The sequence below is a fragment of the Cetorhinus maximus genome, chromosome 5 (assembly GCF_964194155.1).
Source record: "Cetorhinus maximus chromosome 5, sCetMax3.hap1.1, whole genome shotgun sequence".
In the NCBI taxonomy this organism is placed as follows: domain Eukaryota; kingdom Metazoa; phylum Chordata; class Chondrichthyes; order Lamniformes; family Cetorhinidae; genus Cetorhinus; species Cetorhinus maximus.
Window position 1 is genome coordinate 160,128,130 of NC_135883.1, and position 72,089 is coordinate 160,200,218.

The 72,089-nt window shown below is 43.6% G+C and overlaps 1 long non-coding RNA gene across 2 annotated transcripts; it reads left to right on the forward strand.

The window, feature by feature from the left end:
• The first annotated feature begins 31,995 nt into the window (after positions 1-31,995).
• Positions 31,996-47,440, forward strand: LOC144680399 (uncharacterized). Of its 2 annotated transcripts, none has more exons than XR_013576557.1 (3): positions 31,996-32,084; positions 41,035-41,209; positions 46,857-47,440. It is a non-coding gene; the product is annotated as an uncharacterized LOC144680399 (long non-coding RNA). The 2 variants fall into 2 exon arrangements; XR_013576558.1 differs by having other exon boundaries at positions 41,035-41,197; positions 46,857-47,439.
• The last annotated feature ends 24,649 nt before the right edge of the window (positions 47,441-72,089 follow it).

Consider the following 72,089-nt stretch of genomic DNA (forward strand, 5'->3'; position numbering starts at 1 on the left):
GTTATCAGCCATCTTAAGTAGTTAAAGTCAATTCTGACTTTTTATGTTGCTAACCTGATGCTGCTAATCTGGTGCTGCTAATCCTGGGATTAACAACTTCAAATCTCAGATTTGCCACCTGATCTGTAACTTAATTTACAGCCTCATGCCATGTCCAATCGCACTGCTACCCACCGCCCACCTCCTCATGTCTGCTAGATTCGGGTTTGACTACAAGCTTTGTAACTAATCCAGGGAATAAAGAGTCAGAGAGAATAACAGGTACATTTTGTGTCTGAGGTTGGAAAATCTCCAGTTATTAAAATTCAGGTATTTGGTTTGTCCAGGTGCAGATGAAGTCACTTTATGTCTTGTGATGCTGTTTTTCTTCATCTCTCATTAGTTCTGCATAAAAAGATGCAAAGCACATTGTAAATGTTACTGAGAAGAGAGGCCAAGAAATGACTTGTTGCTCTCTCAATGCAAAGTAATAAAATCAGCAGAGTACCTCACTCAAAAACAGGGTCATTGTAAATGTGGGTAAGATCTGGACCACCCAATGATCACTGAAGTAAAGCTGCCTCCAAAGACAGATCTGAAATCAAATCCCAATTGTCCTTCCGGACATTTACAGGGCCTACATTTCAGAGCAATAACTGGAGCTGATTTTTATATTTTAAATTGTTCAAGTGCTCTTCAATCACAAAGGCCTGAAACTTCTGGTCGGTGTGTGGGGGTGGGCCCCGCTCACCCACGGGTAAAATGACACGCGGTGATGTTGAGCGTGCGTCCTGACGTCACCGCGCGTCATTCTGATCCTGAGTTTGGCAGGTGTCCAGCGGAATCGGCTGCGCGCCCATCGAGCTGTCAAAGACCTATTAAGGCCATTTAAAAATGAATTGAAGTAATTAACAGGGCTGCCCGGCCAACCTTAAGGTTATTGGGCAGACGAAGAGCCCAGGCGGCCTTCGCATTTTACATGGATGCTCATCCACGGGCGGGATGAGATCTCATGAAGGCTTTATTAATTTAATAAATTGTTTCGTATGAATTGATAAACATATCCAACCTCATGTAACAATGTCACATGAGGGGACGTCTCTGAATAATTTTATTTTTTTGTTGATCAATTTTTATGACTTTCCTTAATGTCCCTGAGGCAGCTCCATGTGTGTGAAAGAGTGCAGGCCCCGACTCTCCCTCCTCCCCCCGCCCGCACAGGTAGCCCTGAGCATCTAGGAAAGTGGTGAGGATTACATTACACCCAGATGTCTACCTTGCAGTGAGGATTGGGTGTGCAGGAGCTGATCCAGTATGAAGTCTCTAATCTGGGTGGATAGAAACAGTGTTTGTGTGGTTGGTCACTTCAGTTTCTGCACAATGGTGACACCCAGGAGGTTGATGCTTGGGTCTCAGCAATGGTGATACCATCATTCATGGCCACTGCCTGGCACTTGGGTGGCATGAAATTTCTTTACCCCTCATCAGACAAGCCAGGGTGTTGTCCAGGTCTGCAGCATGCAGCTCTGAACTGCAACGGCTGTCCAGGAGGTGTAAAACACTAGAAGCAAGGTGTCTACAAGGTTCGGGACCTGTTCTCTGGGTATCAACAACACAAAACCAGTCTTGGACGCAATTTCTACTTCAGGTGGAAAACCTTTATTCATTCACTAGTGACAGCTCGTACTCACTGTACCGGGATCTTGGTGACTCCCTGTGCACGGGTTCACCCTACAGGTGGTCGGCCCACTGGACGATATCTCCCCACGTTTCCCAGTGAGTGACCAGGCCCCTATCTTCCGCCTGCAGCGCTGATGTCTTCTTTGGGCTCTGACGTTTATACACTTTTTCTGACTCTGGGCCCTTCCCCTCTGAAACATAAGACAAAATCTTAAAGCAGGTCATCCGATTGGCCTTCTGTACCTTTGTAATAAGAGGGGACAAATTAGAGAAAGAGAGAAAGCTAGCTCGTAATATAAAGATGGGTAGTTAGTGTTTCTGTGGATATTTAAATAAGAAGAGTTAACAAAGTGAGTGTTGGTCCTTTAGAGAGTGCGTCGGGGGAATTGATAATTGAAAGTCGGGAGGTGGCGGAAGAATTAAACAGATATTTTGCTTCGATCTTCACTATAGAGGACACAAGTAACATCCTGGGCTTAGCTGTAAATCAGGAAATGGAAGGGAGGAAGCACTCGGGAAAATTACAATCCCCAGAAAAGTGGTATTGAGCAAATTGTTGGGGCTGCGGGCTGTCAAATCCCCAGGTACAGATGGAATTCACTGTGAGGTCTTGACAGAAGTGGTTAGGGAGATAGCTGATGCATTGTCTTTAATTTTCCAAAATTCCCTAGATTTGGGGAAAGTTACATTCGATTGGAAAATAACAAATATAACTCCTTTATTCCAAAAGGGAGGGAGACAGAAAACAGGAACCTAAAGGCCAGTTAGCCTAGCCTCTGTAATAGGGAAAATGTTAGAAGCTATTATTAAAGATGCTATAGCAGGGCAATTAGAAAAATTCAAGGCAAACAGACAGAGTCAACATGGTTTTGTAAAAGGGAAATCATGTTTAACCAATTTATTAGAGTTCATTGAAGGAGTCACATGAGCTGTGGAAAAGGGGAACCGGTGGATGTTCTGTACTTAGATTTCCAGAAGGCATTTGATGAAGTGTCACATCAAAGGATAATGCAGAAAATAAAAGCTCATGGTGTAGGAGGTAACATATTGGCATGGATAGAAGATTGGCTAGCTAACAGGAAGCAGGGAGTTGGCATAAATGGGTCTTTTTCTGGTTGGCAGGATGTCACGAGTGGTCTTTTGTCTGCACTGGAGTGCTGTGTTTGGTTGCAGTAGAAAGCTTCAGTTGGAGATTGGAGACTAAGAGAGTATAAGCGTTAAATTAAGGGTAAAATTCAATGTAAAGTCTAGTCTTTCTTTAATTTAACAATTAACTAAAAGTTGCTGTTCGGGTTAGAGGAAGGTGAGTTTTAGACCGGAGAGGAGAGGCCAGAGAGCATAAGACCATAAGACCATAAGACATAGGTGCAGAAATTAGGCCATTCGGCCCATCGAGTCTGCTCCGCCATTCAATCATGGCTGATAAGTTTCTCAACCCCAAAAAACAAGGGTGTAAAACAAATGGTGCAACATAAAGATGACTAACAAGGTTAGAAAGACATGTCTAAAGGCATTGTCTCTTAATGCACGGAGTGCTCACAATAAGGTAGATGAATTAACAATGCAAATAGATATAAACAGTTCTGATATAGTTGCAATTACACAGACATGGCTGCAGGGTGACCAATGAAAGGAACTGACCATCCAGGACTATTCAATATTTCGGAAGGACAGACAAATAGGGAAAGGAGCTGGGGGAGCATTGTTAGTAAAGGATGAAATCAATGCAATAGTGAGGAAGGATATTGGCTCAGAAAATCATGATGTGGAATCTGTTTGGGTGGAGATAAGAAATACCAAGGGGCAGAAAACATTAGTGGGGTTTGTCTATAGGCCCTGAAACAGTAACGCAGAAAGGCATTAAACAGGAAATAAGGGTACAACTGTAATCAGGGGTGACTTTAATCTACATATAGATTGGACTAATAAAACTAGTAATAAGGTTGTGAAGGAGGATTTCCTGGAGTGTATACATGATGATTTCTTAGATCAAATATTGAGGAACCATCTAGGCAGCAGGCTAGAATGTGTATTGTGCACTGAGAAATCCCTTGGGGAAGAGTGACCATAAAATGTAGAATTGCCCATTAAGATGGAGAGTGAAGAAGTTGAATCCCAAACTATGGTCCTGAATCTAAATAAATGGAACAATGAGGGTATGAGGTGCAAGTTGGCAATAATGGATTGGGGAACCTTACTAAAAGTCTTGATGGTGGATAGGCAATAGTTAATATTTATGGAAGGTATGCATGTATTACAACAGTCATTCATTCCTGTTTGGTGCAAAAATAAAACAGGAAAGGTGGCTCAAACATGGATTACAAAAAAAATTACAGATAGTATCAGATCCAAGGAGGAGACATATAAAATTGCCAGAAAAAGCAGCAAGCCTGAGGATTGGGAGCAGTTTAGAATTCAGCAAAAGTGGACAATAAGATTGATCAAGAAGGGGAAAATGGACTATGAGAGTAATCTTGTCAGGCACATAAAAACTGATTGTAAAAGCTTCAATAACATGTGAAGAGAAAAAGTTTAGCAAAGACAAATGTAGGTCCCTTATAGTCAGAAACGGGGGAAATTCTAATGGGGAACAAAGAAATAGCAGAAGAATTAGACATACATTTTGGTTCTGTCTTCACTAAAGAGGACACAAATAATTTCCCAGAAATGTTAGGGAACCAGGGGTCTAATGAGAGGGAGGAATTGAAGAAGTTCAGTATAAGTTGAAAAAATGGCGCTAGAGAAATTAATGGGTTTAAAGGCTGAAAAATGTCCAGTGCCTGATAATCTACACCCCAGAGTACTAAAGGAAGTGGCCCTGGAAATATTGGATGCATTGGTGGTGAACTTTCAATATTCTATAGACTCTGGATCAGTTCCTACAATTGGAGGGTGGCAAATGTAACAATTTAAAAAAGGAGGGAGAGAAAAAACAGAGATCTAAAGACCAGTTAGCGTAACATCATTAGTGGGGAAAATGCTAAAGTCTATTATAAAAGACATGGTAACAGAACACTTGAAAAGCATTAACAGGAATAGACAAAGTCAGCATTGGTTTATGAAAGGGAAATCATGCTTAACTAATCGACTGGAGTTTTTTGAGAATGTTACTAGTAGAATAGATAAGGGAGAACCAGTGGATGTGGTGCATTTGGATTTCAAGGAGGCTTTTGATAAGGTCCCACATATGAGGCTAATGGGCAAAATAAATGCACATGTGATTGGTGGTAATATACCGGCATGGATTGAGAATTGGTTGATGGACCGGAAACAGAGAGTGGGAATAAATTGATGTTTTTCCGGATGGCGAGCGGTGACTTGTGGTGTACCGCAGGGATCAGTGCTTGGGCCCCAGATATTCAGGAGAAATATAAATGACTTGGATGAGGGAACCAAATGCAATATTTCCAAGTTTGCTGATGACACAAAACTGGACAGAGTTGTGAGTTGTGAGGCAAATGCAAGGAGGCTTCAGGGCAATTTAGACAAGTTGTGTGTGTGGGCAAACATATGGCAGATGCAGCATTATATGAATAAAAGTGAAGTTACACACTTCGGTGTGAAAAACAGAAAAGCAGAGTATTATTTAAATGGTGATATATTGGGAAATGTGGATGTACAAAGGTGTCTTTGTACACCAGTCAATGAAAGTAAACAGGCAGGTGCAGCAAGCAATTGGGAAGGCAAATGGTATGTTGACCTTCATTGCAAGAGCATTTGAGTTCAGAAATAGGGATGTCTTACTGCAGTTATACAAGGCCTTGGTGAGACCACACCTGGAGTGTTGTGTGCAGTTTTGGACTCCCTACCTAAGAAAGGATATACTTGCCATAGAGGGAGTGCAGCAGAGGTTCACTAGACTGATAGCGGTTATGGCAGGACAGTCGCATCAGAAGAGATTAGTTCGACTGAGCCTGTATTCTCTAGAGTTTAGTAGAATTAGAGGGGATCTGATTGAAACATATAAAATTCTAACAGGGCTAGACAGACTGGATGCAGAGAGGATGTTTCTCCTGGTTGGGGAGTCCAGGGATCACACTCTCAGGATACAGGGCAGGCCATTTTGGGCTGAAAGAAGGGAAAATGCCTTCCCTCAGAGGATGCTCAATCTGTGGAATTCTCTAACACAGAAGAGTGTGGAGGCCAGGCCGCTGAGTATATTCAAGAAAGAAATTGATAATTTTTTGGATATTAGTGGTATCAAGGGGTATGTAGAGAAAGTGTTGAGATAGAGGATCAGCAGTGATTATATTGAATGGTGGAGCAGGTTCGAAGGGCCGAATGATCTACTCCTGCTCCTAGTTACTATGTTTCTTGTGCCACAGGAATCAGTGCTGGAGCCTCAACTTATCACAATTTATATAAATGACTTTGATGAAGGGACCGAAGGAATAGTTGCTAAATGTGCTGACAACACAAAGATAGATAGGAAAGTAAATTGTGAAGAGAATGTAAGGAGGCTACAAAGTGACATAGGTAGGTTAAGTGAGTGGGCAAAGATCTGGCAAATGGAGAGTAATGTGGGCAACTGTGAACTGGTTCATTTTGTCAGTGAGAATAAGAAAGAAGCTTATTATCTAAATGGTGTGAGATTGCAGATCTCTGAGATTCAGAGGGATCAGGGGATCCTAATGCATGAATCATCTGGAGTATTGTGAACAGCACCGCTCTCTATACTTAAAGAAAGATGTAAATACATTAGAAGCAGTTCAGAGAATGTTTACTAGACTAATGACAGGAATGAGCAGGTTGTCTTATGAGGACAGGCTGGACAGGTTAGGCTTGTATCCACTGGGATTTAAAAGAGTAAGAATTGACTTTATTGATACCTTCAAGATCCTGAGGAGCCTTGACAGGGTGGATGTGGAGAGGATGTTCGCCCTTGTGCGAGAATTGGGAACGAGAGGTGACTGTTTAAAAATAAGGACAGCTCATTTAATACAGAGAGGAGGGGGGATTTTTTCTCTCAGGTAGTTGTGAGTCTTTGGAACTCTCTTCCTCCAAAGGCGGTGGAAGCAGAGTCTTTGAATATTTTTAAGGCAGAGCAAGATAGATCCTTGATTTAAAAAAGGGGTGAAAGGTTATCAGGGGTAGACAGGAATGTGGGGTTCAGTTTACATTCATATCAGCCATGATCTTATAGATTGACAGAGCAGGCTCGAGGAGCTGAGTGGCGTACTCCTGCTCCTAATTCGTATGTTCATTTGTATAAGCCAAAATTGAAAGAAACACAGAGAACAGCTAAACCCTGAAGCTAAATTACTTTTGGAAGGGAGCCAACCAGCCATTCACTTCAAAATACCCCATTACACAGGTTGGAAAGAAAACATTTAGCCTTCACTAATTCTTCAATGATAAGATTTATTAATAAAATAGACAATAGGAGCTTGTTTTGTCTCTGCAGGCACTGGGGGAATTTGTCCCAGATTTGCTTTAAGTGCGGTAGCGAGCGGGTAAAACTACATTTTACCCATCAGCCAGAAAACAGCTTATTGTCCCAAACCCACCGTGTTATTTATGCATTCCCAGGAAACACACTGGGCAGAATTTGGCCCTCGGATGGTGGGCGGGCCCCACTGACTCTGTGGCGGGCGGACAGCCGACCCCCGCCACCGAAACGGGGCCCGCTGCCATTTTGAGTGGGCGGGCCAATTAAGGTCCGCCCAGCGGCCTGCCCGATGGGAAACGCTTTGCGCTTCCTGTGCAGGGTGGGGGGAGTGAGGGATTCCCCATCTGTCAAAGTGCGCTGCACCGTGAGGCAAAGTCAGGGAGACTAGTGACAGGTAAGTAAAACGACATTTTACCCATCGGCCAGAAAACAGTTCATTGTCCCAAACCCACCGTGTTAATTATGAATTCCCAGGAAACACACCGTTTCCATGCCAGGCGCCCTCTCATTTGCCCTCCACACCATCATCTCACCGCTTCACACCCGGCACCATATTTAAAGTGTAGCTGCAGCAAAACCTCTCAGTGCTTCCAGCCCACGGCTGCTGCCATAGACATAGTCCTGAATGGAAAAAAGACTGCAGCCCTCCCAGTTCAATGACATGTCTCTCGAGTAACTTTGATTCGACCCTGATCACAGAGCAGAAGCGAGCTGCCCTTAGCCAGACAGGAGTCAGACATTCTCAGAGGCTATGTAAACATATTAGGTGAGTCCTCACTGCATGTCGTCATCATCCTTCTGCAATCAAGTGACTATTAGGGCCTCCACTGCATCTCCATGACAGGAGCATTATCACAGAGGGTATGTGTTCTGCCATAAGCCAGACTGGATTCAAATATTCATAGATGGAATGTGAGGATCTTATGGTGTCATCATCCTCCACAAGTCTAGAGGCTATGAGGGCCTCCCGAGCACGTCTGCCTCGTCTGGCCAGTGTGAGGGCCTCATCCTAGTCATGGTTGCCTTCAAGACCCTCCTCACCCTCATCACAGTTGATGTCCTCAAAGGTGGTGGAGGAGGAGGAGACCTCCAGGTCCTCTATCTCCTCCTCAGCCAGCTCCTCTCCTGTTTGCAGCACCAGGTTGTAAAGGGTGCAGCAGGCGACGATGATGGGAGACACCCTCTGCGGAGTGTATTGTAGGGCTCCTCCAGACTGGTTCAGGTACCGGAACCTCCTTTTCAGCATCCCGATGGTTTGCTCCACTAGGTTGCAGCATGAGCCTCACTATAGCGTTGCTCTGCTACAGTCTGAGGCTGCCGCACGGGTGCCATCAGCCACGTCCTACTCCTCCCTCTGCTCAGCCAGGAGCCTCAGTCACTCTCTTCTCCATTGTCTTTGCTCTCTGTAAGCCATGAGACATACAGCTAATTCACCAGGCTCCATGATCCTGATGTGCTCCTCCTGCAAGATGAAAGAGAGAGAGTCGTGGGTCAGCATGGGTGTACTAAGAACCTCTCTTGGTTAAGTTTGAAGTCACCTTAACACATCCCGGAGGGAGCTGGCCACCACTTGTATGGCCAGAGATTATTGCGCTGCATGGCTGCCCGAAACCCCACCTTCCGCCACCTCACTCCACCCGGCCGATTGGCGGCAGCTTTGCCCATTGGACTGCATGCTGTGCTCTCAGCTCAGGGGCAGGCATTCTCATAACCCGTGCTGTAATAAGCTCTGGAGCACTTGGTGGCACTTTAATGCCTCTGTGTTGCTTGAGTGGGCAGATAAGCTCGAGGCCCAACTCCAATCATATCAATGTGGCTGCTCCTGAACTGTCTCAGCTGCAGAGTAAGGGTCACTTTATACAAGGTGTTCCTAATGCGTGGCCGCTTCCCTCACCCACTCCCCCACCCGCCACCCCACACGGGCTTGTACACTACCTTCAACTGCAGGGCAGCCTTTGCCCCAAACCCCCTGAAAAACACGCCTGAACCTTGAAGTCTAACAGACATCCTTGGTGAGTGCTCCGCAATGTTACTGTGCACTCGCCTCCAAGTTTGCCTCAAAGTGCAGCCCGTCAAGTGCACGCCTTTTATATACTGTTGTGAAACACATCAGCGTGGGTGGACAATCCGGCTGGGGGAGGAATGAGTCTGACAGGTGAGCTTTACAATGATATGCAGGTGTACGGCATTGAGGTTCCCCATGTCCAATGGATGGAAATACAGCCCGCCATCGATGGACTGAGAGGACGATCGCAAACTGGTTTCACAACTCCCTGGAACCCATTTTTGGCCTTCTTGCCATATTGTCCGCTCACAGCATCGAACACGCCCGACGCCAGCGGGCACAGACAATTCCACCCACTGCATTTAAAAGATCACACCATGAGGATTAAGCCATTCAGCCACCTTTGGAACATAAAGGATCAGTGTTCCCTTTTGAGAATTACCCCGGGTTGAGACAGAGATTTATCAAAATTCAATATAACCATATTGAATTCGTGAGTAAATATCTTTATTAATTGTGACTGATTGTTTGAGTTATCCAACAATATTTGCAGGTAAGTTGGATTTATAAATTTCATGTATTTAAGACTATTATTGACATGCTATGTTTATCTTTAATTATCATTTATAACTTGATGTATAAGCTATAAAGAATAGTGGGCTTCAATAAGTTGTGTATGTTTTTGAAGCATATGCTACGTGTAATCTAAATTATTTATTATCTCGGCAATCCACATAAATACACTACTCCAGAAGTCTTATTATGATTTCTAAGAGCTGATATTGTTTGACTTTCAAAGAAGCTGGTCTGCTAAGACAGGCCTCAATGTATGTCTGGTCCTGAGATATTTTAGGGGCTTTGAGACTCCTGGAGCAGAGGGTTTGTATTTGAGGAACGACTCTAAGATTATGTTCTGTTAATGCTTATAACCTCTTCTAGTTGGGACTTTAAGCTGGCAATAAGTTGAAGGGAATTGGCTTACCTTACCGGAAGATAAAAATAACAGAACCATTAAAAAGGCTACGACCAGAGACTGGAGAGAATGATCCCTGGCATTAGTAAAGTGGTCAGGGAAAAGGTCTGGAAATGATTGGAATTGGGGAAGTTGAAGGGATGCCTGAACTGGAGGTCAGGCCAGGTCCTGGAGTGACGGTCAGATAGACTGTTGGGCCTGAATGGATGGTCAGTCTCGAGGGGTTGTACTATCTATCCCTGTCCTCTTTCCCCAGCCTTCAAAAAATAAAGATGCACATGTCTAGGCTTCTCCTTATTTTCACACTGTGCCCCCCATTGCAGGTTCCCTTTTACCCCAGTCAGTCAGTGCCAGGGGGATTGCACCCCAGTGAGAGGTAGTGCCAGTGAAAAACTAACACAGTGAGAGGCAGTGCAAGGGAAAGAGAAACCGAGTGAGTTCAATGCCAAGGGATCAGCACCCGGGTGAGTGTCAGTGCCAGGAAACAAAAACCCAGTGAGAGGCAGTGCCAGGGATAAAGTAACCCGGTGAGAGGCAGTGCCAGGGATAAAGTAACCCGGTGAGAGGCAGTGCCAGGGATAAAGTAACCCGGTGAGAGGCAGCGCCAGGGATAAAGTAACCCGGTGAGAGGCAGTGCCAGGGATAAAGTAACCCGGTGAGAGGCAGTGCCAGTCAAAAAGTAACCCGGTGAGAGACAGTGCCAGTGATAAAGTAACCCGGTGAGAGGCAGCGCCAGGGATAAAGTAACCCGGTGAGATGCAGTGCCAGGGATAAAGTAAACCGGTGAGAGGCCGTGCCAGGGATAAAGTAACCCGGTGAGTGGCAGTGCCAGGGATAAAGTAACCCGGTGAGTGGCAGTGCCAGGGATAAAGTAACCCAGTGAGAGGCAGCGCCAGGTATAAAGTAACCCGGTGAGAGGCAGTGCCAGGGATAAAGTAACCCAGTGAGAGGCAGCGCCAGGTATAAAGTAGCCCGGTGAGAGGCAGTGCCAGGGATAAAGTAACCCGGTGAGAGGCAGTGCCAGGGATAAAGTAACCCAGTGAGAGGCAGTGCCAGGGATAAAGTAGCCCGGTGAGAGGCAGTGCCAGGGATAAAGTAACCCAGTGAGAGGCAGCGCCAGGTATAAAGTAACCCGGTGAGAGGCAGTGCCAGGGATAAAGTAACCCGGTGAGAGGCAGTGCCAGGGATAAAGTAACCCGGTGAGAGGCAGTGCCAGGGATAAAGTAACCCGGTGAGAGGCAGTGCCAGGGATAAAGTAACCTGGTGAGAGGCAGTGCCAGGAAAGCTTTTTTAAATTTTCATTAAGGGAAGTGGGCTTCGCTGGCTAGGCCAGCATTTATTGCCCATCCCTAGTTGCCATTGAGAAGGTGGTGGTGATCTGCCTACTTGAACCACTGCAGTCCATGTGGTGTAGGTACACCTACAGTACTGTTAGGAAAGGAGTTCCAGCATTTTGACCCAGCGACAGTGAAGGAACAGCGATATATTTCCAAGTTATGATGGTGAGTGACTTGGAGGGGAACTTACAGGTGTTGGTGTTCCCATCTCTCTGCTGCCTTTGTCCTTCTATAAGGTAGTGGCTGTTGATTTGGAAGGTGCTGTGAAATGAACCTTGATGAATTCCTGCAATGCATCTTGTAGATGATACACACTGCTGCTACTGTGCGTACATGGTGGAGGGAGTGAATGTTTGTGGATGTGGTGCCAATCAAGCGGGCTGCTTTGTCCTGGACAATGTCAAGCTTCTTGAGTCTTGTGGGAACTGCACTCATCCAGACAATTGGGGACTATTCCATCACACTCCTGACTTGTGACTTGTAGATGGTGGACAGGCTTCGGGGAATGTGGATGTGAGTAACACGTCGCAGGATTCCACGTCTCTGACCTACTGTTGTAGCCACAGTATTTATATGGCTGGTCCAGTTCAGTTTCTGGTCAGGATGTTGCTGGTTGGGGATTCAGTGATGATAATGCCATTGAAAGTCAAGAGGCGATGGTTAGATTCCCTCTTGTTGGAGATGGTCATTGTCTGGCATTTGTGTGGCACAAATATTACTTGCCACTTGTCAGCCCAAGCCTGGACATTATCCAGGTCTTGCTGCATTTGGACATGGACTGGTTCAGTATCTGAGGAGCGGCGAATGTTGCTGAACATCGTGTAATCATCAGCGAACCCAAGGCAGTGTCAGGAACTGGACTTCAGTGGGAGTTGTTACCAAGAGTTATGTACCTCAGCCAGTCTCAGTTACCTCAGGAGAGGAGGGGAAGAAACAAACAGGAATGATGTGAAATGCTCAAGTCATTGCGCAGTGAGACCCATACCAGCTTCACCTACTCAATGAGGAAATGGTGGTCTGTCCCGCGGTTGGAGTGCAGCATGGCCACTGGGTTCCCACTTTCCGCCAGTGCAGGAAACCCAAGAAATGAAACTGTGCAGACATGAAACCCGAATGTGAAATTGTTTTCTCCCGGATCACTAACACCAGCGACCGGCAGATCAATCTTCCATTCCAGGCGACTCCCAAACAGGGAGGGTTGACAATCCTGAATGTGTGAACTGGAATCAATTGTAAAATAGCTTCCCGAGTGTTCAGACTTCCCGGGAACCGGCACTCAGAGAGTTAATGGTTTCTAATGTCAAGTAACATTTCCATAATGAATCAGCTCGTGCGTTTCTTCAACACATGATGTTACCTGCAGCTTAACTTTATTCAAAATCATCTTCATAAAACAGTATAAAAAGACCTGAGCTCTCTGCTCAAACTGCAGATCCACCTGAAGGTGCTGAGAGTCATTCAGTGCGTTCACCAGTGATCTGAGCAGACACCAGGATGCTGAGACTCTTCCTAACTGTGTCTGTCCTCTTCTGGCAGCAACTTGCTGCACAGGATGAGGTGGACAACTTCTGTGATGAAAATGACTGCACTCAGCCCGCAGAAGTCATTGTGGACAAGGTAAGTATAGTTCAGAGTTTACTGCGTTCTGTCATGTTTGTACCAGGGGAAATTATTCAATGCCCGTTTTTGGGGTAATTAACCTGTGGTGCACCCACAGTGCACACCCCAATCCTGAAACATGAGACTGGACTGAAATTGGTCCTTGGGTCTCATTAACATTTGTCGCGGAAAAACGGAGTGAACACTCAGACCCTGGAGGTTTGTCTAGGAAGTCTTTATTAAAGCCGTGATATCACGGAGAGCCGAGTCGCATACAACGGAGCGAACCAGTCTCTGACTAACACCTCTTTACACACATAGATATAGCAAAAGGTTCGTGACAGAAACTTGGGCATTTACAATAGTTTCAAATGGCTTCAAAGGATAGCGATCAGTGTTAATGATTTAACGATTAGACAGGACAATGTCAATGGTTTAGCAAATAGGCAGGACAATGTCAATGGTTTAGCAAGTAGACAGGACAATGTCGATGGTTCAGCAAATAGATAGTGCTAATTGGTTACATATCCTGGGCAATGCACACACAATAGTTTTTTTCCTCTTAGATTTTGCCACCGTATCTGACATCCGGAGCCCCTTAGTCTGGGAAGGTAGCACTGGCCCTTTGATTTGCTAATTTATGTGCTGGCTGCGTAACTGGGGACATTCTACAGGAATTTCATGATACATGTATTTTAAGTTTATTTCTCGCACAAGTATAGGTGTATTTTATTTCATTCAGATTTGTACGTGTATTTTATTTCATTCACAATTATACGTGTATTTTATTTCATTCACAATTATACGTGTATTTCATTTCATTCACAATTATACATGTATTTCATTTCATTCACAATTATACATGTATTTAATTCCTCCACAGTCCCTCCTCATTAATCTTTTCTTTTAGATTAACACCAGTGAGGAATAATATCTTCATCATCATACAGGGGTTCATAACCATGAGGAAAAGGCCGGTCCCTGAAAGGGTAAACTTTCTCTCCCCACCAGTGGGCTTCGCTGGAGCCAGTGCACATCATTTGGGGAATGATTGGGGCAACCCCTAATCCAGTAGAGACACTATTGATAATCTGGGAGTAGCAAATCCGTAAAGTAACACATGCACAGCACCCTATGATACATGCTCCAACTATCCCAATTAAAAAGTATAACAACCAACTTCCCCAACCGGAAAACCAGCCTAGTATTGTAGACCACTGAGAATCTCTTTTATAAAAATTGCTTGAACTTTCCCCAGCCTTCTTTATTTCTTGTACCTTGTCCATGACATGCTGTCCCAAGTCAGTGATATTTTCAAAGACATCGGGTACATAAGTGCAGCACTCTGCGCCTATCATAGCACAAGTGCCACCTTTTTCAGCGAGAAGGAAGTCAAGGGCCATCCTGTGTTGTAATACGGTTAGGCGTAATGCTATCATTTCAGTGGTGCTGGCTGAGATCTGCTTCTGTGTTTTAATCAGAGCATCAGCCGTTGAATTAGCGACTTTTTCAAGCGCAGCTGCCAGGTTGATAATTTCACGTGAATTACGAGCCAATCCATAAGGGGGCAAAGCAATCATCCAGAATCGTTCAGATTCCGAGATGCCACGGCGATGTAGGCGCCGATGTGGGTGCATATCTGATTTACCTATATGGCGAAGATAGGGATTTAAGTATGCTAGGTAGCAACAGCCCCTCCAGGTGGGAGTGGTTTCGTTCTTTTCCGAATTTCCTACAGGCACATTAGAGAAAAGGGATAGTTGAGGCATCCCAGGCAACCAGGGGTAAGCTTTATCTCCACAAACCCAGTATGTACCATTAAGAGGGTCTGGTGGATGTTCAGTACCGGCGGGCTTTCGGACAGATAGGTCAAAGATGTATGATACTGTAGTATGACAGGAGCTTCGTCCCAGATCATAAGTGCTGAGTGTAAGGTTGGAACACCAACAGGTGGTGTTTACCGGCTCTAGTGGGGCTCTAATTCTAATCCCATGTTCTGTATAGTTCCACCCATTGGCAGGTGGAGAGCGACGGAACCAACCCCTAAACATATTGTGCTGCGGTGTTACAATATTAAAAGTTCGAACATCAGCATACTCAGTGTCATTTAGCACGCCAATTACCCGTCTCTCTCCCATGTTGGGGTGTCTGGGCGCATATCCAACAGGCGCCCTGTCCTACCTCTCTACCATAGGTGCGGCATAAAGACAAAAAGGTGTTGGGGTGAGAATCCTTTGGGTACACCCCACAAATTATAGCAAAAAGACAGAATATAGCAAAAAGCAGTATCCAATACATAATGCAAATTAGTTCACTGATAACGATGGTTATAGGACTGCCGGACAATGTTTTTTACAACGAGTGGCGTGGACCCAGTCTTCCTTCCCCTTAATCTTCAGGGCCATTCGAGTTGTTAGCAGCACAAGGTAGAGTCCTTTCCACCCTCTCATGCAATTCAGCTGCTGTTTTGCATAGAGGAAAATGAGTACAAATCCAACATTTAGTCCGATGAACTTGCGAGGCTATGGCCTGCATTCATTGAACCGCAGAATTGGTATTCCAGGCCCCCGCAAGGACCACGCAGGATAGGATCCAAATCAGAGTCAGCATTCTGACGGCTCAGTTAAAATTCTTGTACAAGCACTTCCGTCCGAGGTCAGCGTCCGCTTGACGTGCGATGCGTGGATCCACAAGGGCGTCCTTCAACCTTTACGGCCATTTGGGTGGTGAGCAGGACTTAGAAAGGCCCTACCCATCGAGGTTCCAAACAGTTCTTTCTCCTGAAGGTCTTTACTAGGACTAGGTTCCCGGACTGGTATTGATGGCAATCTTCAATGGTGGGCTTTTTCTGAGCTTCTACTACCTTTATATGCAAGCTCTTGAGACAGTTAGGGTGAGAGAGCACAGTCATGAGCTCCAAGGGTAGAGCTTCAGGCCCTTTCAAACTGGTTTCTTCACATAATTTAGCTAGTTTGTTTTTCAGAATACCATTTTGTCTTTCCATTTCTCCAGTAGACTAGGGGGCAGGGAGGTGATGGTCGCATTGTAAGGCCTTCAACAGTTCCTTTATCACTTTAGCAGTAAAATGAACAACAATTTTACAACAACAACAGCATCATTTCGTCGGGTGGGATACACCTCCACCCATCGTGAGAACAAACATACTAGAACTAAAACATAATTATATTCCATACATTTAGCCATTTGTATAAAGTCCATTTGTAGGTGTACAAATGGGCCCCATGGCTGGGGTCCCGTACCAGCAGTCACTGTGGGCGTCTTGCCTGGGTTATGTCATTGACATAGGTATGACAGGTATTACTAATACAATGCCTATTAGCATATTACTATTCACTATACATTCAACATTCATTCTACACGTGTTAAACCCCTGAGTTGGCAACCGGTCAAGTCATGATTACTGTGTCGTGAGAGATTCAATAAATGCTCATTAGTTACCCATAAAGGGGACTACCCCTTCTTTAGACTGTCTTAAATTTTCTCGGGCTTGTTCCAGTGCCCAAGATCCATAGGTGTTGCATACATCATTTCTGCTCGCTTTGTCTGAAATATTTTTCCTTATTTCAATTAATTTATTGATAGTCCCCGTATGACTTTCGAGCACGGTAGCCAGACTTTGGATTAACCAATGATGTCCCTATATTGAATATTGTAGCGGCATCATTTATCAGGCTGCGCTTAACGCAGTTCCCTCCCAAGCCTGATCGCATCTCGCCATTGAACTGAACTGCTTCAGTCATCAACTGGCGCGTCAGAGCCGTATAGAGTGCTTGGGTATGGGTTGAGTACCATTGGGGCAGGACGACACCGGATACATTCAAGACTACGGGTACCAGCTCATGGTGTACATTATCATACAAAGCTTCTGATTAACCAGTACCAAACCATTCGTCAGTCCTGGATGCTTAGTCGGACAAGATGGATCAGTCGGTGTGGTTTGAGGGGCTTCAATTATCGCTACTCAGACTGTGAAAGTAGAGGTGGGAGGTGGCTGGGTAGTGGCTCTTTTGGGCAGACCTCCCATGCTCGATCTGAAGCAACCCTTACTACAATTTGAAAGCAGTTGTTCTCCTACTGTTACATTTATCATTCCCCGTTGCGTGTTGCATTCGGCACTGTCCATGCTGTACCAAAGTTCCTCCTGCGGTGCGGGATGAGCATTGACGATCCCCGACCTTGTTCCCAGTACTGATAGGCCCACGACCAGGATCGTAGGTCTGTGGAGACATTAACATCGGCTCCCGTTCTCTGGGTTACCGCTTGGTCAATTGTCATGTATCTTTAACTGTGTGTAATGCCTCCGTTTACTTCCCGTTCTCATATCTACAAGTGTGCATGTATCACTTGTCATAATTACCTGGTATGGTCCATTGTTGCTCTTTGGATTCGCCTGTTTCCATATCCTTAATCATCTGTCAGTCTCTAACTTCCTCTCTCAACTTATGTAATTGCCTACTTAATTCCCTTACATTGTCCTGTATTTTTCCCTTCTGTGGCCCTACACCTCCTACTATAATGCCTTCAGGCAACTGCATGGCCCTTACCTGTTATCATTTCAAATGGGGGTGAACCTGTCGGTCCTGCTTGGGGTAGCCCAAAGTGCATTAGAATATTGGGCTGTTCCCTGTCTCTTGATTGATGTTTTTTTTTAAAGTTCAGTTCATCCTTTCCACCATCTCTGGACTCTGGGGGTGGTAAGGAATATGTAATTTCTGTTTAATCTCCATAAGATTGCACGCTTCTTTAATGACTCTCCCTGTGAAATTAGTTCCCTGAACTGAATCCAGGCACCCCCACTCCTTCCAGTTTACTCCCTCCTGCTGCTGTCTCATGTCAGACCTCAATTCCTTAAACAACTCTACAATGCATCTTCTTATCCTATCTTTCAATGTCTCAGTATTTTCACTTCCAGTGATGGTTCTCTCTGGGAACCGCTTAACTCTGCCTACCATCAAGGTGTTAATCCTATGGTTTTACTTTTTGTAGCTCACAGGCACATTAATGTAATCAGTAATACATCTATTTAGCCTTTTTCCAGCTTTCCCTTTACCTGTATCCATCTTGTGGTAAATTGTTGTTAAGTATTATTTCTCCTTACATTTCAATTCCTGAACTACAGATTCCTCATAGTTTTACCTCTAAGTTTTCTTCCCTGACCATGATCATCCTAAGGTTCTCTTGAGTTCAGTTTCTCTATTGTCTTGATTGTTTAAAATGTTTCCTTACTCTTTAGGCCATATTAACTATTCCATTTCAATGGGGATCTCTGTCTCTAGATCTTTGCATATCTCCCCCTGTGCAGTTCCAATGCCTCAGATGATGGCCAGATTATCAAATTCATTTCCCTTAAACAGTTTGTACATTATGTCCTCTTTCCCTGACTCATTCTCCTACTTTCCTCAGACCAGTTTACACTTGCAACAGCTACCATCTTATCTTGTTCAGGTTGTCTGGAGAGACTTTACAATCCAATAAAGTATTCTCATAACAGTTTTAAAACAGAAATCAGGTATTGACATGTTTTGCTTCCTTTTCTTCTTCTCAAAGATTTTATTGTCTTAAAAGTAACTCACTAAATTGTATCTGGCCCTTTTCTTTTAGAATTATCCCAGATTCATTAACTCCGCCAAAAATTGGATTTCTGCCAAACTTTGCCAAGGTCTTGAGTTTAGCTTCATATTTTGGGAACAGACTTACAAACACAAAAGCTTGCAGCATTTGAATTAGTGCCAATTGTTGTCAACTCTTTTAAAATGAAAATTCCCTTTTGAGAACTTTATCAAGAACCAAACCTCAAATTTTTAAACTTTGCAAGAACTGTAATTTACACTATGAATATTAAAACAACCTCTTTTTCATGTGTAATGATTTGTATCCAAGTCATAATTTCCGTATGTTTATCGACACATTCTTTATCTTAGATAGCATCCTAGTGATTCAAAAGTAACCTGTTAAATTACACTGCACTTTACATCTCAAGATTCTCCCCAATTCAAATTCCAGTGCTTTTGGAAAGCAGAATTCCTTTAATATTTAATTCATCTCTTCATAAGAAACCCCTTTTTATCCATTGGAACCATCTAGACCTTGTGTTTACGTCTTTTGGTTTTCCTAGAATCCTTCTGAATTTCAAGTGATATCTTTTTCTCAGAATTTTAGAATATGAACTTGCATGTATTAATCCCAGAGATAAAAACAAAAAGCTACTGCAGATGCTGGAAATCCAAAACAAAAACAGAATTACCTGGAAAAACTCAGCAGGTCTGGCAGCATCGGTGGAGAAGAAAAGAGCTGACGTTTCGGGTCCACATGACCCTTCAACAGAACTGAGGTATAGTTAGGAGAGAGGTGAAATATAAGCTGGTTTAAGGTGGGGGGCGGGGGGAGAGAGAAGTTGAGGGTGGGGTGGTTGTAGGGACAAGCAAGCAGTGATAGGAGCAGATAATCAAAAGATGTCACAGACAAAAGGATCAAAGAGGTGTTGAAGGTGGTGATATTATCTAAGAAAAGTGCTAATTAAGAATGGATGGCAGGATAGTCAAGGTACAGCTCTAGTGGTACAGCTCCTCTGACATGTCCTCCTTCTTCCTTAACCGAGGTTTTCCACCCACGGTCGTTGACAGGGCCCTCAACCGTGTCCGGCCCATATCCCGCGCATCTGCCCTCATGCCTTCTCCTCCCTCCCAGAAACATGATAGGGTCCCCCTTGTCCTCACTTATCACCTCACCAGCCTCCGCATTCAAAGGATCATCCTCCGCCATTTCCGCCAACTCCAGCATGATGCCACCACCAAACACATCTTCCCTTCACCCCCCCTGACGGCATTCCGTAGGGATCGTTCGCTCCGGGACACCCTGGTCCACTCCTCCATCACCCCCTACTCCACAACCCCCACCTATGGCACCTCCCCATGCCCACGCAGAAGATGCAACACCTGGCCCTTCACTTCCTCTCTCCTCACCATCCAAGGGCCCAAACACTCCTTTCAAGTGAAGCAGCATTTCACTTGCATTTCCCCTAACTTAGTCTACTGCATTCGTTGCTCCCAATGCGGTCTCCTCTACATTGGAGAGACCAAACGCAAACTGGGCGACTGCTTTGCAGAACACCTGCGGTCTGTCCGCAAGAAAGACCCAAACCTCCCTGTCGCTTGCCATTTTAACACTCCACCCTGCTCTCTTGCCCACATGTCTGTCCTTGGCTTGCTGCATTGTTCCAGTGAAGCCCAACGCAAACTGGAGGAACAGCACCTCATCTTCCAACTAGGCACTTTACAGCCTTCCGGGCTGAATATTGAATTCAACAACTTTTGATCTTAAACTCCCCCTCCCCCCATCCCCACCCCGTTTCTTCCCCCTCCCTTTTGTTTTTTTTTTCCAATAATTTATATAGATTCTTCTTTTCCCACCTATTTCCATTATTTTTAAATCTACAACTAATACCTTGTTAGTCTTTCCACCCCAACCCCACTACAGCTGTACTTTGACTATCCTGCCATCCATTCTTAATTAGCACTTTTCTTAGATAATATCACCACCTTCAACATCTCTTTGATCCTTTTGTCTGTGACATCTTTTGATTATCTGCTCCTATCACTGCTTGCTTGTCCCTACAACCACCCCACCCTCAACTTCTCTCTCCCCCCGCCCCCCACCTTAAACCAGCTTATATTTCACCTCTCTCCTTACTATACTTCAGTTCTGTTGAAGGGTCATGTGGACCCGAAACGTCAGTTGTATTAATCCTAATCAGTTTGGAAGCTGATGATGAGGGTTATTCCCTACTAGTCTGCAAGGGGGTGGTACAAGGGTTGGTTCATCTCAAACAAATGCAAGCCCTGTTTTATCTTTACACTACCTTCAAATTACAATTTTTGCCAGAAATCTCAACTCAAACCTTATACTCAAAACTTTGATACAGCAAAAGGTTTGTGACAGAAACTTGGGCATTTACAATAGTTTCAAATGGCTTCAAAGGATAGCGATCAGTGTTAATGATTTAACGATTAGACAGGACAATGTCAATGGTTTAGCAAATAGGCAGGACAATGTCAATGGTTTAGCAAATAGACAGGACAATGTTGATGGTTCAGCAAATAGATAGTGCTAATTGGTTACATATCCTGGGCAATGCACACACAATAGTTTTTTTCCTCTTAGATTTTGCCACCGTATCTGACATCCGGAGCCCCTTAGTCTGGGAAGGTAGCACTGGCCCTTTGATTTGCTAATTTATGTGTTGGCTGCGTGACTGTTTGGGGACATTCTACAGTAATTTCATTATACATGTATTTTAAGTTTATTTCTCTCACAAGTATAGGTGTATTTTATTTCATTCACATTTATACGTGTATTTTATTTCATTCACAATTATACGTGTATTTTATTTCATTCACAATTATACGTGTATTTCATTTCATTCACAATCATGCACAATTATACATGTATTTTATTCCTCCACAACATTTTATACATGAGCTGCTGTCAGCTGATTGGTCTCCACTGTCAGCTTGTGTAGTGAGAATATCAGGGTTTCCGTCTCCAGCAGTGGGTCTAAAGTGGAGTTGTGAGCCATTAGCACGAATGGGGGATTGGATAATAGACAGAAAGAGGACAGAAAGACCTTGCATCACTCTGACCGCTCACCACCACCCCCCACCATTATCCTCTGACCGTCCCACTCCCTGATTACACCACAACCCCCTGACTAACCCCCACACCACACCCCTTCGAACACTATACTCCCCCACTCCTCCAATCCATGACTATCCCAAAACACTCTGAATACATCCCACCCCTGACTATCCCCAAACCACCACACCCCTTTCCTACCTCGATGACCCTACGACTAACCCACACTGAACTAACTATCCTACCAGTCCCGTCGACTATCACCTGAACTCCAAACCCCCCCTGAATACCCCCCGCCTCTCACTGCTCCCTACCCTTCCTGACATCCTGACCCTCCCCCACACCTGGGTGAGTGAAAAGGAGCGGAGTGGCATCAGAAGGTGATTATCACTCCCCGGATGTTGTGAGCCATTAACATGAATAGGGGATTGGATAATGGACAGACAGAGCTATGGGGTTTTGATAAACTGTGGTAAACATTTAAAGAAATAAATCCAAATTCTCAGTGAAAACACATTCCATTGAGAAACAATAAATTTTCCGGGAATACTGGTCCATCCACGGCTTACCACATAAAATAATGGGGAGCCAAAGGATGCAAGAGAGTGTGGAATTTGAAGTAATTAATATAGAAGAAAATAAGCACTAGAGAAACTAATGGGACTAAAGGCTGACCAATTCACTGTACTTGATAGTTTACATCCTCGGGGTCAGTTCAGTGGATCGATACGATTCTCTGCAGCTATGACCGGGTGTTCCGAAGGTTGTGCTGTCTTTTCTGCTGCCAAGAGATATATACCGGTTAGGTGACTGGGCAACAAGTTGGCAGATGGAATATTTTGTGAGCAAGTGTGAGGCTATTCGCTTTGATAAGAAGAAAATCAGAGGGTCATCAGAATGGTGGGGTGGTAAATAGTGAGGAGAATATAGGCAGGCTGGTCAGATGGGTTGATCAGTGGCAAATGGAATTTAATCCAGATAAGTTTGAGGTGATGCACTTTGACAGGACAAATGAGGCACGGGAATACACGATGAATGGTAGGGCCCTGGGAAGTACCAAGGACCAGAGGGACCTTACTGTGCATGCCCACCGGTCCCTTAAGGTAGCAGGACAGGTAGATAAGGTGGTTAAGAAGGCATATGGGATACTTGCCATTATTAGCCGAGGCATAGAATAAAAGAGCAGGGAGGTTATGCTGGAACTGTATAAAATGCTGGTTCAGCCATAGTTAAGAGTATTGCGTACAGTTCTGGAATCGCAATATAGGAAGGATGTGATTGCACTAGAGAGAGTGCAGAGGAGATTTACCAGGGTGTTGCCTGGGCTGGAGAGGTTTACGTATGAGGAGAGTTTGGATAGACTGGGGTTATTTTCCTTGGAGCAGAGGAGATTCAGGGGGGCATGATTGAGGTGCGTAAAATTTTGAGGAGCATAGATATGGTAGACAGGAAGGAACTCATCCCCTTTGTGGAGGGATCAATAACCAGGGGGCATAGATTTAAGGTAAGGGGCAGGAGGTTTAGAGGAGATGTGAGGAAGAATTTTTTCACCCAGAGGGTGGTGTGAATCTGCAAACTCAATGTCTGAAAGGGTGGTAGAGGCAGAAACCCTCATAACATTTAAGAAGTATTTGGATGTGCACTTGCAATGCCATGGCATACAAGGCTATGGGCCTAGTGCTGGAAAATGGGATTAGAATAGTTAGGTAATTGTTTGACCGTTGCAGACTCAATGGGCGGAAGGGCCTTTTTCAGTGCTGTAGGCCTCGATGGCTCTAACTTTTGAATTGGTATAAAGAACATTTCCATTTTGGTATTTAGAAGCATTTGGTGCCTTAATCCAAGAAACTCAGAAAGTTTGTATATGGGTATAACAAATGATTAGAAAAGCAAACATTAAGTTGCCCTTTATTGAAAGGGGTTTGGAGTTCTAGAATAATGATGTCTTGCTCCAATTGTACAAGGCTTTAGGGAGACCACACCTGGAGTATTGGGTACAGTTTTGATCTCCTGATCGAAAGAAGGATGTACACACTTTAAAGGCGATTCATGAAGATTCACGGGGGGTGACTTCTGGGATGCGGAGGGTTGTGCTATGATGAGAGGAATGATAAATTGGAGCATGCTCTCTGGCATTTAGAAGAGTGAGAGGTGATTTCATTGAAACGTACAAGATTGTGAAGGGGCTTGGCAGGGCAGACACAGGGAGGTTGTTTCCCCTGATTGGGAAACCTAGAACACGGGGGGACAGACTCAGGATAAGAGGTTACTCATTTAGGACTGAGAGGAGGAGGAGGAGAAATTTCCTCACTCAAAGGCTTGTGAATCTTTGGATTACCGCCCCAGCAGTCAACTCTCCATCATCAGTAAAGCAATGGAAGGAGCCATCAACAGTGCTAACAAGCAACACTTGCTTAGCAATAACCTGCTCACTGATGCCCAGTTTGGGTTCCGCCAGGGACACTCAGCTCCTGATTACAGCCTTGGTTCAAATATAGACAAAAGAGTTGACTGCCCTTGACATTAAGGCTGCATTTAACTGAGGGTGGCATCAAGGAGCCCTAGCAAAACTGAAGTCAATGGGAATCAGGGGGAAAACTCTCCACTGGTTGGAGTCACACCTAGCACAAAGGAAGATGGCTGTGGTTGTTGGAGGTCAATCATCTCAGCTCCAGGACATCACTGCAGGAGTTCCTCAGTCTACCTTGGCCAGATCCTGCCTTATTTTACTAAAATGCACTCTCCCCCAATCCAAAACATTTTTTTGCAACTTGTCTATTTCGTTGTCCATAAGAAGTTTAAATTGTACCATGTTGTGGTCACTATCACTAATCCACTCACCAAATGTTTCTTTCCTTGAAACTTCAGATTTTAAAAAAAATCACTTTATTGTTGTGCCAAATCTTATCTTTCTGAAATTTGCTCATAGGCCTCTTGAGTGTGAAAAATATGCAAATGTGGCCCCCGGAGCCGAAAGGTTGGACAAGCCTGGGTTAAAGGAAGGTTTTACAAATCCCTGCTCCATCCTAGATTCATCCCACCCTGCACCATCCTGTTTAAAATCTAGCAGAATGTGGTCACACTGTGGGACTAAAATGTCCCTGGGGAGGACTATTCCTGATCATTCGTCGTAGCTTTGGCAAAAAAAAGTTAATTGAAATCCCAGAAACCATCTGAGAGAAAGAAAATTCTCTTCATCTCTGCCTTAAAAGGGCGACCCCTAATTTTAAAACAGTGCCCCCTAGCTCTGCTCTCACCCACAAGAGGAAACATCCTTTCCATGTCCACCATGTCAAGGCCGTTCAGGATCTTATATACTTCAATCAAATCATCCCTCACTCTTCTAAAGTCCATTGGAAACAAGCACAGTCTGTCCAACCTTTTCTCGTAATACAATCTGCTCATTTCAGGTATTAATCTAGTAAATCTCCTCTGAACCGCCTCCAATGCATTTACATCCTTCCTTAAATAAGGAGAGCAAAACTGCAGCAGTATTCGAGATGTGGTCTCACCAATGCCCTGTATAGCTGAAGCAAAACATCATTACTTTTATGTTTAACCTCTCTCGGACTAGAGGATAACATTTCATTAGCCTTCTTAATTACTTGCTTTATTTGCGCACTAACTATTTGTGACTCCTGCACTCGAACAGCTCGATCTCTCGGCACCTCGGAATTCTGCAGCCGTCTTCCAGTTAAGTAACACTCTGCTTTTTTATTCTTCCTGCCAAAATTTAAACAATTTCATATTTTCCTACATTACATTCCATCTGCCAGAGTTTGCCACTCACTCAACCTATATATATATATCTCTCTGCAAACTCCTTGTGTCCTCTTCACAACATACTTTTCTACCTATCACCTGCAAATTTAACAACCGTGCCTTCACTCCCCCTCATCGAGGCCATTGATAAATTATAAAAAGCTGAGGCCCCAGCACAGAGATCTGAAGAAGCCCACTCATCACATCCTGCCATCAGAAACAGACCCATTTATGCATACTCTCTGTTTTCTGTCAGCCAGCCAATCCTCTTTCAATATTAATATGTTACCAGCTACACTTTGCGTTTTTATTTTCTGCAAAAGCTTTTGTGTGGAAGCTTATTTTATGTTCATTAATGGGATGCGGGCTTCGCTGGCTGGGCCATCATTTATTGCGCATCCCTTGTTGCCCTTGAGAAGGTGATGAATCACTGCAGTACATTTGGTGTAGATACGCCCACAGTGCTGTTAGGAAGGGAGTTCCAGGATTTTGACCCAGCAACAGTGAAGGAACAGCTATATATTTCCAGGTCAGGATGGTGTGTGACTTGGAGGGGAACTTCCAGGTGTCGGCTTCCCTTGTACTTCTAGATGGTAGTGGTCATGTGCTTGGAAGGTGCTGTCAAAGGAGCCTTGATGAATTACTGCAATGCATCTTGTTGATGGTACACACTGCTGCTATTGTGCATCAATGTTTCAGGGTGTGAATGTTTGTCGATGTGATCCCAATCAAGTGAACTGCTTTGTCCTGAATAATGTCAGGCTTCCTGAGTGTTGCGAGAGCAGCACTCATCCAGGAAAATGGGGAGTATTCCATCACACTCCTCACTTATGCCTTGCAGGTAGTGGACAGGCATTGGGGAATCAGGAGGTGAGCTACTCATTGCAGGATTCCTTGCTTCTGACCTGCTCTTGTAGCCACAGTATTTATATGGCTCGTCCAGTTCAGTTTCTGGTCATTGGTAACCCCCAGGTTGTTGACAGTTGTGGGGGATTCGGTGATGGTAATGCCATTGAACATCAGGGGGCAATGGTTGGATTCTCTCTTGTTGGAGATGGTCATTGTGTAGCGCAAAAGTCATGGACGGCTTCAGTATCTGGGGAGTTGCGAATGGTGCTTAACATTTTGCAATCAGCAGCAAACATCCCCACTTCTGACCTTATGCTGGAAGGAAGGTCATTGATGAAGTAGCTGAAGATGGTTGGGCTTAAAACACAATCCTGATGAACTCCTGCAATGATGTCCTGGAGCTGAGATGACTGACCTCTAACAACCACAATCATCTTCCTTTGTGCTCGGTATGACTCCAACCAGTGGAGAGTTTTCCCCTGATTCCCATTGACTCCAGTTTTGCTAGGGCCACACTCGGTCAATGCTGCATTGATGTCAAGGGCAGTCACTCTCACCTCACCTCGGGAGTTCAGCTCTTTTGTCCATGTTTGAACCAAGGCTGTAATGAGGTCAGGAGCTGAGTGCCACTGGTGCAACATAAACTGGGCAAGAGTGAGCAGATTATTGCAAAGCAAGTGCCACTTGATAGCACTGTTGATAACCCCTTCCTTTGTTTAACTGTAGAAAATCTTGCTATCCATTTTTACATTTCTAGCTAGCTTCCACTCATACTTTAATTTCTTTCAACTGATTAGCCTTCGCTGCCATTCTTTGTATTCTGACCAATCACCTGACTGCCACTCAAATTTGTACCGTTATAGGCTTTTTTTCTTCAGTTTTATGCTTTCTTTAACTTCTTTAGTTAACCATGGTCAATCGGTCCTCCCTTGAGAATTTTTCCTTAGAGTAGGAATATACTTATTCTGAGTATTCTGAAATATCCCCTTAAATGCCTGCCGCAGCTTTTCTATCGATCTATCCCTTAGCCTAATATCCCAGTTCACTTCAGCTAGTTCAGTTTTCATGCCCAAGTAGTTACCCTTATTTAAGTTTACAATACGAGTCTTAGACCCACTCTCCTCCCTTTCAAACTGAAGGTAAAATTCAATCATTGTGGTCACTGCTACCTCAGGGTGTCTTCACTCTGAGGTCGTTAATTGATCCTACCACATTATACGGTGCTAGGTCTAATATAACCTGTTCTCTGTTTAATTCCAGAATGTACTGCTCTGAAATACTATCTCGAATGCATTCCATGAACTCCTCATCCAGGCTAATACTGCCAGTCTGATTTTTCTAGTTTATATGTAGTTTGAAGTCACCCATGATTATTGCCATTCCTTTATCAAAAACACCCAATATTTCTTCTTGTATACTTTGTCCTATATTGTGGCTACTTTTAGGTGACCTGTAGACCAGTCCCATGAGTGACTTCTTTGCCCTACTTTTCCTCATCTCCACACAAACCGATTCAACATTCTGATCTCCTGAACTAAGGTCATCTCTAACCATTGCACCAATGCCATCCTTGATCAACTGTGCCACCCCTCCACCTTTACCGAGCTTCCTATTCTTCTTGAATGTCATTTGCCCTTAATTTATTCAGAACCCAATCCATGTCATCCCAGCAGCCATTTTCCATAATGACTCTCAGGTCATATTTATTTACTTCAATGTGCGCTATCAATTGATTTACTATGTGCTGAATGCTATGTGCATTCAGATACAGAGCCTTTAGTTTTGTCTTTTTGTTATCTTTGTAATATCCAGCCTTGACTGTTGGTGTATTTTAGGTTTTCTTTCTCTCTGTCCCTGCCATTCTCTAACCGTCATTTCCCATGTGGCTAATTGGCTCTCCTGCCTTCACTCTATGCCTTAATTTTCAACATCCACCCAAGCTTGATCCCTCATCCCCTTTATTTAGCTTATCCCTCTCTATTTCCCTAGCTATGCGCCTCGCTAGAACACTTGCCCCAGCACGTATGCCTTTCCAGCGATAAAGCCCCCAATTTCTCCAGTACTGATGCCATTGCCTCACAAACTGGAACTCACCTCTCCCACACCAGTCTTTGAGCCTCACATTTATCTCTCTAATCTTATTTCCTTTATGCCAATTTGCACATTGCTCAGGTAATAATCCAGAGATTATCACCTTTGGAGTTCCGCTTCTTAATTTGGTGCCTAGTTCCTCACACTTACTAGGTAATACCTCCTTCCTTCTCCTGCTCATGTCATTGGTACATGGACCATGACAACTGGATTCTCCCCCTCCCAGTGCAAGTTCCTCTCCAGCCCTGAGCAAATAGCCCTATCCCTGACACCAGGCAGGTAACACAGCTGCCTGGACTCTCATTCTTTGCTGCAGAGAACAGTGTCAGTCTCGCTCACTGTACTGTCCCCGACTATCACTATATTCATTCTAGCTCCCCCCACTTGAATGGCTTCATGTTTGCCCTGGATGACAGTGGTATCCAGGAGATCCCACATGCTGCAGCTGTGTCACATCACCTGCCCTGCCTTCTTTATGTGTTTTAATTAACTACTTAATTATTTTATTGAATTATTTATTTTATTTTATGTATTCTATTAATCTCACCACCAGTTCCTATGCTATTTTAAACCATAGGAATAGAATAGACCTGAACCACAGACCAGATCCTCACCAAACAGCTAGCTCCTTCCCATGTAGTAGAGCAAGAACCAGTTCCTACAGGTGAAAAAGTGAGAAAAAGCAGAATTGCACCTTCCTCCCTTCCTCACTGAACTCCCAGCAGTGCGCTGAGGTCACACTCCAGTGCTAAGTTGCACTGAAATGTTTGAATTCATGTGCTCTGAAAATAACGGCACTAGCTGAGCCCAGGTACAGAAAAACATTTCAAGCTATCTACAGCTGTGCCCCAGTGGTTAGCTACTCTCTCCCTGCTTGGGCCCCTGAATGAGATTTAGAATTTAAACAGAATTGGCAGTTAAATGTTAAATGCTAAATATAAACATTATTAGGCATTTAGAATGAGATTTATGTTACCTAAACTCACCAAACTCTCAGGACTCTGTTGAGGTCACACTCCAGTGCTCGGTCACACTGAAAATTGCTGTCACTTTTTTTTCCTTTTGGAGATTCTTCTTTATTAATTATACTTTCCACTTAATTTCCCTGTTTTTCACACATCTCAAAAGCAAGTAGAATTTTTAAAAAAAATACTATTTGCACATTTATTTAGTAGAAATGAAATGCAACATCACATTGAACCTGTGGATAGGCTGTAAATTCAGTGCTCAACACAACTTGTATGACAGCTTCTGGGGGCAGGGGAATCAATCCAGTTCTTGAGTGATGGCCGTATGGAATGTTTGTACCATGTATCATTCTACTCTGAAAAATTCAGATCAACGATTCAATATACGTTTTTTTCTGAGCTGCTGGTAAATGTCTGATTGACAAACCCTTGGATAGTGGCATTATCATACAAGGGACCAATGCCATTTAAAGTATAATATGAGTTGGTGCCAGTGAAGTCAGAATGGCAAGGTTATATTGTTACAGAGTCGAATTGTTTTGTAAATGTAGTGTTTTCTTTGTAGCCACTTTCCCTAAACTAGTTGATTGCTCTGAGATTAATTATCCTAAGAGAATCAGCATTGGTCCAGCAATATCACCATTGCTACAGTCACTCTGCCTACTGAATGCAGGTGTAATGAAAAAAGTTAAACATGTATTTGTACAGCACCTTTCACAATGTCTCAAATCACTTTCTAGCCAATTAAGTGCTTTTGAGTTGTAATTATTGTTATCATTTAGGGAATGTTGTTGAATGGCAGAGCAAGCTCAATGGGCCAAATGGCTCACTCCTGCTCCTAATAGTATGTTTGTGTGTCATGCTGGATGGATCCAATAAGCTGGTCAAGATGGCCTTTATCATCCATAATTATCTTGCCGTCAGGAAGTTGAATCATTGCTGGAGTTCTGTTTATTATTTTGCCAATGGAAGTTTACTGTTAGCAGGCTTTGTGGAGTGAAATTACAAGGACACAAGAGCGTAATGGGCTCATAGTGAATCTGTAACCTGTTTTACACTCTACATGATTCTCAAAAGTCTTTTCCATTGACTTCAATCTTGTCTTTTTATCTACTTACCTATTACCTCACTCTGTCTTGGTGCTTTTATGAGTTTCTTGAGGCATTGAAATATCATGATAAATTTGTATTGCATACTAGATATTAAAATATATCACAGTAAGAAGCAGCAATCAGAAGAGTCTTCAGACTTGCTGAACAAGAAAATACAAATACAAATGTGAACCATTCAGACTTTGTCCTTTAGCTTCTTAAATGTTGCATTGCACAGAGACACATTAGGGCTCCAATGCTTCTCACTGACAGTGAAGACCATGTTGTGCCATCATTCCACTTTATTGACAAGGAGGTATTTGATATTTCTATCCTGCGAGTTTACTGGTAAAGTAGAATCTATTAAGGTAAGGGGCAGGATGTTTAGAGAGGATGTGAGGAAGAATTTTTTCATCCAGAGGGTGGTGGGAATCTGTAACTTACTGCCTGAAAAGGTGGTAGAGTCAGAAACCATCATAATGTTTATGAAGTATTTGGGTGTGCACTTGCGATGCCATGGCATACAAGAGCGTAGTGCTGGAAATTGGGATTAGAATACTTAAGTACTTGTTTGACCAGCACAGACAAGATGGGCTGAAGGGCCTTTTCCTGTCCTATAGACCTCTATGACTCTATGACTGTAAGACCCCTTGTGTGAAATAATTATATTGAATAATGTCATGCACCTAAGGCAGAATAAAGTCTTCTACTGCTTCCATAGAATGAAAAAGATCTTGTGCAGTTTATCGGAGATGCAAGTTTAGAATCTTTCCACAAATATTAATTTACTGTCACCACTTCCATAAGGTACAACACGCAGAATATTATAATGAGGGCTGAACAAAATCAGTGTTATCGTCTGCAGTGTTATAAATAACTAATGGGATATATTGCATGATGCTGTTAAAGTAAAATTTGTAATCTCTGGTCTGTTTAATGGTCATGGTGGGATCACCTTTCGGGTGCCCACAAACTAACACTGCATTGTATCACTGTAGCTCTTAATATTAATGACCCATTCTGCATAAATACCAGATGATATTTACAACCAGATGCCAACAATGGGAGTTACAATTTTACTGGGACCTTAGTGTGATTGTTTGGTGAATGAATTGGTGAATGTTGAATGGGGATAAATGATCATGCATCATTGAGGGGGGAATGGTGTGGTGGGGGTAAGCATGTGGGGCGTTAGTGGTGTTGGGAATAAGGGGCCCAAAAAGAGGAGAAGCACTTCTCTCCCTGGCCCTGAGAACACTCAGAGGGACGTGACTCAGTGTAAAAGACTTCCAATAACACTCTCTATTTTTTTTTATTGAAAACCCAAGGGGAGGAGCAAGGCCAATAGTGCAGGAAACGCTAAAGCTGAAAGAGTGAAAAAAAAAAGGAAAATGAACCAGAAAGTGTTAATGCCAAGAATTCCATCAAAACCCCCTAACTCTCTTTCAATCCCAGCCCATCCAGGACATGAATGCTGCTACTGCACCTGGGAAACTAGGGTGCCTTCTCAACAATGACGCTTTACAGAGGGAGTTCAGTTGTGTCATAGGGTAATACATTCTGCTCCTTTTTGTCTTAGAATTATGAAGAGGAAGAATTCCAATACATCCAATGGGCTCGAACAACGGTTACTGGAATGGATATGAATCGTGCAATAGAGACCGGCCTGGAGAGACTTTTCAATTATTCACATTTCTCTAATGCTGCAGGTACATCAAATGTTCCCTCAAAATAACAAAAGGATAGAAAACAACCTTTCGATCTTTGATCTGTCTTGTTTCAAACTTAGTGTGTAGACTGAGACACTGACCGAAAAATCCCCCCATTGTCAATCCCAGAGGCTTCCTTGTTCACTTGTTCCCAGTGCGTAGAAGTGCCACTTGGGCTATTTCTTTGATATTTGCAGACGTTATACTCCCAGAATTGGAAGGTTTCCCACATATGGGGTGGAATCATCCCAGATTTGCACTCAGTGCGGAAGCAGGCAGGTAAAACGATGGTGGGTTTTCACGCCGTATCATCCGAAGCCCACCACATTATTTATGTACTCCCAGGAAACGCGCTATTTCCATGGTGGGTGGGCTGTCATTCGCCCTCCCACAATTACCCCGCCGCTGCATCACGCCGGGTGCCACATTTAAAGTCCAGCTGCAGGCACACATCTCAGTGCTTCCAGACCACAACTGCCGCCCCTAAGACATGGCCCTGAAACGGAAAAGACTGCAGACCACAGGTTCAGCGACGTGCCCCTCGAGCACCGTTTGGATGCCTTGGGGGCTCCCGGGATGTCCTTTCCCCCACTCTGGCCACAGGAAGGGCATCAACAGCACTAACCCGGCTTGGGAGGTGGTGGCAGCAGTTGGCAGTGCCAAGGCCCTTCAATAGAGGACAGCCACCCAGTGCTGCAAGAGGATGAAAGATCTCCTCCTTTCTGCCAGGGTAATTAGGGGAGGCGGTGGTGTAGTGGTATTGTCACTGGGCTGGTAATCCAGAGAGTAATGCTCTGGGGACCCGGTTCAAATCCCACCACAGCAGATGGTGGAATTTGTAATTTTAATTCAATTTATATCTGGAATTGAAGTTCTGATGATGACCATGAAACCATTGTCAATTGTCATAAGAACCCATCTGGTTCAGTAATGCCCTTTAGGGAAGGAAATCTCCTGTCCTCAGCTGGCCTGGCCTACATATGACTCCACACCCACAGAAATGTGATTGACTCTTAAAAATGCCCTCTGAATAAGGGCAATTAGGGATGGGCAATAAATGCTGGCCTAGCCAGCAACGTCTACATCCCATGAACGAATAAAAATAGACAGTTCACTCTTCTCATCACTTTCAACTCACACACTCACAAACGCATCGCAGACCCACAGGGCCATCACTCACAGCTGGTTCAAGAGACCGCTGGTGGACTGCCCGAAATCAAGGTCCTCATGGACTTTGAAAACAGAGCCGTCCAGCTGGCCAGTGATGATCTGGACCGGTCCTGGCTGACGGTGAGGTCAGCGGTGCTCTACCAACTGAGGGTCCAGCAGTGCAACATCCAACTGTAGGAGGTGGTGGTGTGAGTCAGCTTCACCTCTGACTTCTGAGCGGTCCGAATCGCTCCCACTCCCTGGGTTCTAGACCTTGGACTTACTTGGGGGTTGTGACAAGGTGCAGCAGACAACTGGTTTTGGTGCAAAAAAAACTGTGTTTATTGAAGTCACAAATGAACTTATAACATTAGGATTACACTGAGATTATACAGACCTACACAGTACACTTAGATAAGAATGGGGAACACACGGCATAACGAGGGAAAATCACGCTACTAATCCCCTTACCCTGGTCCCACCCCCAAAACCTAACTAAATTGATCTTGGAGAGGTCAGGGATCATGCTCACCAACCAGGGTTCCTTGACAGTTCGAAATCCAGCCAGGTAAGCCGGTTGCAGCTTTGGGGTACGCTCTTTGTGTCCTCTGGGTCCTGCCATCCCCACGTGTTCCTGTTCTGTGGAATCTGCGAAGGTTCTTCAGTTGGGTGGAGGGCGCGGTTGAAGGTGGTCGGTCTTCGTGGTGGGCTGCGGTTGCGGCCTTGTTGTCTTCGGTTGAGCCTGCCACCCCGTGCCCCTCGCCGTGAAGTTGCCTGCGGGCCTACAAACCTCCAAATCTTCTTGCTTAAACTCTGTTTCAACCGCTCCCAACTGCTCACTGTCCTGTGTCAGCTTTCAAAACCGCTTACCCTTCTGCTAGCTGGTTTCTCCTTCTCTCCGTCTCGTAACTGACTGCCCAGTTATACTGTCTTTCGAATTTCTTATCGGAATCCAAATCAAGGTTAGTTCTTTGTTTGATTTTGGTGGGATTCCCCAGGTGATTGATGTCTCATTGTTTTTAATGGGCTCACATGATGTTTATCATTGTCTTCCTGCCTGGTAACTAGCTTTAAACTGAAAGCCATCGTATGTGTGGAGTATTGATGGGTACGCATAATTGAATTGATTGTGCCTTTGATTATTTATGCAAGATTTTTGATGGGCTACAGTTTCATGTGAGGTGAAGTTTTTCTCTGGGCTGATTGTATTAAAGGGAAGAATGCGTAATCTGTCTCCTCTCGTTGTCTGGTTTCAGGCAAAACAATCCACACTGCACTCAACACACCCGGGCATGTGCAGCCCCAGGCCTTCATGGGCCCAGCCTCCTGTCTGCAGGGTTTTACACTTAACTCAGCAGTTTAAAAGTCCAAAAGTCATATACTTGTTGATGATTTTAAAAATGTGGGAATTTTGAGAACCCTTCACAACAGACAACTATGCTGTGAATGACATGTTATCTTTCACAGGCCACTGCCATGCACTAATTATCTCCCCTTGCTTGCGCAAGCACATCTGCCAAAAAGCCGATGGAGTCCACAGCCCAGCACCTCCAAACAAGCCCCGAAGAAACCTCTGTGCAGGAATCTGGAGGCACCCTCCCTGAAGTCCCATCACAGTGCTGACCCTCACCCTCCACCAGCGCAGACACACACTTCGGTGGGACCGAGCCTTAGAGCAGCCCCGGGATCACAATCTGGTGAGCACATCGCACAGCAGGCGGAGGCAGTGACCCCTGCGGTTTCTGGCACTCGGTGGACCGCTGGAGGCCAGAATTGTGCTGAGTCCAAGTCAGATGACGAGCCTCTGGACTCAGTCATGTCACAGTTGCTGGAGCGGTAAAGGCAATTAGTTGAAACATTTAAATTTTTTTTGATGACTGATCGAAACCTCATCCCGCCCGTGGATGAGGATTCACAAAAAATCCAAAGGCCGCTTGGCCTTTTCACCCACCCACCAACCGTAAGGTCGGACGGGCGGTGAAACATTTCATTCAATTGGACCTTTAATGTCCTTAATGGGCCTGTTAATTGTCGGCGGGCGAGCTGCCGACTGTTGCACGCGCCTGCCCACTGAAATACCGCGTGAGGGAGCGATGACGTCGGGATGCTCGCCTGATGTCATCCTGCGTCATTTTACACACGTTCAGATCGGGCGCGCACCCGCACGACGAGCGGAAAATTCTACCCCGGGAAATATTACTGATGTCTGCACCTCGACAGTGCTTGTCATTGCTGCCAGAATGTAGTGGGCAGGTGCCACAGAGCTCGCTCATTCTCTCAGTGTGCTCTCAGCACCTTTAAGGAGGGGCTGACCCCCATCTCTTCAGCATCTGTGACCAGTGACGCTGTGCTCCTGAAGGGCTCAGATGCTGAAGGTGGACAAACGATCAGATGCTTCTAAAGTTTCATGGCTGTGTCTCTATGATATGTCCCTGATCACAGAGCACAGGCGACCTGCCCCTCAGCCAGTCAGGAGATAGACATTGTCAGAGGCTTCGTGAAGATCTATGGAGTGTCCTCACTGCAGGTCATCATCATCCTCCTGTAATCAAGCGACTATTAGGGCCTCCACTGCATCTCCATGACAGGAGCATTATCACAGAGGGTATTTGAGCTGCCATAAGCCAGACTGGAGTCAAACGTTAACAGATGTGATGTGAGGATCTATGGTGTCTCCTCACTGTATGTCGTCATCATCCTCCACAAATCTAGCAGCTATGAGGGCCTCCTGACCACGCCTGTCTCATCTAGTCAGTGCGAGGGCTTATGACCATCATCGTCGCCTCCGAGGACCCCCTGACCCTCATCCCTGTTGGCGTCCTCCTCATCAGAGGAGACGTGCAGCTCCTCCATTTCCTCTTCAGCCGGCTCCTCTCCACGTTGCAGGATCAGGTTGTAAAGGGCGTATCTGACGACAACAATGTGTGTCACCCTCTGCGGACTGTATTGCAGGGCTCCACCAGACTGGTCCAGGCAGTGGAACCTCATCTACAGCATCCCGATGGTCTGCTCCAGCAAGTTACGCGTTGCAGCATGAGCCTCATTATACCGTTGTTCTGCTGCAGTCTGAGGCTGCCGCACGGTGTCATCAGCCCCGGCCTCTGCGGGTAGCCCTTGTCCCCGAGGAGCCAATCCTGCAGCCTCTGTGGACCCTGCAAAACTCCAGGGATCTGTGACTGACTGAGGATGTAGGCATTGTGCACACTCCCTGGAAACCGTGCGCCCACCTGCAGGATGTGTTTCTGGTGGTCGCACACTAGCTGCACATTCAGCGAATGGAACCACGTGTGGTTGATATAGTCCACTATGTTGCAATAGAGACCTGAGCACCACATGGGTGCAGTCAATCGCACCCTGCACCTATGGGAAACCCGAGATCTGGGTGAATCCAATCCCTCTTGCTTCCTGGCTGTCCTGGTCCCTGGTGAAATGCACAGAGTTGTGTGCCCTCGTGAAGATGTCATCCGTGACCTCATGGATGCATTTGTGGGTAGAAGCTTGTGATACCCCACAGAGGTCCCCTGTGGAGCCTTGAAAGAAGCCACTGGCGCAGAAATTGAGCTACACTGTCAATTTCACAGCCACTGGCGTTGGATACTCTCCATGTCCCCATGGCACCAAATCCTGCAGGAGCCGGCAGATGGGACCGACCAGTTCCCTAGACATGTGCAGTCTTCGGCAACACTGGTTCTTGGTCATCTGCAGGAATGACAGGCAGCGTCTATAGACCCTGGGTGTGGCTAGGCGCTGGCCTGCAATGGCTCACTGGGGCTCGTGGGTGATGTTTGCTGGAGCACCAGCCGCCCCTTCTTCCTGAGGTTGCTGCTCCTGCCTCTATGCAGCCAGGATCCTCAGTCGCTCTCTCCTCCATTGTCTTTGCATCCTGTAGGCCATCAGGCATACAGCTAGTTCACCAGGCTCCATGATCCTGATATACTCAGCCTGCAGGATGAAAGTGAGAGACATGTGGTTAGCATGGGTGCACTAAGAACCTGTCCTGGTTAAGTGTAACGGCCCCATAACACTTCCCGGAGAGTGCTGGCCACCACTTGGATGGTCAGAGAATAGTGCGCTGCATGGCTGCCCTATTAGCTTGTACTATGGGGGAGACTGGTCCAAACTGGGATGCTGACATTGCAAGGAGCTGTGAGCATCGTGGCTGCCCTTAACCCTAACCCCCCCGATTCTCCTGAAGCTTGAAGTCCAACAGGGGACCCTGGCGAGAGCTGCACAAAGTTACTGTGTACTCACCTCCGAGTTCCCCTCAAAGTGCAGGCCACCAAGCTCACTCCTTTTATGTGCTGTAGTGAAACACGTTGGTGGACTATCCTGCTGACATGGATGGATGATCCAGGGGAGGGGGGTACGATTCTGGCGGGCTGGCCTGATAATGATATGCAGATGTATTACCGTGAGTTTCCTAATGAGTTACAATGATGCCCGATAGCGGGCTGAGCGGGCAATCGCAAACTGGTTTACTGCTGTCACGAAACCAATCGCGCCATATTATCCGCTCACGCCACCGATCATGCCGACTCCAGAGGGCACAGAAAATCCTGCCCATGGTGGGATGGGATTCCAAACTCATGTTCCTACTCCAGCAGTGGCTGCTGAATTTTCCTAGTGTAATAAAGGCTCCATATGCCAGGCATGAATCCCACGACTGGAGTAGACATGTACCCTTGTGGAAGCTGATACATTGCATCTCTCTCAGGTTACTGGATGCTGCTGGAATGCTGGGTCCAGACTGAGGCTCAGTGGCAGGAAATTCTGTCTTGTTACAGATAAATCATGTTTGACTAGCTTCATTGAGATATTTAATGGTTAAAGGTGGATGAGAGTATAGTTGATATTATGTCTATACACTTTCAAAAGATGCTTGACAAATTAATATATAATAGACTGTTATTAAAATTAAAGCCCATGGGATTAAAGAGGTTGGCAGTGTGGATACAGAATTGGCTAAGTGACAGAACACAGAGAGTAGTGGTGGACAGTTGTTTTTCAGGTTGGAAGGAAGTTTACAGTGGTGTTCTCCAGGGGTCAGGGACTATTACACTTTTGATAAGTATTAATGATCTGGAATCGGGTATGCAAGGCATAATGCCAACATTTGCAGATGATATTAATGTTGGGGAATGCAGCAAAAAATAAGGAGGTTCTAACAGAACGTCCAATATAAGTGTAGGAGCATAGGAGCAGGAGCAGGCCATTTGGCACTTTGAGTCTGCTCCACCATTCAATAAGATCATGGCTGATCTGGCTGTGGTCTCAGTTCCCCTTTCCTGTCTGCTCCCCCATAACCCTTGACTAACAGAAATCTTCTAACCCTGCCTTAAATAAATTCAAAGACGCAGCCTCCACTACTTTCTGGGGAAGAGAATTCCACACACCAATGAACCTTTGGGAGAAAAAGGTTCGTACGCCGATGCGTAAAATCCTGCCCCGTGTGTTCACATACATGCACAGTAACATTAATTTAGACATTGTTACTCTCCCTCTTACCCTGAGTCCACCTTGTATACCTTAAAATGGAACACCAGTAAAACTAGGAAATAAGAATACCGGTCAAAACAGTTTTTACCTTCTGGGAAGTCATTAGCACCACCATTGGCCCAGCTGTAGAGGGACACATGAAGAAGACTGGAAGAGCAATAGTAATAGGAAATTCAATAGCTAGGGGACAGGTTGTATTTTTCTGTGACTGCAGAGGTGAATTTGGATGGTATATTGCCTCCATGGTGCCAGGGTCAAAGATGTCACGGTTCAGCTGCTGAGCATCCTGCTGGGGAAGAGTGAACAGCCAGCAGTCTGGTCCATAGCAGTACCAACGGCACAGACGCAATGAGGAATGTGATCCTGCAGTCAGGATTTAGGGAGCTAGGTAGGAAGATAGCATCCTGGAGTTCCTACGTAGCGCAGAATGTGCATTCAAGAGGTCAGAGCTGCCCTTCCATTCCTCTATCTATTAGATAAGAAAACTTACTACTACTAATACAGCTTACTACTTAAAAAAAATAAAGACTCACCAGCTTCTCACTTCCTTTCTACTGATGCCATTGAAACATAGGGAATGTAACCAAATGTTTTATTTAAATCTCATTGACTTTCTTAATTTTGTTTTGTAGTTTTTAATTTCCCTGCTCCTTAAACTATCTCCTTAACTTTGGAGATAGGGAAACAAGCTACAATACTCACCAGCCAATTAATTCATACTTTCCAGTGATGTGACATTTTGATTTATTTTTTCTCTCACATTTAATTTCAAACTCCAGCATGCCCAGGCCCACTCCTCCTGCCCAGACTCCCCTTGAGTAATGGAGTTGAATATAAAGGTAGTGATGCTTTTCATGCGGTTTTACAGGGCATTGGTGAGACCACATCTAGAGTACTGTGTACAGTTTTGATCTCCTTATTTAAGAAATGATATAATTGCGTGAGAAGCAGTTCAGAGAAGCTTCACACGACTGATTCCTGGGCTGAGCAGATTATCATATGAGGAAAGGTTGGACAGGTTGGGCCTGTATCCATTGAAGTTTAGAAGATGGAGGTGATTTTATTGAAACATATAAGACCCAGAGGAGGCTGGACAGGGTGGATGTTGAGAGGATATTTCCCCTTGTTGGAAAGACCAGAACTGGGGGACACAGTTTAAAATTAATGGGTTTCCCATTTAAGAGAGAGATGAAGAGGTTTTTTTTTCTCAGAAGGTTGTGCGTCTGTGTAACCCACTTTCCCTGAGATGGGTAGAGGCAGGTCACTGAATATTTTTAAGGCAGAAATAGATAAATTTGTGACCAACAATGGAGTCAAAGGTACAGGGGGTAGGCAAGAATGTTGAGGCCACAATCAGATCAGCCATGATCTTACTGAATGTGGAGCAGGCTCAAGGAGCCAAATGACTTACTCCTGCTCCTAATTTGTATGTTTTTATGAAAGTGAGATCAGGCGATTGGTTTGCAAAACACGTCCCTTCAGTCTTCAAGCCTCTGGTCACCTGTCATTTTAATTCTCCATCTTGCTTCCATGCTGATCTTGCTGTCCACAGTCTCCTGCCATGTTCCAATGACTCTCATCAGAGCCTCTGCCTCCATTTCCTTTCCTTTCTCTTTGCTGGTTTCCTTTTCTCTCTCTTGTTTTGCTCTTTTTGTTTTCAGGCGGTAGCTGTTCAGATTCTGTCAATCACACCTCCTCCAGGCACATCTTTGGTTTCTTTACAATAGGAAGAAGATCAAGGCCTTGGAGAGGGTGCAGAAGAGATTTACTAGAATGATAGGAGTGTGGATGGGTCTCAGTTACATGGAGAGACTGGAGAGGTCAGAAGTCATTTCCTTCGAGCAGAGAACGTTGCCAGGAGATTTGAGAGAGGTTTTCAGAACCAGGAAGGGTTTTGACAGAGTAAATAAGGAGAAACTGTTTTCAGTGGCAGAGCAGCTGATACCCAGAGTGCATAGAATTTAGATGATTGGCAAAAGGATCAGGTGGAACATTTATTTAAACAATGAGTCACTGTGATATGGAGAGCACTGCCTGAACTGGTGGTGAACCAAGTTCAATATTAAAATTCAAAAGACAATTCTTGAGATAATGGGAAACATTTTTGTGTGTCTGTGGGAAAAGAGGAGGTCAGGGTGATTAGTGGGTTATGTCCACCAAACAACACAGGAGCAGCCTGCCTGGAGGCTGTATCATTCTGTGTGTCTATGATTCAATGTAGCCACATCAGTGTTTTACACATCTCAGCAAAGTCACCCTGATTCACCATGAGCAATGCTGTAACAATGTGTTTCTTTGACTACAGGTACAATTGTTCCCATCTCTGCACCTTGGGTAGTTTCTGGATACATGGAAAATGGCACAATGGAACAGACATTCTTGATATCTGTTATGATAGTTGCTGAAGTCATCAATCCACCAGAACCAACAGATCCAACAGTTCAACTAGGGATTCAACCCACAGATTGGTACTATATCAGGTGAATTTAGTTACTGATACATTGAGTTTGATATTGCTTTAACTCAGCTCTTGTGTCAACATCACCTAACCTAGAATCAGGCTATGATTAATGGGCTCATCCGAGTACATTGGAACATTGGTCAATATTTATTGTATAATGGAGTGATTCATATCTCACAATCTGCAGTTCCTTCTTCTGAGAACACAGCGAGACCTCCCCGTCCACATTAGTCAGGTTCATGTGGAGTTAGCTCCTGTTTTTCCGATATTCTCACATCCACCACATTGTTTATTTTTGGAAGAACAAATTCACATCCTTGTTTTATATAGATACAATAAGCATAGTGGGAGAGGAAGTATTGGAGGGACTGGCATCCTTGAAGGTGGATAAATCACCAGGGCCGGATGGATTGTATCCAGGCTTTTGAATAAAGCCAGGGAAGAAACCGCAGATGCTCTAAGGATCACTCTCCAATCCTCAATAGGATTGGAGGCCTGCAAATGTCGTACCATTTTTTAAAAAGGGTGTGAAGGATATGCCAGAAAATTACAGGCCAGTCAGTCTGACTTCAGTAGTGGACAAATTATTGGAGACAACTCTGAGAGACAGGATGAACTGGGACGGATCGATCATGGATAGTCAGCCTGGTTTTGTTCGGGAATATTGTGTCTTTCTAGCTTAATTAAATTTTTGAGGAAGCAACAAGGAGGATTGATGAGAGTAGTGCAGTGGATGTTGTCTACATGGATTTTAGTGAGGCATTTGACAAGGTCCCGCATGGCAGACTGTTCAGAAAAGTGAGATCCCATTGGATACAGGGGAAGGTGGCTGGTTGAATCCCAAATTGGCTCAGTGACAGGAAACAAAGGGTTTCCAGTGGTTTTCCATCAGGCTCAGTGTTGGGACCTTGCTGTTTATTGTATTTATTAATGAATTAGACTTTAACGTGGGAGGCATCATTGGGAAATTTGTAAATGACACAGAAATTGGCTGTGCAGATGATAGTGAAGCGGACAGCTGTTGACTCCAGAATGATATCAATGGTTTTGTTGAGTGGGCGGAGAAATGGCAAATGGAATTCAATCCGGAAAAGTGTGAGGAAATGCAATTGGAGAGGGCAAACAAAGCAAGGGAATATTCAATAAATGGGAAATTATTGAGAGGGTTTGACGAAGTGAGAGACTTTGGAGTGCATGTCTACAGGTCCTTGAATGTAGCAGGACTGGTAGACAAGATGGTTAACTTTATCAGGCGAGCTATTTAATATAAAAGCAAGGATATAATGATGGAACTTTATCAAATGCTGATTAGGCCACAGCTGGAATTCTGCGCACAGTTCTAGTCACCACATTACAGGAAGGACATAATTGCTCATGAGAGAGTGCAGAGGAGATTTACAAGAATTTTGCCAGGGCTTCAAAATTGCAGCTATGAGGGGAGATTGGATAGGCTCAGGTAGTTTTCCTTAGAACAGAGGAGACTAAGGAGTGACCTAATTGAGGTGTACAAAGTTATGTGGGGCCGAGAATGGGTAAACAGGAAAGACTTGATTCCCCTGGCTGAGGGGTCAATTAGCAGAGGACATAGATTTAAGGAGATTGGTCAGAGTATGAGAGGGGACATGTGGAAAAACTTTGGAATTCACTGCTTAAGTTGGTGGTTGAGGCTGAAAAGCTCAACTCTTTTAAATGGTACCTGGACCTGCATCTGAAACACTGTAACCTGCAAGGCTACGGACCTATTGCTGGAAAGTGGGATTAAAATGAGTGGTTAGTTTTGTTTTCCTCTTTTTTGGCTGGCGCAGACATGATGGGCTGAATGGCCTGTTTCTTCACTGTAACTTTTCTATGGTTCTATGGTTAATCAGTGCCTCACCCAAAACCATTTCATTTCATCATCTCATTGAGATGTCTGATGTTCTATTCTAATTAGTTTAAATGTCCCTTTATCTGCTCTTTCTGTGCTTAGTCATAACTGGCACGGTTCCAAATGTTACTGGCTTCCCTCCCATTCCTTTTGGATGGGACATTTTCCTCATATGTGTCTGGATGATGAATGACAGTGTGATTTGCTGATCTCAGAGAGGATCAAGCTGGGCTCAGTCCTTTCCTCACTAAACATTGACTAATTCACACTATCAGTGTGGGTCACTACACAGGACGATCTCCAATGTGGACATTGTCCTCCTGCTGCAATGAACAGTGATGCTATTTTGTCATCTGTAGAGCTTGCACATTGAGCTTTTACAGTGAGCAGTTGTGATCACAGAGATTGCTGTTTGGTAAAATTACGGCCTAGTTTTCACTCTCTTTAAATTATTGACAGAAATTCAGACTTGGGGCCTGTGAATTCCCAACCAGTGACCCCTGTGAACAACAATTCACTCCAGGAATTCCTGATCACAGATTCTGTCCTCATATTTTAAACAATCAAAGAAAGTGGAAGTTTTCCCTTCAAAGAGCAGAAGTTGGGGTGGGAGGAGTTTCTGAGACATCAGCTGGATGTGGATCCTTTATATGGGTTGGCAGTACGTGGTAGATTTGTAGAGAGCTGGAAATTCTGCAGGCAATTTGTGCACAGCAAGATCATACAAACATACAAATTAGGAGCAGGAGTAGGCCATCAGCCCCTGGAGCCTTCTCTGCCATTCACTAAGATCATGGCTGATCTGATTGCGGCCTCAATTTCACTTTCCTGCCTATCCCCTATACCGTTCACTCCCTTACTGGTCAATAATCTAACTCCGTCTACCTTAAAACTATTGAATGACCCTCTTCTGCTCTCTGGGGAAGAGAGTTCCACTCACTCAAGACCCTCTGAGAGAAAAAAAGTTCACTTCACCTCCATTTTCAATAGGAGAGCTCTTATTTTTAAACTTTGCTCTCAGGTTCAGGTCTCTCCAACAAAGGGAAAAAACCTCTCAGCATCCACTCTGTCAAGCCCCCTCAACATCTTTTATGTTTCAATAAGATCACCTCATTCTTCGAAACTCCAATTGGCCAAACGTGCCCAACCTACTCCCTACCCTCCCCGACTACTCACCCAGCAACTGGTTGAACCCTCCCGATCCCATGACTAACCCCCATCCTCCGCGGATACCCTCCCATTCCTGTGCCAGCCTCTGGCTCACCCTACAATCCCACCACCCCCACTGACCACCAGGCATCCCTGATCCTACCCACTTACCTTGCACACTCACCTTCTCCCTGGCTTCTCAAAATGGCTGGGTCCAAAAGTTCATAAGACGTAGGAGCAGAAGTAGGCCATTTGGCCCATCAAGCATGCCCTGCTATTCAATGAGATCATGGCTGACCTGATAATTCTCAACTCCACTTTCCTGCTTTTTCCACATAATCCTTGATTCCCTTACGGAATAAAAATCTGTCTATCTCGGCCTTGAATGTACTTTGCGGCCCAGCCTCTCCAGCTCATTAAACTTTAAACTTACCTGCTTTATAGCAGCTGGTGCCATAAAAAGGGGTCTGGCCTCCTCTCGAACGATTCTGCTGCCCTCGACTGAAGGCCTCGGGAACACGCTGCACTGCACATTTCTCACCTGGCCCGAGGTGAAAGGTCGGGAGAGGAAGGTGCAGCTCCTGAGTAAGGTCAGAAAAAGGAGCAGAGTGGTAATCCAATAGTCGTTGTCAATTCTCGGAAGTTCTGGCCCAAGTTCTCTGCCTCAATCTGAAAGCAAAATTCAATCATATTATGGTCACTGCTGCCTAGATGTGCCTTTACTGTTACGTATCATTAAATAATCCTGTCTTGCTGTCCATGACCAGGTGTAGCATCGTCTGCTCTCTGGTTGATTGTGGAATGTGCTGCTCTAAGATACTGTCCCAAAAACACTCTCTGAGCACATCTTGCCAACCTGGTTCATCCAATTTATATGTAGATTAAAATTACCCATGATTATCACTGTACCTTTGTCACAAGCCCCCATTATTCCTTTCTGATACCCGCTCCTACAGTGTGGTTACTGTTATGGGGCCGATAAACCACTCCCATAAATGACTTCCATCTCTTCCCAAACTGATTCTTCATCTTGATTTTTAGAACTAAAGTCATCTCTCTCTAAAGAACTAATGCCAAACTTAAGGAACAGAGTTAACCCTCCAATTTTTCCCAGCTCCCATCCTTCTGACTTGTCACATACCCTCGAATATTCATATCCTAGGCATTGTCATCGTGCAGCCATGTGTTTGCAATTGCTATCAGATCATACATATTTATTTACGTTTGGACTCTCAATCCATTCATTTTATTGTGAATGCTCCATGCAATTAAATACAGAGCCTTTAGTTCTATGCTTTTCCTATTTCCACAACCTCCAGCCTTATCTGCTGGCGCACATATAAGTTTCTACACTCTGTCCCTTCCTGCCACACTCTGACTATCATTTCCCTTATTGATTCCTTGCTCTCCCGCCTTGTCTTCTCTCATCACATCCTCCAGTACTAGATCCCTCGGCCCCATGAATTATTTTAAAGTCCTAGCTGCCAACCTAGTTACATGACTCGCCAGAACACTGGTCGCAGCACAATTCAGATAAAAACTGTCCCAGCAACACAGCTCCCACTTTCCCCAATACTGGTGCCAGCGACCATGAATCGAAACCCAATTCTCCCACACTATAAGACCATAAGATCATAAGACATAGGAGCAGAAATTAGGCCATTCGGCCCATTGAGTCTGCTCCGCCATTCAATCATGGTTGATAAGTTTCTCAACCCCATTCTCCCGCCATCTCCCCTTACCAATCAAGAACCTATCTATCTCGGTCTTAAATACACTCAATGACCTGGCCTCCACAGCCTTCTGTGGCAATGAATTCCATAGATTCACCACTCTCTGGCTAAAGAAGTTTCTCCTCATCTCTGTTCTAAAAGGTCTTCCCTTTAATCCGAGGCTGTGCCCTCGGGTCCTAATCTCTCCTACTAATGGAAACATCTTCCCCATGTCCACTCTATCCAGGCATTTCATTATTCTGTAAGTTTCAATCAGATCCCCCCTCATCCTTCTAATCTCCATCTGCTGCCCTTGTCCTTCTAGATGGTACCGATTGTGGGTTTGGAAGATGCTGTCTAAGGAGCCTTGGTGAGTTCCTGCAGTGCATCTTTTAGATGATAGACACTGCTGCCACTGTGCACCAGTGGTGGAGGGAGTGAATGTTTGTGGATGGGACGCCAATCAAGTGCACTGCTTTGTCCTGGATAATGTCAAACTGCTCAAGTGTTGATGGAGCAGCACTCATCCAGGCAAGCGGAGAGTATTCCATCACATTCTTGTAGTTGGTGGACAGTCTTTGGGGAGTCAGGAGGTAAGTTATTCACCACAGGATTTCCAACCTCTGGCCTTCTCTTGGAGACACAGTATTTATATGGCTAGTCCAGTTCCGTTTCTGGTCAACGGTAACCCACAGGAAGTTGATAGTAGGGAATTCAGTGATGGTAATGCCATTGAATGTCATTTCCCTGTATTAAATACAATCTGCCACTTGTCTGCCCATTGGGCTATCTTATCTATCATGTTACTACAGCTGTGGATGAACTGAATGGTGGAGGGTCCTCAGTGAGCTGATTGTCCTGACAATCCATTTGGCTTCCATACGGGCTTTGTCAGGAGGAACAAAAATGAAAATTATATATTCTTAATTCTGTTGCAGGGATTTTGACCAGAAACTTGATGGGCTTCAATATGAAAAACTCGTCACTGAATTCCGGCAGGACTTGGAACAAGACAATCAACACTTTGATCCGAGATTTATCATTGCTTTTTTTAACACACATGGGCTCATGCAAATAGCTTTTAGAAAGATAGTAAATCCTCTCGGGTAGGTTTTGTTGCCTCTATAGACATCGAACAGTGAGATGTGCTTAACTCTATTCTTAAACTGTTTGAACCTTCCACTAATTACACAATGGGTTTAAGCTGGAATACTGTGCAAAGTTCTGGTCTCCTTTCCTAAGGAAGGATATATTTACCGTAGAGGGAACGCAATGACTGTTCATTAGACAGATTACATATATGTGCTGGTATTGGGGTTATGAACAATTCCACCAATGACACATTCAGCACTGAGACCCTGTTTAGAATATTGCCCTCTACTGACAGATAACTCTGACTCCCACACACACTGCTGCATTTAATCTTCATTCAAAATTATACAAACACGTTAGCATCAACAGTGAGCCTTTGTTCCTCACTTACATAAACTGGTCTCTTTAGTTGTTTTGTTCAGTGATTCTAAACGACGGCTCTTTCCGGGTGTCCAGCTCAATGTCTCCCACACTATCCAGTGACAGACAGGTCATGGTTCTCACCAGGGGCTGTCCCTCCTTGTCTTTCCCAAAGTCAAATAAAACAGAGGCTCTTCAATCCTGCTCCACCATTCAGTAAGATCATGGCTGATCTTCTACCTCAATTCCACCTTCCCACACTATCCCTCGAGTGTGTAATCTGTCTAATAAACAGGCATTGCAGTCCCTCTAAGGAAAGTTCATCCAACCTTAGGTAAGGAGGCCAAATCTACAGTTGTGGTGTCACCTATATAATTGAAGTAAAATTTATTTTCTTTTTACTCTCTTTGTAATAAAGGCTAAGATACCATTTGTTTTCCTGATTGCTTGTTGTAACTGCATATTACCTTTCTATGCTTCATGAGTAAAGACACCCAAGCCCCTCTGAATACCAACATTTTCCAGTCACTCACCCATGCAAAATATTCCACTTTAAATTTTTCCTATATTTGGCAGACTTCACACGTCCTCAAATGAGATTCCGTCTGCCACCTTCTTACCCATTCACTTAACCAACCAAATATGGAGAAACCACATGGTCTTCTTCCCACACGTTAACCAGACATGAGGGTCCAGCCCTGGCAGATCTGACTGTCCCTGACACAGGAGCCCTGACTGCTGCTGTTGCTTTTCATATTGTTTATAATTAGGTTCCTCCTTCAATTCCAAGTTATTTGCTCATGTTTCAGGTTCATTTCTGACCAACCACCTCTGTGGGCAGCAAAGGTAAAATGAGTCTAACGTCACCGCACTGCATATACACAGGCCTAATCCCAGTTGGACATTGGTAGTGGGCCCTCCATTGGGTAACAGGGATTAATCACTGCAGTAATTTGCCTTTTCTATAATCTTGCTTTAATTGAATCATGACCAGACTGAGATTGAGATGGTCCTAGTGACTGGAATAGTTCCAGAATGTTCTATCTTGACACAGCAATGGATTATATTTATGTTTATCACAATCATGCTGATCAGAATGCTTAAAGGTGAAGTGAAAGTATCTAATTGAAAATGGGATGTGTTTCAGAGCAGAGAGAATTGAAGTTGTTACGAATGAAATTATGGAGTGGTCAGGTTTGGAATTGTACCTGAGCTCAGGGAGAGGAGCATGAGAATGGCAGCTTGCATTGAGGCCCAGGACCGGCACGAGTGACTCAGTGGTGAAGGGGTATGTGGAGTTGAGTCAGGGGTCGGGGACATGCAGAAGTTAAAAAGTGTGTGAGGTGCTCGGTAATAGAAACAGCCAGAGACACCTAGAATTAAAGTGCATGAGCAACATGGTTCCTTGTATTAAAACAGCTTCTTCAGACTCTCCACTTCTTCCTGCAGACTCCCTCTGCGGGTATAATTCTGGAAGGAAGCTTCTAGTGAACAATATGTACAGATTGCAATTTCAAAACAGTAATCAAAAACAGAAAGATCCAAGGAGGGCAGAGGGTGGACTTGGGGCAGGGAGGGGTGAAATAGGAGGGGCCTGGCATCTTGGGTCTGGTAGGGGTGGGTGTAAGGGTGGTGGGGAAAAGGAGTTTTTGATCAGAAAATGAGGGGCTTAAAGGACAATGTCAGGACATGTGGATCCATTTCTAATTGTTGATTGGCTGAGTCCTTGAGTTCACCTACAACATTCCAAATATCCCTGCGGAGAGTGATCTCCGACAATCTCCTTTACAATGCATGGAAGGGAGAGCCAGCTGAGCCGGCAACTTCAGCCATGTTCCACAGAGCAGTGAGTGCAACACTGGACACTAACATAAACATCAATAAAGAGTGAAGCAAAAAACTCCTTTATTGTGGAAGAGATAATATTGTATCTCCCTAATTCTTCTGTAACCATCAAGCTGTGCCAACTATGAGCTGTGACAGGACATTGAGCTTTCTGATTAAATTAGTTTCAACAAATAACGATGGTGCCGACATGAATAAAGAGAAACCAATGTAATGTGAAATACTTACAAGTGAAGTTTAAATTTGAAAAACATGCAGTCCACCTTTCTGCTCTCAATAATTCTCCTGTTAGTAGCAATAGAGTTGGGCAGGAAAGTTGGTCATGATGAAGATCCTCCCTGTTTGTCCAGGAGACTCTTTTATAACCCGCCTATACCTGTTCATATGTCAGCTGACAACAGTATTCACCACTGAAAAGCTTCCCCGCAGCATGGTCACACACGTCTCCCATGTACACAATCGGCAAATTAAGTTTTCATTAGAATCGTGAGGAACCTGAAGTGGAAGATTTTACGACTCTGGTTTGAAGCAGCTTAAAACTGAGAAAGAACCCCAATCTAAAATTTGAATCCAAGGACTGAATATGGAATAAAAATCAGAATCCCATCTCCTCACCCACATTGGGAGCTCACATTTGGAATATCAACAGACTGAACCTGTGATTGAGGACATGATCTATTCAGATATTACCCCTGTTAACAGGTGACCCATTCACAGGCTTCTCTCATGGAGTAAATAAGCCATTGTCTTCTTGCCTTTGTTTGTCTTTTGTTTTTCAAACTGCTGGGAATGTATTCTCACTGTGAAATAAAGAGGGTGATGCATTTCAACATTTGGTCTCATGTTAGATTCTTACTCAGAAATAAATCTGGGTCACTCATTTACTATTTCTGAGGAGATAGTGGTATTGTGGTAATAGTGGGGGGGATGTGAGGAAAAACATTTTTACCCAGAGGGTGGTGACGGTTTGGAATGCGCTGCCTGGAAGGTTGGTGGAGGCGGGTTGCCTCATATCCTTTAAAACGTACCTGGATGAGCATTTGGCCCTTCATAACATTCAAGGCTATGGGCCAAGTGCTGGTAAATGGGATTAGGTAGGTAAGTCAGGTGTTTCTCAAGTGTCGGTGCAGACTCGATGGGCCGAAGAGCCTCTTCTGCACTGTGTGATTCTGTCATTCTGTGAACACCCATATCCCATGGAAGATGAAATAAAAATCTTAGATAAACTCTCCACATTTCAGTGAAATGATTCTGTCAAAATATTAAGGTGTAAGAGGAAAGACTGAGAAGGAATGAAGAGACAGAGAGTAATTTCTTGAGAGATGTGACACTTGGAGAGTGAGCTCCTTATTCTCCAGGTGACAGCTCACACCCCGTGCAGCCTGACACTTCAACCTGTCAAACTCCACTCTGAACAGGGTTTAAAACTCTCTCAATGGGATTTCACTGATAAACTCCCAGGTAGACAGAGAGCAACACACAACAATTCATGGATCAATCATCGGCCGGGTGTTGTGAAATTCATGTCGCTTGGAAACTCTCCCATTCTGGGCAGGTAAGGGACGATTCTGGGGAGGGACCTGGTTAATCTGCATCTCATTCTCCTTTCCTCACATGTTCAAATTTACACCCAAGAATGGTCCAAAACTCCTTCCCTCCACAATTTTCAGGAAGAGGTTGAACTGACGGGAGAATCTCATCAATTGGGATTTCTGTCAATTCCACCTCCATTGTGTGAAAGTTGCTTCTCCCTGTAGGAAACTGGGAGACTAGCATTCCAGGGTCTGATCCTGGCTGGAGTGAGACCTGCCTTCCATCTAAAGGACAATTTTCCTGCTGCAAAAACAGAACATTTAAAATCAGGTCTTGTTATTTTTTTAAGGATCTTTGTTCCAGGGAAGAGGCCCCACTTACATAGCAGCAAGATAACACAGTGATATCCCTCCAAACCCCACTCAGACAGACACACCAGTTAGTGAGGGAATCATAGCCACAGCCCCAATATATTCCAATCGTCCTGATCCTGGAATTCCAGGCAGGGGCAGCAGCATATCCATGGGGCAGCCGGATATCCTGCTCCATGATGATCCTTCCCAGGAAGCAACCATTCAATTCAAGGATGAATCCCAGCGGTTGGGAGCTGGGATTTTGACAATTTTGTTTATAGTGTAGCCTCCAACAGGGTCAAAACTGGGTAAGGATGAAGTGGATTATAATCCTAGCCCCTCTTTGGGCTATTCCCGATCAGACACACTCCTCGGATGATCACTCTCACTTCAGGTTAAGAGAATGAGGCCTCACAGATATTTAGAGCTGATCGAACTCTCCCTGAAGGGAAGAAACTACCAGAGAATATTGCTGTCCTCCAGATAGCCGTTTTAACAAGTTTAAACTCGATTATAACAGCCTAGATATTATTGAGGTTCGGGCATCTCTCCTCAACATTATAATTCTCCACTGAAGGCTGCACAGAGATGTGTTTCCGGGTTTGGATATAGAAGGTGATATGAGACAATATACTTTCTAAATTATATAAATGTTTATTCAGGAACTGAGCATGCAATTCATTTTTATGGTAATTTAATCGCAACATTGACAGTTCGAGGAAAACTTAGTATAATCTTGTCTCTAATAGAGAATGCAGTCTTATTAATATTACAATATTGGTAGTAGGGAACATGATTATTGCTGAAAACAGAGACATGTCAAAGCTTTTCATTTTATACTCATCAGGACTCTTCTCAAGAATAGCAATATGAGGGGAAAACAATAATTTATACTGTATGAGAAGAGAGTGCTGATTGATTGGCAAGTGGACTCTGACTGGTAGAGGCGTTGCCATGACGTGAATCAGTTTTCATTGAACTTATGATCGTGACAATTCGCGCAGTTGAGTTCAGCTTTGATGACATCATGTAAGCCCAAATAGATGGTGTTGCTATGGGGTCAACTCGAGGCCCAGCTCTCTCAAACATCTTTTTTGGTTTCCATGAGAAACGTGTCTTTGATGGAGTGACACCGAACCTCCTACCCCTAGTTAGGAAAATATAATAATTTTTATCTGATGGAGAGTCATATGGACTCGAAACATTAACTGTATTCCTCTCCGCACATGCTGTCAGACCTGCTGAGTTTTTCCAGCTATTTTTGTTTTTGTTTCAGATTTCCAACATCCACAGTATTTTGTTTTTGTTATAATAATTTTTCGTTTGGTATCACAATTTATTGTAAGGTAGGGCTTAATTGAATTAAAAATAGCTGGTCTGAAGGATTTGATGTAACAGAAGTGAAGCCGGGTTTGAAATTATAAATAGTTAAACATGGCTGAAGTTTTAGAATGTGAGGTGTAAAGGGAAATTTGCATTTTTTGATAAACCAGAGTCGTTTAAATTTCAAAATTGGCGTTAAAATGTTATACATAACCAGAAGAAGCCAAGCAGGGTGTTTATTTTCCCCAAAGCTTACTGATAAAATTGGAACTGTGAAAGATCTTTAAAAAATATTTTTATTAGTAAAATAGAGTTGAAAGGCATATTGGGACAATGGGATTTTCATTAAAAAGGGAGAAACCTGTACAGAGGAGATGCGGTTTTGTGTAAGAGGAGGGCATTCTAAGATCTAACAAGTGTGAAAAGCCTCAAGCCTCTTAGCCTCAAGTTGCTTCTACACGAACTGAAGTGATGAAAACTCACTTTGAATTCTACTGTTCTGGGCATCGTGTTACTTTGCCTGGGTCATTTAAAATCTGTGTTTTACTGTTGAATTAATGGAAGTGTAACTGGGAGTTAGATTAACCAGCGGATCCAGGAGCTTTCAGAGTAGCAATTTGTAAACCCATATATGTGCTTAAAATCATTTTTATTAATAAAGGTTTAATTTGGATGTACAAGGAACCTATAAAACTTGGTGGGCCTATTAGTACTGAACTTAAATCACACAGCTCAAAATAAATAGAAATTGTAAATGTGTTGTGGCAGTTGTTTTAAGTTTCCCTCTGGTATTTGAACAGCTCAGCATTTACCATCCGCTGTGCCATAACACCATTGCAATTTCCTGATATGTGGATGGTATGTTTGCTACATTAAACTCAGCTGCATGTAATAATTTCCTAACATTTCTTAATGGGCTCCATCCTGTCCTCAAATTCACTTGAGAAATGGAGCAGTCAAATTCACTCCCCTTCCTTGATGTGCTAGATTAGAAATCTGCCATGAGTTCCTCTACCAAGGTCTACCACAAGCCTACCTGCACTGGTCAATTACAGCGTTGGGATTCTTACAGTTCCACACGCTATAAGATTGATCTCATCGGCAACCTTCTAAATAGGGCCCGAGCCATTTGCTCCCCATGCAAGCTTGATGCTGAAATAGGGCGTATCAAAGATATCCTGCTGGAGAATGGCTACCCTGATCAGATCAGTTCATGTTGTGTATCACACAAACTCATGAATGGGGCTAAGGCTGTCACTTACAGCCCTGAAAAGTGCCCAGTCTACCTCTGATTACCCTGGAAGGGCAAAGTACCCCAATAATTTGTGCAGCAGTAACAAGAGTGGTATTCACTAGTAGCAGGATGCTGCCATCAAGCCAAAAAGTCATTCTGCCTATCACACAAATCAGTAATGTGGTATATGAAGGTTGTGGTTGTTGGAGGTCTATCACCTGAGTTCCAGGACATCACTGCAGGAGTTCATCAGGGTCGTGTCCTCGGCTCAGCCATCTTCAGCTTCTTCGCCAATGACCTTCCTTCCATCATGAGGTCAGAAGTGGGGATGTTCCCTGATGATTGCACAATGTTCCATACGAGCATCTGAACAAGGAGCAGGAGTAGGCCATTCAGCCCCTTCAGCCTGCTCTGCCAATCAAAAAGATCACAGCTGAGCTGATAATAACCTCAAATCTGCATCTTGCTTACTCCCGATAACCTATCATCCACCTTGCTTATCGAGAATCTATCCACATGAGCCTTAAAAATGTTCAAAGCCTCTGCTTCCACCGCCTTTTCAGGAAGAGAGTTCCAAAATCTCACGACCATCTGAAAGGAAAAATGTCACCCCATCTCCATTTTAAATGGATGACACTTTATTTTTAAATAGTGATGCCTATTCTAGATTCTCCCACAAGAGGAAACTTTATCTGCACATCCACCCTGTTAAGACCCTCTAGGATCAAATATATTTCCATCAAGCTATCTCTTACTCTCCTAAACTCCAGCGGAAACAAGCCCAGCCTGTCCAACCTTTCCTCATAACACAACCCAATAATTCTAGGTATTAGACTAGTAAACCTTCTCTGAACTGCTTTCAAAGCATTTATATCCTTCCTTAAATACGGTGACCAAAACTGTACACAGTACTCCAGATGTGGTCTCTCCAGTGGACTATTTAATTGAAGCATAACCTCTCAACTTTTGTGTTCAATTCTCCTCACAATAAAGGACAGCATTTCATTAGCTTTCCTTATTACTTGCTGTACCTGCATAGTAACCTTTTGCGATACATGTACTAAGACGCCCAGATCCCTCCCCATCTCAGAGTTCTGAAATCTCTCACCATTTTGATCATATCCTTCTCTTTTATTCTTCCTGCCAAAAATGGACAATTTCACATTTTCCCACATCATACTCCATTTGTCAGATCTTTGCCCACTCACTTAACCTATCTATAACTTATTGTAGCCTCCTGAGGTCCTCCCACTCTTCCACTTCCTGATTTATAGCTGCTTCTGAGATGTTACTTTTATCCTCCCTAGTGAAAACTGATGCAAAATACCTATTCAATTCATCTGCCATTTCCTTGTTTTCCATTATCAATTCTCCAGACTCACTTACAATAGGAAAAATGCTCACTTTGTTAACTTGTTTCTCTTTTCAAATATTTATAGAAACTCTTGCCATCTGTTTTTATATTTCGGGCTAACTTTCTCTCGTATTCTAAATTTCCCCCCTTATTAATCTTTTAGACACCCTTTGCTGTTCCTTGTATTCTGTCCAAACTTCTTGTCTTCCACCCATTTTTGTACAATTATATACATTTTCTATAAGTTTGATACTATTTTTAACCTTTCTGGTTAACCACTGATGGTGTGTCCATAGCTTGAAATTTTTCTTATTCGTTGGAATGTAACTATACTGTGCATTCTGAAATATCCCCTTAGATATTAGCCACTGGATCTCTATTGACCTAACCCTTACCCTAATCTGCCAATTCACTTTAGCCAGCTCTGCTTTCATGTTCTCATAAATGCCTTTATTTAAGTTTAAAAACATAGTCTTAGACCCGCTCCTCTCACTCTAAAACTGAAAGTAAAATTCAATCATATTATGGTCACTGCTATCTAGGGAAACCTTCCCTATGAGATCGTTAATTAATCCCATCTCATTGCACAACACCAGGTGGAGTATTGCCTCCTCTCTGGTTGACTCCGGAACATGCTGTTCTAAGAAACTATCCCGGAGATGTTCTATAAACTCGTCATCAAGACTATCTTTGCCCATCTGACTTTTCCAGTCTATATGTAGATTAGAATCTCCCATGATTATCGTTGTGCCCTTCTGACAAGCTCCTATTATTTCTTCCTTTATGCTCCATCCTACCATGTGGTTACTATTAGGGGACTTGTACATGGCTCCCACACGTGACTTCTTACCTTTACCGTTTCTCATCTCTACCAAAACCATTTCCACATCCTGGCTTCCTGAACTTAGGTCATCTCTCTCTATTGCGCTAATCCCATAATTAACTAACAGAGCCATCTTTCCTCCTTTTCATCACTCCCGGTCCTTCCTAAATGTCTTATACCCTTTAATATTCAGGTCCCAATCCATGTCCTCCTACTGCTATGCCTCTGTAATGGCTTTCAAATCATATTTACTTACTTCTATGAGCGATCTCAAACATCTGTTCAGTTTCTAAAGCTTCCTGCATCAGATACAGAACCTTTAGTTTTATCATTTTATTCTTTTTATAACCTCTCATCTCATCTGTCAATTTACTGTTAGATTTCTACTTTCAAACCCTTCCTGTCACTTCTGTTTTATATTTCACATAATAATAACTTCCTTTTTTGTCATGCCTATACTCTTTGATTTACCACATCTTCCCAAATTTGCACCCTTGTCCTCACTACTTAATTTAAACCCCTCAGCACCATTCGTGACTCTTCAGATACTGAAGCAGTCCCTGCTCAAATGCAACAAGACCTGGTCAACATGCAGGCTTGGGCTGGCAAGTGGCAAATAACATTCACACCTCAGGAGTGCCAGGCAACGACCATCTCCAACAAGAGAGAATCTAACCAGCACCCCTTAACAGTCAATGGCATTGCCATTGCTAAATCCCCCACTGTAAACTTCCTGGGGGTGACCATTGTCCAGAAACTGAACTGGACAAGCCATATAAATTATTTGGCTGCAAAAGCTGATCAGAGGCTTTGAATCCTGCACCAAGTATCTCACCTTCTGATTCCGCAAAGCCTGTCCTCCATTTACAAGGCACAAGTCAGGAGTGTGGTGGAACACTCTCCACTTGCCTGGATGAGTGCAGCTCCAACAACACTCAAGGAGCTTGACACCATCCAGGACAAAGCAGCCCGCTTAATTGGCACCACATCCACAGGCACTCACTCCTGAAACCACCGACGAACAGTAGCAGCAGTGAGTACCAACTACAAGATGCGCTGCAGGAATTCACCAAGACTCCTTAGACAGCACCTTCCAAACCCATGACAACTAACATCTGGAAGGACAAGGGCAGCAGACACATGGAAACATCACCACATGTATTTCCAAGCCAAGCTACTCACCACCCTGACTTGGAAATATATCGTCGTTCCTTCACTGTTGCTGTGTCAAAATCCTGGAACTCCCTCCCTAAGAGCATGGTGGGTGTACCTACACCACATGAACTGCAGCGGTTCAATAGGGCAGCTCACTGCCACCTTCTCAAGGGCAATTAAGGAATGGCAATAAATGCTGGCCCAGACAGCAATGCCCATATCCCATGCATGAATGAACAAACATGTCGATGTGAACTGCTGGCTGCCGAATGAAGCACAGGAGACACAGCGGCCAGTCCTGTTGTTGGTCCTGAAAGCTAAGAGTCTCTGTTCAAACGTAACACGCGCAAACAGGGGAAGATGTTCACTGGATGTCCTCGTGTTTCCGAGGATCAAGGAAAGACGGTAAAAATTCTCCGAGATGCTGGGTGTTTACAGACGCTTTTCGTGAGGATAATTGGAGGTTACCCATGCAGAAACAGAACAAATTCCATTGTGCTCGTCAAAGAACTCACTGGAGAAGGAATTGAGATATCTTCAGTAGAAGAAAATCACTGAATGAGTGAGCTTGTTATGGGACTGCTAATGGTGAGTGTGACCCCAAGCTTGTCTACTCGGGAATAACCTGGCTGGCTGCCCATTACTACCCACCACATGTCCACAACAGTCCAGGGAAACTGAAAAGCACCAACCGATTCTGCAGAGTTTCTGCTGAGAAAGAATTAGATGGCCTGCAGGGGGCGGCAGAACCTTTGAGGGTTGCAGTGGCTGAGAGAAAGCAAACAGAATGAACCAGGGCCAGGTTAGTGCCTTCTGTTCTGTCAGCCAATGTACGATTTACCTTTTTAATGTGCAATCACTTTTCAACGATGTAACTGTTACTTTATTTTGTTTATATTAATTGATGTGTGGAGTCTGTCTCATGGTGGTAACAAGGAACATCAAGGTATAAGAAGGACCCAGACTGAAGATATGTAAAGGACTGTACTGACCTTCTCTGTGGGCTCAAAACACAAAGCAAGATGGTTAATTGAATCAAGAGAAAGCCTTGCTAGAATCAGCAAGTTCTGCAAATGACTTAACCTGTAGAAGTGCTCAGACCAGTGAAGATAAACAGACTGAGCTTCATTAAGGAACAATAAATATGCCACCTTCTCTCAGCTCTGGGGATTGGTAACAGTGTTGGAGATAACAAAGAGAAGTCAAGCTGGTTATGGTGCCTCAAGTATGACTTTCAAAGGGGGCCAACAAAGGAACATCTGGCGAAAGCATGGAAATGTACAGTGATGTCATTAATAACCAATTAAAAGGATGAAAAGCAGGCTTTACCTTATATGGCACAGGAACATAGCAAAAAAAATTATAGAGAATGAGCCCACAGAACCATCTCTACTGCAATGGTTAGAGCAACTTGGTCAGTTGGTCAGAAGACACACACGGAGGATTCATCATTGGATTGGCCACTGAGACGGACTCCGGTTCACAGGGAAGCTAAACACTGGTATTATTGTGAGTGTGTAGACTTGCTTAGTGGTTTAATAAAGGGGAAATTTTGGTGAAATTTCATCCAAGTTGTTGTGTGCTGTTGATATCCAAGACAAGAACCTTTAGACCAGGAACAGGATCTTACAGGATTTGGAGAGTTAGCCCAGGAATCATGAAGATGAAGAAATGGCAGAACATACTATGGATGGATTAATCACAAATTACGTGGCAGGGAAATCACCCCTTGAAAAGTGGCAGCTTCTGGTTAAAAGCAAAATACCGCAGGTGCTGGAAATCTGAAATAAAAACAGATAATGCTGGATAAACATAACGGGTGTGGCAGCATCTGTGGGGAGAGAAACAGAGTTAATGTTTTGAGTCTGTATGACTCTTCTTCAGAACCTGGAGGGGGATGAGGCAGACAAGATGCTTATTAAACAGGTTCAGACACTGCTCCCCGAATGTCTAGAGAAGGAGGAGAGGGTTCCTTTTAAAGAAGTAGCAGTTATCCAAGGACAGATGTATGAGAAAAGAGCGAGAGCTGAAAAGAGTGAAGACTTTTCGGTTCAGACACCTCACTGTCCTGAGAAATGTGACAAGTTTTTTCAGGAGTCAGATAATAAATTAAAACAATCCGTTTCTGTAAATCCCACCACATGGCAAGTAAGGTGGAGATGTAAAAGAATGTTTGGGGTTAAAGAAAATGGTTCGGGGAAAGTAAAAATTAAGTTGATAGATCTACAGTATAGTTAAGATGCTGTGTGAAAAGGCAAAAAAAAAAGGAAAGAGATAACTGGTGTGTGAGGAAGTATTTGCTTGAGTATTTTGTTGAGGTATAAAGCATTTTACTGCCTGAATGTGATTGACTTGTGTCTGTAAGTGCTGGGTTAGTGTCGCCGAACTAACGGATGAGAACCCTCTGTGTTCTGCTATGCTTAACGTTTTTTATCCGTGGTTGTTTAATGTGTTTATACATTTATATAATGTTTGAGACTTTAAACTGGCTTCAACTCTAATTTGTTTTTATTCCGCTCCCCCCTGGAGTTTACGATCTGGGGATAATTTTGAGTTTATCTCATTATATTTCTAGCGGCGCATGGAGATATGAAAGTGTGAACGTGTTTGTTGAGTGACCTATGTCAATTTAATATAAAGTTTATTTGTGAATTTGTGGGAATTCAGTGACCAGTTAAGTATGAGAATTATAAGCTTGGTCTAGAGGGATGTGCAGTTAGTATTGGAACTTTGTTGCGCTGTCACATCTCTGCCAGATAAACGAGGAGAAATTCTGCAGGAGGCAATGGTGTGTTTGGGTGAGAATAAGATTGAGATTCTGGTTCAGTGCAGAATGGGTCATGGGAATCATCTCAGCAATTAGAAGTTGATTTAAACAAGAAAAGGTAAGTTAAGCGAAAAAGAATGGAGAATTCTCATTTTGTATTTTGATGAAGGCATTGTGAGGTTGTAGTGTTCTGTCTTTGAAAGCCTGTGTGTAGCTGTGAGAGAATGCTGAGACTCGACTGCTTGGATTTTATGAGCTGCGAGAAACTGTGTGATTGCTTTTCTTTTGTGTGGGCGTTTACAGGTTCCAGGCATTTTAGACTAAGGATGCTGAAAGTTTTCTTGTGAGAATTCACTGTTTCTTTAGTTATTATTAATTAATTGGAAACGCAATTGAAGAAAGAACCACAAGACCGCTGACTTCATTCATTTGTTCTCTTTTTTTTAAGCATGTGTCTTTTGTCTCTGTGTGGGGAATAAACTGATTGTTATTGTTTTAATGTTTCTCTTCCCGATATTGTGATTTTTGTGGTAGTGGTTTCAGTACTTTAAGTTTAAAAGCTAACAAAAGGGAAGAGTAATTAAGAAAGTACAATTTTCAAGTTATGAACCTGGAGTAATGGTTACTGACCAGAATCATGATTCCAGAGTATTCTTATAAAATTTGTGGGGATTTTAATCTGGATACAAATTTACACTGTTGAGAACGAATTAGTTCAATAGGGTAGATTTGACTCTGGGATACTTAAAGTGATTATGACCAATCCTGAGCTAGATTGACCTTGGATTAAAAACTATTTGCAAAGTTTAAAAGTTTGTTCCTGATACAATTGCCACAAAGGGAAAGTAAAATTTTGTGATTGGACTCTGCAAAGAAACAGTTTTGGAAATATTCAGGTTTTTCATTTCGAGCACAAATTTAAAAAGGGGCGGTGACATCATTGTGTCCATTTGAAAACTTTTGCTCCACCCCTTTCCAAGCAGAGAATTCATTCATTCCTGCTAGCTGCTTAAACTCATCACAGGTTCTACCTTGTTCAATCAAAATGTGTTCATATTTATATGTATTGGGCATTGCAAAATCTTAATTTTCTGAATTGTCAGATATGTTTGGATGAATGAACCCATTTTGCCACAAGCAGAATGGATCTTTTGTGTTTTGTTTACAGGTAAGTGCAAGTGGAACAGGATTTGCAGTAGCTTCAAGGATTTGAGAATTTATCGCCAGACTTTCAATGTCACAGCATAGTCATGGACTAAAGGCTTTGTTTTATGAAAAAAAACTAAGAGAAAGTTGTCTTTAACCCATTCAGTCCATCTGTAATTCCCAGAAACAAAGTGCTTGAGTATGGGAAATCTGATGTAAACACGTTGACCAATGAGTATCAGACTTTTAAAAACCACCAAGCCTGGGCACAAGAAACTGGAATTGATGGATTACTTTTAATTCATATGAGCTGGTGTTCCAAACATTTTGAGGAAAAATTACCTGAAATTCAAAGGGATGCTAGGAAAACAAAAAAAAGATATAAACACACAGACAAGGTGGTTATTATGGATAAAGATAAGGTTTCTTTTGAAGAAGAGATAGATTTCCTTTCATATTTAATTTATCAGCCTAATTATTTGAATTTGGGGTAATTTTGAGTTGTGAAAAGTGCCGTCTAATTGAGCAAGTTACTTCTGTAAAACTATGATGTCATCTGAGATACAGAACAAAGAAGCAAAACATATTAATGCCTGGAATGAAACAGAAATGTTTGATAAAAGCAAAAAACTGCGGATGCTGGAAATCCAAAACAAAAACAGAATTACCTGGAAAAACTCAGCAGTCTGGCAGCATCGGCGAATAAGAAAAGAGTTGACGTTTTGAGTCCTCATGGCCCTTCAACAGAACTGAGTAAAATTAGGAGAGGGGTGAAATATAAGCTGGTTTAAGGTGGGGAAGGTGGTGGGGGGAGAGAAGTGGGGGGGAGGGGTTGTGGTTGTAGGGGCAAGCAAGCAATGATAGGAGCAGATAATCAAAAGATGTCACAGACAAAAGAACAAAGAGTGTTGAAGGTGGTGATATGATCTAAGAGAATGTGCTAATTAGGAATGGATGGCAGGACACACAAGGTACAGCTCTAGTGGGGGTGGGGTGAAATAACACTGAAATGTTTGATTTCTGTTTGAAAGATATTATGAGAATATTTTATTGGACTGCAAAAATTTTCCAGGGCTCATGAATGAGATAGGGTAGTAACTAGTGGGATGTGTGAAATTGAATGAGAGGAAGTAATTGAAGGCGTAAGATGGAGACAAGAGAACACAGCACCAAATGAGAATTGGAACAATTTGGGTGTAATTCAATGGAACATTTCATTCTGTTATAGATGCGCTTTCTAGTGAAAGGAAAGCACAGATAAGACTAGTAAGTTGATAGCTTTCAGTTGGTGATATTTTTGTCCTTTTCTATGTTTTTTTTAAGAGAACTGAATTTGATTTTCTTGCCAACACCCAATTCACCAGGACCATACATGGAGGGATAATCAAAGAGCTCAAGATCTTTTGATAAGATCATGTGAGCGTCAATAATGTGTGGCATACATAACACTTGGGACATTGCGTATGTGTGCAGGAGAAGAAGGACAAGGAAAGATGAACCACTGCGGTCCATGTTGTGTAGGTACACCCACAATGCTGTTAGGAGGGTGTTCCATCATTTTGACCCAGTGGCAGTGAAGGAACAGCAATATACTTCTATGTAAGGATGTTGTGTGGTTTAGAGGGGAACATTCATGTGCTGATGTTCCCATGCATCTTCTGCCCTTGCTCTTCTAGGTGAAAGAAGTTGTGGGTTTGGAAGGTGCTGTCAAAGAAGCCTTGGTGAGTTTCTGCGGTGCAACATGTACATGGTACACACTGCTGCCACTGTGTGTTGGTGGTGGAGGGACCATATGTTGAAGCTGGTGGATGGGGTGCCCATCAAGTGGGCTGCTTTGTCATGGATGGTGCCGAGCCTCTTGATTATTGTTGGAGCTGCAGGAAATTGGAGTGTATTCCATTGTAAGACTCTGTTCCTGGTCTAAAGGTTCTTGTGTTGGATATCAACAGCACACAACAACTTGAATGAAATTTCACTAGAATTTCCCCTTTATTAAACCACTAAGCAAGTCTACACACTCACAATAATACCAGTTGCTTAGCTTCCCTGTGAGCCGGAGTCCGTCTCAGTGGCCAATCCAATGATGAATCCTCCGTGTGTGTCTTCTGACCAACTGGCCAAATTGCTCTAACCATTGCAGTGGAGATGTTTCTGTGGGCGCTTTCTTCATAACTTTTTTGCTATGTTCCTGTGCCATATAAGGTAAAGCCTGCTTTTCATCCTTTTAATTGGTTATTAATGACATCACTGCTCATCTCCATGCTTTTTCCAGATGTCCCTTGGCTTTGAAAGTCATACTTGAGGCACCATAACCATCTTGACTTCTCTTTGTTATCTCCAACACTGTTATCAACCTCTAGAGCTGGGAGAAGGCGATGAAGCTCAGTCTGTTTATCTTCCCTGGTACGAGCACTTCTACAGGTTAAGTCATTTTGCAGAACTTACTGATTCTAGCAAGGCTTTGACTTGACTAAATTAACCATCACGCTTTGCGTTTTGAGCACACAGAGCAGTACAATACACCTCTTTGGAAGTATCTTTTGTCTGGGTTCTTCTATTGCCTTGATGTTCTATGTTTCCACCATGAGGCAGACTTCACACACACGGTTACACCACAACCGGTCTCCATTAATCAGTATAAAATAAACAAACTGTTACGTTGTTAAAAAGTGATTGTACATTCAAAAGGTAAATGATACGTTGGCTTACAGCACCAACGCTTAAGTGTATAATTTCTACTGAGAACATTATTACACTTTTGCCAGACTAAGTACAAGATTCGCCTACTAAATACATTACAACTCGAAGCTGTACCACTACCAGAACATGCAATGTTATAGTCATGCAGGAACATATTACAAAAATAGCCCCAGCATCTCACCAAGATGTTTCTGGGATATCTTTAATTCTTTGCAAAATCTGATGTTTGACAGGTTGCATTTGATAATATGCTTTCCTGGATCTTGTCTATCTCCTCTCATAACCTACTCAAATGCTCAGCTGGTGGGGGTACGTCACACCCAAACTTCTCCACATACTATCTCAAAGTCCCCTTTAAATCACGGTTAAGATTTTCGCCTTTTACAATCGGCCTGCACAGTACAGCACAGCCCCCTGGGCAGCGTTGGCTAGGCCAGCATTTCTTGTCCATCTCTAATTGCCCTTGAGAAGGTGGTAGTGAGTCACCACCTTGAACGGCTGCAGTCCCTGTGGTGGGGGTACACCCATAGTACTGTTAGGGAGGGCGTTCCAAGATTTTGATCTAGTGTTAATGAAGGAACAGTGATATATTTCCAAATCAGGATGGTGAGTGGTTTGGAGGGGAGCTTCCAGGTGGTGGTGTTCCCATCTATCTGCTGCCATTGTCCTTCCAGATGATAGTGGTCGTGTGTTTGGAAGGTGCTGTCTAAGGTGCCTTTGTGAGTTTCTACAGTGCATCTTGCATTTGGTACACACTGCTGCTATTGTGGTCGGTGGTGGAGGGAGTGGATGGTTATGGATGTGGTGCCAATCAAATGCATTGTTTTGTCCTTGCTGGTGTCAAGCTTTTTGAATGTTGTTGGAGCTGCACTCATCCAGATAAGTGGAGACTATTCCATCACACTCCTGGCATGTGCCTTGTGGATGGTGCAAAGGCTTTGAGAAGTCAGGGTTTGAGTAACTTGCTGCTGGATTCCAAACCTCTGACCTGCTCGTGTAGCCACCATATTTATATGACTAGTCCAGTTCAGTACCTGGTCACCGGTAACCCCCAGGATGTTGATAGTGGGGGATTGAATGGCAATGCCATTGAATGTCAGGGGCAATGATTAGATTCTCAATTGTTGGAGATGGTCATTACCTGACACTTCTCCACAGCGAATGTTACTTGCCACTTGTCAGCCCAAGCCTGGATGTTGTCCAGGTCTTGCTGCATTTGAACAGGGACTGCTTCAGTATCTGAAGAGTCATGAATGGTACTGAGGGTTTTAAACTAAATAGTGGGGGCAAGGGTACTAAATTGTTAAGATGTGGTAAATCAAAGAGTAGAGACAAAACTAAAAAGAAAGGTATTATTACAGGAAATGAAAAGCAGACCATGAGAGAAAGGGTGTGAGAATACAAATCTAACAAATCAACAGATGAGACGAGAGGTTACAAAAAAGAATAAAAGGATGAATCTAAAGGCTCTGTATCTGAATGCAGGAAGCATTTGAAATAAAACAGATGAACTGAGAGCGCACAAAGAAATAAATAAGAATGATTTGATAGCCATTACAGAGACATAGCTGCAGGAGGACAAGGATTGGGACCTGAATATTAAAGGGTATAAGATATTTTGGAAGGAGAGGAAGTGAGGGAAAGGTGGAAGGGTGGCTCTGTTAGTTAATTTTGTTATTAGCACAATAAGGAGAGATGGCTTAAGTTCAGGAAACCAGGGTGTGGAAATGGTTTGGGTAGAGGTGAGAAACGGTAAAGGCAAGAGGTCACTTGTGCGAGTCATGTGCAAGTCCTCTAATAGTAACTACAAGGTAGGATGGAGCATAAAGGAAGATATAATAGGAGTTTATCAGAAAGGCACAGCGATAATCATAAGAGATTTTAATCTGCATATAGATTGGGAAAGTCAGATGTGCAAAGGGAGATTGGACAGCATATAAAGAACAGCAAAGGATGACAAAAAGATTAATAATGAGGGAAAATTAGTGTACAACAGAAGGCTAGCCAGAAATATAAAAACAGAAGGGAAGAGTTTCTATAAATATTTTAAAAAGAAACTAGTTAAAAAGTGAGTGTTGGTCCCATAGAAAGTGAGTTTGGAGGACTGATAATGGAAAACAAGGAAATAGCAGATGAACTGAACAGGTATTTTGCATCAGTCTTCACGATAGAGGGTACAAGTAACATCCCAGTAACAGTAATAAATCAGGAATTGGAAACGAGGGAGAGACTCAGGATAATGACAATCACCAGAGAAGTGGTACTGAATAAATTGTGGGAGCTGCAGGTTGACAAGTGTCCGGGTTCTGAAGGATTTCATCCTCGGGTCTTAAAAGAAGTGTTTAGTTAGATAGCTGATGCATTGGCTTTGATTATCCAACACTCTTTATATTCTGAAAAGGCCCCATTAGATTGGGAGATTACAAATGTAATAACATTATTCGGAAAGGAAGGGAGACAGATAGCTGGAAACTATAGGCCAGGTTGCTTAACATCTGGCACAGGGAAAATGTTGGAGGATATTATTAAATAAACTATAGCAGGGCACTTGGATAAGTTCAAGGTAATCAGACAGAGTCAACATGGTTTTGCGAAAGGCAAACCATGCTTAACGAACTTATTGGAATTCTTTGTGGAAATAAAATGTGCTGTGGATAGAGGGGAACCAGTGGATGTACTGTACTTAAATTTCCAGAAGGCATGTGTTAAAGTGCTACATCAAAGGTTAATGCAGAAAATTAAAGCTCTTGGTACAGGGGTAACATATTGGCATGGATAGAAGAGTGGCGTTCTTATAGGGAGCAGAGAGCAGGTATACATGGGTCTTTTTTCAGGTTGGCAGGATGGTGTGCCACAGGGATCAGTGCTGGGATCTCAACTGTTCGAATTAATATAAATGACTTGGTTGAAGAGATGGATTGGATGGTAGCTAAATTTGCTGATGACACAAAGATAGGTGGGAAATTAAATTGTGAAGAAGACCTAAAGAGGCCACAAAAATGTTTAGATAGGTTAAGTGAGTGGGCAAAGATCTGGTAAATGAAGTATAATGTTGGCAAATGTGAAATTGTCCATTTTGGCAGCAAGAATCAAAGAGAAGCATATTATCTGAATGGTGAGTGTTTGCAGAGCTCTGCGATTCAGAGGGATCTGGGTGTCCAAGTGCATGAATCACAATAGGCTAGAATGCAGGTACAGCCGGTAATTAGAGAAGCCAATAGAATGTTATTGTTTTTTGTGAGGGGAGTTGGTTACAAAAGTAGGAAGCTTGTGCTTCAGTTGTGCAGGGCACTTGTGAGACCACATCTGGAGTACTGTGCACAGTATTTGTCTCCTTATTTAAGGAAAGATATAAATGCTTTAGAAGCAGTTCAGAGAAGGTTTACACAGCTAATACCAGGAATGGGTGGGTTGCCTTATCAGGAAAGATTGGACAGGTTAATCCTGTATCCACTGCTGTTTAGAAGAGGAAGGGATAACTTGATTGAAATCTTTAAGACGCTGGGGGGTCTGGACCGGGTGGATGTGGAGAGGATGTTCCCTCCTGTGGGAGAATCTGGAACTAGGGGTCACTCATTTCAGTCGGAAATGAGGAGAATTTTTTCCCCTCAGAGGGTGGTGAATCTTTGTAACTCTCATCCTCAAAAGGCAGAGGAAGCAGATTATTTGAATATTTTTAAAGCAGAGCTAGATAGATTCTTGATTAACAAGGGGGTGAAAGGTTATCAGGGGTAGACAGGAATGTGGGATTGAGGTTACAATCAGATCAGCCATGATCTAATTGAATGGCAGAGCAGGCTCGAGGGGCCGAGTTGCCTACTCCTGCTCCTAATTCATACGTTCATATGTTCAGCTGCTGCTTCTCCTACCAACATTTAACTCAATTAATTCAGCCCAGATTTGTTCTGACCCCATTGAAGTTGGATGTCCCCCAGTTATTTATTATTATTCTGGATTGTTCTTTGTCCTTTTCCACAATCAGCCTAAACCTTGTGATACAATGATCACTGTCCCTAAATATTCTCCTATTGGCTCTTGATCCACTTGTTCCACCTCATTCCCTAGAACTGGATCAAGCAGTTCCCCTTTTCTCATTGGAATGGAAACATAGTGTTGTAGAAAATGTTCCCGAACACACTCCAGGAACTCTTGCACCTCTCTACTACTACACTACCACTATCGCAGTCTGCTCTATAATTTTTGCACCGCTCTGTAATTTTCTTTCAAATTTGTTCCTCCACATCCTTCCCAATAGTTGGTGGCCTACAGACTACACCGAACAAAGCAATTGCATCATTTTTTTCCTTACCTCCAGCCAAATTGATTCTGTCCTTGGCTCCTCTGGGATATCTTCCAGCCCTGCAATGCCCTCCTTAATCAATATTGTCATCCCTCCCCTTTTCTTCCTTTCCTAACTTTTAGTGGCTCGAGCTTTGCAAAAAAAGAGACCTGCTGTCAAAGCATTTTGTCCCGCATGCATAGGACAGGTGCAAGAATTCCAAATTTCAAAGGTAACAAAAATTTATGCTGTGTGAGAAGAGGGTGCTGATTGGAGTCCGATTAGTGGAGGCATTTCCATAGAGAATACACCATAGAAAGTCGGGAACAGTTATCTGTTCTGTTTAAATTCTGTTTAAATTCAAACCAGACAAGTCAGCACAAGTCAGGTGTTGCCATGGACTGTCCCTCAAGCTTTTGCTTAGTTGAGAAAGGTGCAATGCATGGGCATGTTTATTTTTGTTTGAAAAGGAGAGGTCCCTGTGTGTGAATATATGTAGTTTCTAACTTGCGCAAGTGAACCACACTGTCAGCACAAATTTTATCTTAAATTGGATGTTAGTTTAACTCTTAACACAATTGGGATTATTTATTAGGTGTTGTCCAATCACAGAATCACACCGGAATCACATTTTTATTTTCACAGAACAGGAGGAGAGACGCACACCATTTTATTTTTTACCCAGAGAGTTATATTCTGGAATACATTGTCTGAAAGGATGGTGGAAGCAGCTTTTATATTCTAATGCGATTCAGACATGCACTGAAAAGATAAAGATTGCAGGGCTACAGGGAAAGCAAAGGTGAGTGGAAGTAATTGGATTGTGCTTTCCAAGAGCTGGAACAGACACAATGGGTCAAGTGGCCTCCAACAGTGCAGTATGATTCTCTGAAATAGGAAACTGTTTGCATTGGTGGCACGGTTGGGTACCAGCCCACCTAGTTTGAAGATAACTCATTGAGTCATAGATTCATAGAGTCATAGAGGTCAACAGCACAGAAAAAGGCCCTTCGGCCCTGTCAGCCAAGTACCTAACTATTCTAAACCCATTTTCCAGCACTAGGCCCAAAAGAAAGATAAGTATGGCTTTATCAAATGTGTATTATACCATTAAGAAGAATGTTTTTTTAAGGAAGATCACGTGATCTTTAATACCCAATAGGAGAGTAGCGCGGGCTTCCTCTGTAGTTAGTAATTAGTCGCGTAGAGATAAAGTTTGAAGTGAAAGCACACGTGTATTTCCTGCTGAATACCTTTGTAAATAAGCTAGAAGTTTGACCAACTAAGAAGTGTCTGCTGATCAGCTCTATCAATAGCACCAACTCGACCAACTCTCACAACAAGGGGAGAGAAAGGGAATTTTGTTTTACACCTGTTTGTCACTGTCAAGGTGACCTCTGCCCTGAAATGTTTTCATTCAATGTCGGCTGACACTGGAGATGGTTACAGCTTGAGTCTGTCTGCAATGAATCAGATTGTTGACTCGGTAATGGTGGTCTTGATCACAGAATGAAGGCTTCTATCAAGCTCATTCTCTAGCAGGTTCTGCTGTTAATGAGGGAGCATAGAGTTGATTATTCCACTAAGACAGAACCTCATACTCTTTGTCCCTTGTGAGGGAATACAACTATAAATATGAAGTTATAAAAGACTCCAGCTAAAAATAAGGAATTATAAGATTGAAAAGAGTGATGGTCCTATGAAGTAAAGGTTTAAAAATTAAAAACAGAGTTTATCTGCTGGAAAAAGGTTTAAATGTTTATGAACATGCCTGAGCATAATTGTGTGATCAAGGACAACAACATCCTGTGGCATATCCTCAAATAGATGATGGTTCTGAAAAAAAACAGAAACTGGACATTACTTCACCTCAGCAAGGCATTGGTAGATTGTAAGATGCTCCAACCTAACAATGGATAACCTTAAAGATTACACTAAGTAACTTGTTAACTGAACCCTGGAAACTGGGTTTCGCAAGGGAGTGACTACTGTCTGCACCTCTCAGTATCATATTTGATTTAAGGATGTTGACAAAAAACAAAGGATGTTGTCCAGCATGAGCGCTGAACAGGCTTCCTGCTGGTTTCGTTCATTTAGGGTATAGGCCTGTCCTGTAGAAAGTGAGTCTGGAGAATTGATCATGGAGAACCAGGAGATGGCAGCTGAATTGAACAGGGATTTTGCATCATTCTTTACTATAGAGGATACAAGTAACATCCAGGAAGCAGCTATAAACCAGGAAATGGAAGTGGGGAAGGAAATCAGGATTTTTACAGTCACCAGAGAAGCGGTACTAAGTAAATTGTTGGAGCTGCGGCTGATGAGAGCCCGGATCCTGATGGACTTCATCCTAGGGTCTAGTGAGATAGTTAATGCATTGGTTTTAATTTCCCAAAACTCCCTAGATTCGGGGAAAGTCCCATTAGATTGGAAGATAGTAAATGTAACTCCTTTATTCAAAAAGGGAGGGAGGCAGACACTGGAGAACTAAAGGCCAGGCAGCTTAATATCTGTCGTAGGGAAAGTGTTAGAAACGATTGTTTAAAAAAATTATAGCAGGGCACTTGGATAAGCTCAAGGTCATCAGGCAGGGTCAACATGCTTTTATGAAAGGGTAATCGTGTTTAACCAACTCTTTGGATTTCTTTGATGAAGTAACATAAAGGGGAACTGGTGGATGTACTGTACTTAGATTTCCAGAAGGCATTTGAACCAGTTTTGACCCTGTCGGAGGTGACACTATAAACACAGTTCTCAGAATCCCAGCTCCCAACCTCTGAGACTCATCCTTGAATTCAATGGTTGCTTCCTGGGAAGGGGATTATCATGGAGCAGGATATCCGGCTGCTCCATGGATATGCTGCTGCCCCTGCCTGGAATTCCAGGATCAGGATGATTGGAATATATTGGGTCTGTGGCTGTGATTTCCTCACTAACTGGTGTGTCTGTCTGAGTGGGGTTTGGAGGGATATCACTGTGTGATCTTGTTGCTATGTAAGTGGGGCCTCTTCCCTGGAACAAAGACCCTTAAAAAAAACACACACGCCTGGTTTTAAATGTTCTGTTTTTGCAGCAGGGAAAGTGTCCTTTAGATGGAAAGCAGGTCCCACTCCAGCCAGGATCAGACCCTGGAATGCTAGTCTCCTAGTTTCCTACAGGGAGAAGCAGCTTTCACACAATGGAGGTGGAACTGACAGAAATCCCAATTGATGAGATTCTCCCGTCAGTTCAACCTCTTCCTGTGACCCCTGCAATGGAAAGTGTGGAGGGAAGGAGTTCCGGACCCTTCTTGGGTGGAAATTTGAACAAGTGAGGAAAGGGGAATGAGACCCGGACTAACCAGGTCCCTCCCCAGAATCCTCCCTTACCTGCCCAGATTGGGAGAGTTTCAAGGAAAGAAGAATTTCACAACACCCGGCCGATGATTGATCCATGAATTGTTGTGTGTCGGACTCTGTCTATCCTGGGAGTTTATCAGTGAAATCACATTGAGAGAGTTTTAAAACCTGTTCAGAGTGGAGTTTGACATGTTGAAGTGTCAGGCTGCACGGGGTGTGAGCTGTCACCTGGAGAATATGGAGCTCACTCTCCAAGTGTCACATCTCTCAAGAAATTACTCTCTGTCTCTTCATTCTTTCTCATTCTTTACTCTAACACCTCAATATTTTGACAGAATCATTTCACTGAAATGCAGAGTTTATCTAATAATTTTATTTATTCTTTCATGGGATGTGGGTGTCGCTGGCAAGGCTCACATTCTGTTGCCCATCCCTAATTGCCCTTGATCTAAGAGTCTTGCTAGGCCATTTCAGAGGGCAGTAAATAGTCAGCCACATTGCTGTGGACCTGGAGTCAGTTGTTGGCCAAACCAAGTAAGGGCTTCAGTGAAGCAGAGAGGTTTTAACAACAATCAATGATTTTTTTCAGAGTCACTATTACTGAAACTAGTATTCAATTCCAGATTTCATTAACTGAATTTAATGTTCACCAGCTGCAATGGTGGGATTTGAACACGCGCTCCCAGAGCATTAGCCTGGGTCTCTGTATTACTAGTTCAGTGATATTACCACTGCACCACTATCCCCCCAAAGATAGCCAATGAGTGACCCAGATTTATTTCTGAGTAAGAATCTAACGTGACACCAGAAGTGAATGGGCAATAAATGCCGGCCCAGCCAGCAGCACCCACACTCCATGGCCAGAACTT